Here is a 72,089-nt window from a genome sequence, read left to right as displayed (position 1 = left end):
TTCAGTCGAGCTGAGAAGGGCTCCTGACACACAAACCAGTAGTGGTCTATGAGACTCTAGTGTTCTCATTGGCTTGATCAAAATTCACTGCTATTACTGGGTCTTTTATTTGTCTATGTTTGTATCATTACAGTTTGTTAAACTGTACTAGGATTGTTCTTATGCCCTAACTTCGTATTTTTTTGTTAAAATTTTTTTTAATGTTTATTTATTTTTGAGAGAGGAAGGGAGAGTGAGAGCAAGTGGGGGAGGAGAAGAGAGAGGGAGACAGAGAATCTGAAGCAGGCTCAGAGCCCGATACGGAGCATGAACTCATGGACTGCGAGATCATGACCTGAGCCAAAGTTGGATGCTTAACCGACTAAGCCATCCAGGTGCCCCATATTTTTGAAAAGATAAAAGGCTACAGACTATCATTGTTACTAAAGACAAAATCACCAATGTGATCCTTACATATGTGGCTTTTCGTGGAACAACCTGGATGTTCCTCCCATATGTTCTGGAAAGTGCATGTAGAGAGGACTGGCCCAGTGCCCATTGGACTGATCATGCAGCACTAAACAGTGGTCAAAGAGGTTTGGTTTCCAGGTACCTCTTCTGTCTTGGGCAAGTCATTTTGCTACTCTGGTCCTCAGGCTCCATGCAAATCGATTGGACTAAGGGCTGTAACGTTCTCTTCTGAATCTAAAATGTTCAGAATTCTGGAAAAAACATCAGCCATGGAGCTGACAAAAAGATAGATGGGGACTTGTCAGTGACATCATTGTCACTGTCCTCACCAGTTGAGGATGGGCTGAGGCTGGACAACTCTGCAGACCAGTGTCCTAGGTTTCTCCTATCCCTCTGACCCCATTGGTCTGCCTCCTTCTTGGGCTAGAGGTTGTCAGACTCTTCTCTCCTTGGGAGACAGTCATAGCGGGTGCTAGTGCTGTTGGAAATAACATGAAATCCCAGATCATCAAGTGAAAGTTGAAGTGGCCCCTTCACGCCTAACTTTTGTTTATTGAAAATCTTGATCCCTCATCGACACCCCACCCCTGCAGTGGGCTAGAGCTGCATGGGCCCCTTGCGTGACAGCAGATATGCACGATTCACTGGATTTGAAGCTGAAGGGACCTTCTCGAACACTGACTCTAGCTCTTTTATTTCCTAGATGAGAATAAAAGGCCCCAAGAGGGAAAGTGACCTAACTCCAAGCCTGCCTGTTAGTGGAGGAATTGACACCACGTTTTCAAATTTATACCCTGAGTATAATAATAAAACTGACCCCGTGGAACCTTTGTGAAGGTATTTGAACAAGATAATGCCTACGAAGGGCTTACGTGTAGTTCTTAGCACGGAGCACCATTTGCCACAGCTGTTCCCTCCCTTCCTAGAACTCAAATCCCCTGCCCCTCACCATACTCACGTTCTCGTAGAAGTCCTCTAAGTTCGGACGGGCAGACTTTATTATTCCTTTACTCCCCGGCACACCAAGGCATGCAAGAGGTAAACTGAGCTGCCCATGTCTGATTAGTGCCTTAGTGGTGAAATCTGACTTGGCTCATGGTCTGGACTCAAAGAGTGTTTGGGGTTGCTTGCCCACTGGACACCATCCCTCCTGACTCTTAATCCAGTGCTCTTTCCACTATACTGAGCTGATGGATGCGTGGGCGGGGACAAGCCACTGTGAAGTGCTGGAATACCAGCGTGGTGACAGATGTGTAAGAACACACGGGGCCACAATCCCAGTATATCTTAAGTCTGCCAGTGTAATTTTATTATCAGGCATTTATCAAGGCTACCATGTGCCAGGAGCTCTGCTAACTGCGGAGATGAATATAAAAATGAATAGAACACAGACCCTGCCCTCAAGGAGCACTTAATTTGATAAGAGAGACAGACTGAGACATACATAATTCAAATGTGAGGCAGATGATAATCACGGACTACTTTAGACATACGGAAAGGAAGTATAGGGATTGGGGCCTCATTTATTGACATGCTGGGAGGGGGTGGGCTAGGATAGGGCCACCCTCCAATGTCTCCATCCAGGTGAGAGCACAAGACACCTGGGGTGGGTGGGAGGGGAAGGAAAGGGCCTTAGGGCCTCCAGGGACTCCAGCTTCTGAGCTCCTTGGCCCTGATGCCCAGTGACCGGTGCTGAGCCACTGTCTGGGTTCCGAGATGATTTCTTTTGCAGTTTTGCAAAATGGGAGAACATCTCTCTGAGCTCCTTGGGGACTGGAGTGCTCATTGGTCCCGATCTCTGGTTTTGGAAAGGACTGCCCTCAAGCAGGAGGAGGGCTCAGAAGTCGCACTCCACCATGGAGACCAAGAAAAGGCCATCCTTTTCTCTCTTGTCCCTGTTTCGAAGACCAGAGGAGGAGGGTGGGGGGCTGGGCGAGGATAGTGGGGGGGCGGGGAGGGATGGTGGTCCGCGAGGGGACTTGTAGGTCAGCGCTTGACAAGGGGAGCAGGGTCACTCCGGGAAAATACGGCCTCGCTCTCGGCTGGCAGATTCCCAGAGAAGCTCTCACTGTTCCCCACCTGTCCCGAGCTCCCCCCGCCCCGCAGCGCTGCTGTCCCTGCTTGCACGGAGCAGCGAGGCGATGATGAATTTCCCCCGAACGGCATTACAGACAGTCATAAATAATGCTTTGCTCTTTGGTGACGGCACTTTCCATTAGAGCTGCCTGTGCTGGGCCGTTGCTACCCCCAGTCTTCTGCCGGGGACTTGCAGTAAAATTTATCAGCGAGCTTTCTGCACCTAATAAATCATCCCCTCCGGGAGCCATCTGGCAGATAAGGCCGCAAGAACCCACATGCTCTGCAGAGGCGGAGTCGGAGGGAGAGCCGCCCTCACTGGGGCCCTGGGCCCTGTTGAGGGAGACTTTCTCCCCATCAGTCCCAGCCTGTCACTGGCTTTTCTCATCAGACTCAGGATGGGGGGCCCTGGCTTTGGTGGCTATTCCGACTCACAGAGCAGGGCGTCCCATCCTGGGGACAGGCCTGAAAAACCATATCCTTTTCCTGTTCTCTCCCCAACCCCTCCCCACACCAGGTGTCCAGGTAGTCCTGGGGTCTGACAGGGGGCAAGAGCAGGGGTGCCCCAGCGCAAAGCAGATGCTGTGATGGGCATGACTGTTGCTTAATTGAATCTTCCCCGGCCTCCTCCAGCCACCTTGGGTATTGGCCAGCATGGAAATGACCTCATCGCAATAGGAAACGCCCTGCTTGGATGAAAGGCATCTAGGAGCACCTCCTTGCAATTCAGGGGAAAGTCTCCCATGGCCATCCCCACCTTCTTCCAGCACCAACTACCATGGTTTTAGGCTTTTCTTTCTAAGGTGCATTACTTTCCATTAAGATACATTAGGGGAAGTACTCAAGTGCACTGGACACAGACAGAGCAATGCACAGATTAATGACCATGGTCCTTTCCCTAATGTGCTTTCGGTCTGGTTGGCGAGACTGGTGTAAAGCCAGTCACAGCTGTGGCAGTGTCCACATCAAAGGATGCTGCGCTCTTGGTGGTGAGGAAGGCAAGGGCACCCAGACCCCTCGTTTTGCAGCCCAGGGCCCAGCGTGGTGCCTGGTTCACGGCTAACACTCGGTCCTCATGTATCTACCATGCTGAGCGGAATATGGCAGTGAGCAGAGTCCCTGACACAGCCAATAAGACAGCAGAACATGAGAAAAAGATGATAAATAGGATGGAAACAGCTTTACCATCCCTGGCTTGCCGCAGAAAGTGAACTCTGTTTCTTAGGGTTTGCTAGACCATCTGGGCGCAAAATCCTGTCCTCAGCATGATAGAACCTGTGTGCATCAAGGGGTTCCCCAGGCTTCAGGGTTCTCCTGTGTAAAATAACACGAAAAGCTGAGGTCATTTGGGGGGCACAGTTTTTAATATTGCTGCTCGTCGAAGATTTTCTAATTTTGCCTTTGTTGATGCCTGCTTTTTTTTTTTTTTTGAAAGACAGGAAGTTGAGTGGGTAAGAGCAGTGGAAACTCCTGTCTTTTCCTGCCCCCTTTTCCCACTTCCCAGCTGCGACAGCCTTGTTTAAGGTCTCAATGTGGGGACCCCCAGGTGGCCAGAGCCCGAGCTCCCAGAATTCTTCCTGGGGACTCATTCTGCGGGAGGACACCTATCATGCCCTCCTCTGATCACGGTGGACATACCCTGGGAAACCATTAAACAGAATGTCCTGAAGATGCTTAGCTTAGCTATGCATTTAATTTGGTGGCAATTGAAATTTGCCAACAAAAATTTGCTTGTAATCTGTGATTTTATTTTTCAATTAAAATCGCTTTCTTCCTGTGGATGGGAAGTGCTTGGCTCTTGGCTTCTTCACAACACTTTGCAAATGTGAATCTCCCACTCCCTCGGGAGCTGGAGTGAGGGGAAGGGTGTGGGACAGGGAGGTGTAAGCTGAGGCCAAGAGGGATGTTCCCACAGGATGGCAGAGCCACTCAGGACAGGTGCTAGGGGCCAGGCTGATGGCAGGCAAGGTGAGGGCACAGGTCCTTTATTCCCACTGCGTTTGGCAACCAAGTTCTAGCCAGGACTTCTGGAAGCTCAGGTTTTAAGGGGCAGGCAGGGTGTGGGGAGCAGAGGATTTAGAGAGGTGGGGAGAGCCAGCCAGGTCTCCATGGCCATTCAAGCACACAGCGAGAAGCCGGAGGAAGCCTGGGAGGCAGGGGGTGGCTGACCTGAAGATCTGCTCTCCGGGAGGAGCATGGCCTTTGGTAAAGGCAAGAAGCAAGACAGCTCACTGGAGAAGAGAAGTGAGAGGCTGGTGTGTTCTAAGGGGGGGCAGGGGGGAGGCGGGAGAAGCGAGACAAACGTGAGAAGCAGAGCCTCTGGAGAACCCCTAAGCAGGTCAGAGGCCTGCAAGATGTCTATTCTGATAGGCCGTTTCTCGGGTGTGGATTTTTCCTTGGCTGGGTCTGTGGCCTTGGACCAGGACTTAGTTTCCAGGGGGTTCTAGTTTCCTCAACTCTTCCCTGGGTGTCAGAGTAATACCTACCTGAACAGGGACTGGGAGAAGCCGTCTGTGGATCTGTGAGCATTGTGCCAAGGTCAGGGGCTCCATTTTCATACCCGTCATATGCCCAGCCTAGCACGGTGTGGGGCACTTCGCAAGAGTTTGGTGAAATCTGTCAAAACGGAAAATTGGCCAAATGAGATGATGTGAGCAGGAGAGTGTTTTGTAGATTCTAATAACCCATTTTTGGTACTCTCTTGGCCTTACTGATCGTGAAAATGAGATTAGGCATTTGACTCAAGGCCGGTGCGACCCAGCGGAGGGCTGCTTTCCAGGCCCGTGGTCCGTGTGCAGCAGGCCAGCAGCTGCACCACGGTGGGGCAGGCATCCAGAGTTTGCCACAAAAGGGGCTGGTGACGATATCTGTGAGGGAGACCGTCTGGTTCCAGCAGCCGGGCTGGAGATAGGATAGAGAACTGTGTTAGGAATTAGTAGCAATTTTGGCTTCAGCCAGAGGTGCACCCAGCTTTGGGCAGAACAGGGGTCCTCCTCCCGGCCCGTGCAGGTCATTTTCAGTCTGGTTTCTTTCAAGTAGAGATAATCCCTTCTACCTGGCCAGACTGCTGAACTGTTTTCTTTCCTTCTTTTTCTTTCTTTCTTTTTTTTTTTTATTCAGTAATAAATCTGCCAACCTGCAGGGCTCAAGCCAAGGGCTTTGCTTGCTGCATCTACACAGAGGCCTCATAAAAATAGTGTGAAATGAAAGAGAAAAATACATATTTCACACTTTGTCTGCTCTGGGTTATGGGGATTCTCAGCTCATCCTCATTACAAACAGCCGACCTTCCCACAGAGTTCAAGCCCCTTCTGTTGGCCCGAAGAACCGTGTCTCCGTCTCCCTCCTCCACTGTCCCTCCTCCTTTCCTCAAACACACACAGTTTGCCTGAGTGGAGGTGGGGCTGGTTCAGTGCTTTGGGTGTGTGTGTGGGGGGGGGAGCGTACACAGCCCTGGTGCGCACTGTTAGTGTGCTGTGTGCACAGGCACGCTGCGGACAGAGGTGTCCGCCCGCTTCCACACCCAGCCTGGTGTCGATTCTGGAATTTACTCACTTTCCCTAGATGTATATTTATGTAAATTATAGGAATACAGGTTTTCCTTCCAGTAAAGACTGCCTTGTGTTCATTACAGGGAAGTTTTAGCCATGACCTGGTCTCTAACGTTAGCGTGCTGGGTGAGAGAATCCCTCCTATGGAGGCACATCGGCACATCTGTCAAAATGGTCACTTTGGACTTCCCAGACACGCCACTCGTGGTCCCACCTCCTGGCCTTTACCCCCACACACTGCCCTGCATCTATTCTGCTTCTCTCTTTATTCTGCCTGGCTGAGTCCTGTCTACCTTCAAAGCTCACCTCCTCCTTGAAGCCTTCCTGGCTCATCCAGCCTCTAGTGCTCTCTCTTTGCTTAAGACATGGCCAGCACTTACAGTCTATATCACTGTCTCCCTAGGTCATCAATCACACACTGCTGTCTGGACTTTTTTCTGAAAAGCCATTGTCATTTTCTTTTTTAACCACAATTTTCTCATTTAACACTTCTTATTTCCCTGTTAGACTATAGTGTCCTACATATATTTCTTTTTTTGTTAAAAATTTTTAAATGTTTATTTCTTTTTGAGAGAGAGAGAGAGAGAGAGAGTGTGAGTGGGGGAGGGACAGAGAGAGAGGGAGACACAGAATCCTAAGCAGGCTCCAGGCTCTGAGCTGTCAGCACAGAGCTCAACATGGGGTTTGAACCTACAGACCATGAGATCATGACTTGAGCTGAGTTAAGTTGGACACTTAACTAACTGAGCCACCCAGGTGCCCCTATTTCTTTTCTTTAAGTTTATTTATTTATTTTGAGAGAGATAGGGATGGCATGGGTTGGGGTGGAGCAGCAAGAGAGGGAAAGAGAGAAAATCCCAAGCAGGCTCCATGCTGCCAGCACTGAGCCAGATGCGGGGCTCGAACCCACGATGGTGCGAGACCATGACCTGGGCTGAAACTAAGAGTCAGACCCTGACCTGACTGAGCCACCCCGGCTCTTCTAGATATATTTCTATCCTCTCCTGTGCCAAACAGATAGCAGGTGCTTAGTAAATGCTTGTCCAAACAGTTAATGATTGAATAAAAATTCCCACATGGGGTGTGCGTGTGGCTCTGGGGTTGTGGCTTTGCCTTTCTTGATTGGAGGAGTAAGCCAAGACAGTTCACACCTCCAAGGGAAGAGAGTCTTGACTTATGTGGATGCTGCCCACTCAATGTTTGCTCTTGTTGGGGCGGTGCTGGATATTAGGGAGCTGCTGAATGTCAGCACAGCTCTTATGCTCTCTGCATAGACCCTGAGACCCCCTTGTCTATGATCCTATAGACTGTCGGGATTTAAAAAAAATTTTTTTTAACGTTTATTCATTTCTTAGAGACAGCGCGCAAGTGGGGGCAAGGCAGAGAGAGAGGGAAACACAGAATCCGAAGCAGGCTCCAGGCTCTGAGCTGTCGAGGTGGGGTTTAAACCCATGAACCATAGGGTCAGATCATGACCTGAGCAGGAAGTCACATGCTTAACTGACTGAGTCTCCCAGGCGCCCCTACTGTTGGGACTTTATGGTAGTCAGAACAACCCGTGCTTCTCACTATGGCCCCTTCCGTACCGTACCTTCCTTGTGCCTTTTGACGTCCCTTTGTGCTCCCCGCATGTAGTCTGTCTTTAATTTAGAGCAGGGATCTAGGAATTCAATTTTCTCTCCTGTGTGTGGAGCGCTCCACTGCCTGCCATCTTGCTATGTCTTTGCTTTGTGCTTCCCACCTCAAGGCCACTTTACGAATTTGTTTGATTTGTGGTTGTGGTTTGTAGCTGTCACGGATTTCTTTGTTGTCGCTGCCACCGCCGCCACTACTGTTTCCTTGCAGCTCGATTTTCAGCTGAGTGTTTGAGTAGTAAATATGGTTTACACCAACTCTGTTGGAAATAATGGCATTTATGTGCTGAAGTTATTTCCAAAACCTAGGATATGTGTATACAAATAGATCCACGGCAGGGCCCCTAGCTGGGGAGAACAGACTCAATAAAGGCTTTGCGAGAGAGTATAAACAGGTGTCTGAGACTAGGGCTAGGCCAGGCGGTTCAGAACAAAACTACCTCCCACCCCTGCCGTAGCCTCTAAATTGAAGCTGTACCATAAATACCTTGCTTAGCATTGGGGATGCAGGAGATATTTTTGTGATCATATTTATCTGCTAAATGTTTGCGTACGTTCTTTTGTGCATCTCTCATGAACCCCTCACATTTCTATTCGCTCACCCTCAATGGCTTTAAACCTGAACTACCCTGGATCCTGGTATGGCCAAAAAAAAGAAAGTGCCAAGAAATACTACGGGATTGGCTGATGAAATTGACTGCTCTCTGCCTCCAAATGGTGCCAGTTTGAGGGGCTCTTCGACGTACTGGGTAAATCTAACCAACCATTTGGAGCAAAGCCTCTTCAGCTCCGTCTTGGAGCGCTACGAATCCCAGCCGTGGGCAGGAAATAGAGGCTGGAAGTCTCAGAAGGCAAAACCGGTCTGCTCTTCACAGTGTGACTCTGCCCTCCAAATTGGGGTGGGATGAATTTCCTTGACACCCAGACTCTCGACCTGCCTCTCTGCCCTCTGCGAACAGCCCCCCCCCCCATCCGGTACATGACCGAGAGTGGAGGCTGCCCACGGACCCTAGGTGAAGGTCACGTCCACCTCGAGGGCGGGGGCGATTTCAGAGGCTTCCTGGCTCTCTGTGCTGGGGACCTTGTGACAAAGGCACAGGAAGGGTGTTTCGATTGTTCTCCAACTTGTAAATGCCAAGCAGAAATCTTGTTGCAGTTCCTAAATGCCACATTTCGGCGTGTTTATTGTTTCCCCCCCTAACGGGGAAAGATGGTGAATGGACTAATAATTCAGGAGCGGAGAACATGTTTATTTGATTTTTAGAGCTTTAGCAAATACAGTGTGTACAAAACCCGGTGCCAACAGCATGCATAATTCCTCCAGGAACGGGGCTGATAGAAACACAAAGCTTGCATGCTTCAAAACTGTAACCAATATTTACACATCTGAGTGACTAATTCTCTACTCCGAGCAGGAGAACAATAGGCATAATCGTCAGGTACATTAATGCGGAGCGTGCTTGTCTGCTGGCTTGGATATGTGACACATAAACAAAGTTGGGGGGTGGGTTGCCGTGGGGGGAGAGGTGGAGGCTTTTTATCTACCTGGGCAGCCATACACCAAACAGCAGGTTACAAAGGCACTTGGAAAATGCTGACCCAAAGCCGTTCTTGTACCTCACATGCAGGATTGGCACCTGATTTGCTACGCTGCGGGAGTTCTGGAGCTGACCTCATTAGCGGCGCGTTTCCTGGCTTGTTAGCATCATATTTGTATAATTTACAGCACCTTCGTTTTTATGGAATGTGTTTCTTGTAGAGTGTAATGGCAGCAATATATTTAACCTATCGTATTTAGGAATGTTTTTGCTGGAGGCAGCCTGCAGATATAAAGGGGACATTTTCTCCACTCCTGCATGGGCCTATTTTTTTTCATTTTGGCTCATGCGGTGGCCACATATGTGTGTGTGTGTGTTTGCATGTGTGTGCATGTTGATACATGTATAAATATCTGTGTGCAAATGCCTGGAAGGCGTAAAAGGTCCCGGAGGTGCGGCTCTTTCTTCCAGGGATTATCTTTGCTCCCTGGCCATCTCCAAGGCACGACTGTGGGGTGGGTGGCCCTTGGAAGCCTACACGCTTTGGGGGGATGGATTTACACAGTGGAGTAGGGAGCCCAGACAGATTAGATATTGGAAAGTGATAGTTTTGGGGGGGGGTGCGGGTGGTATAAATATACTCAGAAGCAAGGTGGCCCACCAAGGGGAGTTTTCGAGTCTCCGAGACCTGTTGGACGCTTTTGCATGAAACAATAGGCTGGAAAATGGACAGCATATGCCACCCAGGGACTGATCTTGCCCCAAATGATTTCTTAGGAAAAAAATAGAGCATATGGACAGAGATGCATATACTCTTCTCTTTCCTGACCTGTGTGAAAAAAGATAAAAATGGCTGGGAGTAAATGTTTGCAAAGGGAAGCACGTTTTAATCTGGGGGTCCCTCAGAGAAACCTTGGGCCAGGAGCCAGGAGATCCTAACCCCGTCCCAGCCAGCCGCCCCCCATGGCGGCAGGACCTCGGGCAGGCTGCTTCCCGGTCTTGGGCTATCCTTCTCACCTGCAAGCAAAGGGGCTCGGCTCTCTCTGGAAGTGTCATTTCTATGCCCCCAGTCACTTCTCTGTTCTGTTCCTGAAGGCAGATAAAGACTGAAGGCGGGGGGTTCCCATCAACCAATCGTCTGAGCTGTGTTCTTGAGGGTGACTTGCAGTGACCCGGAAGAGAGGAACACAGCTCTCCAGGAACTGTCAGTGTGTCTTAGTTACATCTTCTGACAGGGGGCAAAGAGGGCGAGTAGGCTAATAATTCAGAAACCAAGGACATGGTAGGGTGAGTTTTAGAGCTCTAGTAAAAACTGGCGCCGGATAGCTGCATATTTCCTTCCTGTAATCGCTTCTCGGCTTCAAGGAGAAACTCACCTCAGGGGCCCTGGACTTTGTCAGCCCATGATAGAATGATAAGATATTAAGTAAATCTATGAAAAAGACCCGAGGCACAAAGTTTATCCAACTGGCTAGTCAGGTGAGGTTCCTTTGTATTTCCCTCTCCCCACTCCCAACCTCCCAGCTTTTCAAATTTCAGAAATTTTTCTGCTACTGATATCTTCTCCGATGGCTATCTAAACCTTCTTTTCCCTCATTTAAGAGGAGCTGGGCTTTTAATAGATATGTAACCAACTACTCGGGTGGCTAGATTCTACAGTAAGAATTCAAAATGCTAAAGGCATTTAGAGCCAAAATTCGAATGTGAGTTTTTATTCAAAGTTTAAATGCAGTAGAGTTACTGGCTAATTTGAAAGTACATGGCAAATTCTTTGGTAAAGAGAAATAATTGTTCTGTGAAACCTGGCTTTAACCAAACCCTTGAAATATTTATTGAACATCCATTAAGTGCTCGGGGCTCAAAACAAAAATTGTATAAAATTCCTGCCTTCAAGAAGCTCTTATTCTAACATTCTAATGAGGATTTGCCTGTATTGTGTATACACATATTAATGCACATAATAAAATGTAGACAGTTTGGGCATCCGGGGTCCACTAATTAAGCTGGCTTCAAAACTCTGCAAAAACTAGACCATTTTTATAAATGTTTACTCAAAAACTCTTTATTAGTCCCACTTGAGTGATCTGGTAATTGGTTGTCTAATGTGATGACAGAAAGGGAGCTGTGAACCCGGACCCGGTTTAGCAGAGCAGATGTGTGGTTACAAAATGCTTCTCTTCTGGTAAAACAGGACCCGTGTCATTTCCTTCTCTCTGTGTCCAATTCCATCACGATGGTCTAAATCATCCCATCATTTTTCACTTGTGATGTGGAACTATGACTTCGATTCATGCTTACCTTTATCTTTAGCACCTGCACGTATCAAAATCTCTTCCACTTAAATTTTTTTAATGTTTGTTTATTTTTGAGAGAGAGAGAGAGAGAGACAGAGAGAGAGAGAGACCGAGAGAGAGCAAGGGAGCAGCAGAAAGAGAGGGAGACACAAAATCCGAAACAGGCTCCAGGCCCTGAGCTGTCAGCGCAGAGCCTGACATGGGGCTCGAACTCATGAGCTGTGAGATCATGACCTGAGCCAATGTCGGACACCCAGCCAGCTGAGCCACCCAGGTGCCCCCAAATCTCTTCCTTTTTAAAAGCTGCTGCCCCTGCGGTAATCTCTAGATTAGCTACTTTGTCCTTGCTCTTTCCAGGCCCACTTCCTGAACAACTATGCTATACTCATCATTTCTGTTGCTCCTTAGTCTACATGGGCGTGGCTTCTGCTCTCTTTCATGCCCTCAAAGCTTCTCCCAAGTCCCCGGTGAGCTCAAGCCACGAACTCAAACAGACGCTAATCCGTGTGCGCCCTCCCTGCACTGACCACTCTCTTCCCCAGACCACGCTCACCCCATTCTCCTGGAGTCCTCTCACCTTTCTGGTCACTTCTCAGGTTGCCTCGTCAGCTGGGGTTTTGGCCCCTGCCTCTGCAGTTGGAGTCTTTAGGGTTTTGACCACGTCTCTGCTTTCTCACCCGATTGCCTTTCTTGCCAAGACTATTTATCTCTTTGCCACAGCTTCGATAGCCTTTTTGTTCTGAAGACTCTCTGGCTCTCCTGAGACTCTCTATCCACCTTTTTTACCAGGCAGTTCCACTTGGCTACTTTGCTGTAACAAAGAGAATACAAAATACAGTGGCTCAAATAAGCCTGCAGTTTATTTGTGTTTCACGCCAGAGTCCAGAGTGTCTGGGCCTTCTGGGGAGGGCAGGTGGGTCTGTTTCATGAAGTTGCCCAGGGATTTAGTGTGGGTTTTTTTTATCTTGTTACTCCATTATCTAGGGCACTGTCCTCTTCCACGGGGTGACAAATGTCTCCAAAGCACCGTGTTCCAGCACATGCACAAAGGGGGAAGAGGAAGCTGAGGGCAACCAGCTCCATTTTCAGAAAGTAAGCCCAGAAAGTAGTCGTATGCGGCGCTTACACGCCCAACCCACAGGGACATGCCTCGTTGCAGGCTAAGGTGCAACCCTGCACCCGGGCAACCTTGCATCAGGTGAGACCCAGGACACTCTCGTGAAGATGAAAATTAGAAGATCCTGGGCTATTTTTTTTTATGTCTTTTATTTTTGAGAGACAGAGAGAGACAGTGCAAGCAGGGGAGGGTCAGAGAGAGAGGGAGGCACAGAATCCAAAGTAGCCTCCAGGCTCCGAGCCAGAGGTCAGCACAGAGCATGATGCGGGGCTCGAATCCATGAACTGTGAGATCATGACCTGAGTCGAAGCTGGATGCTCAACTGACTGAGCCACCCAGGTGCCCTGATCCTGGACTTAAAAAAATTTTTTTTTAATGTTTTTATTTATTTTTGAGAGAGAGAGAGAGAGAGAGAGAGAGAGAGAGAGAGAGCATGCGAGCATGAGCAGGGAATGGTCAGAGAGAGAGAGGGAGACACAGAATCTGAGCTAGCTGTCAGCACAGAGCCTGATGTGGGGCTGGAACCCACAAACTGTGATGAGATCATGACCTTAGCTGAAGTTGGATGCTCAACCGACTGAGCCACCCAGGTGCCCCAGAAGATCCTGGTCTTTAATCACCCCCCATAGAATGATAAGAAATCAAGCAAATGTATTAAAATGACCTAAGGCACAAAAACGCATTTTATCCAACTGCCAGATTGAGGTTCTTGGCGCCTTCCCTTTGCCCCCTAACTTCCCCAGAATGAAGGCTGGGAGGATGATTAGCTGCCACAGCCCCTCAAAGTTCATATTTCCCAAACGTACCTCACTATCACCCCCTCCCCTCCCCAGCTCCTTCTACAGTTGCTGTCTGGGCAAGTATCATTTTCAGACCCACTTGCTCAGATCAGAAACCTGGAATCATTCGGTCTTTCTCTCACTGCTACACATCAGTATTTCTTGAAGGGTCACCATTTATATCTCTTACATATTTTAGATCTAGACACTTCTCTATCCCATTGCCACCAGCTGAGTACAAGGTACCATAATCTCTTCCTTGGATCACTGCAATAGGTCCTTAACTGGCCTCCCTACACTTACTCCTGCCCCTTCAGATCTATATCCTGTTCCATTGTCAAAGTTACATTGTAAAAATGAACATATGATAATATGACTCCTGCTTAAAATCCTTCAATGGCTCTTCATGAACTCAAATGTGTAATGTGCTCTAGGAGACCATGTGTGATGTGACCTCTGCCCAAGTCACCAGGCTGATCTCATGCCTCTCTGACCTTGGTTCTCTCCGGTCCTGGCATAGCAGGTTTGTTTGACACCGGCTTTGCTCTCCCTCAGTTCTGGTTTTTCAAACATACTACTGTCTCTGTTGGAGTGCTTTTCCCGCATCCCTCTCTGCTTGGTTAGCTACTCCTTCTCCTACAGAGCTCAGTTTGGGGATTATTTTCTCAGGGGGGCCCTCCTCCTTTCTGCTGGGGCCCTCTCCTTGTTCTGTGCTCCTATGGCCCCTCTTAATTCTTCTTTACCAACACTAATCAAACCAATAATTAAATCACCAGTATCTGTATTTGTGACTATACTGTATGCTCCAAGAGGCAGAGTTGTCCTCTTTATTTGATGAAGAAAATGTTAGTGAAAATATTCTATCTTCGAAAAATTCCTTTATCCCTCACCTTCTGTTGCTCTGTGCAAAGCCTTTGGATAATGTAGTGCTTATTTATTATAATAATAGTAATAGCTATGCTCACAAAAATTATTAGGAATATATGTGAAGAAAAGATATAGCAATAAATATAAATGGCATGTGGTATTTAATTAGAATGATAGCTTACGTTTATATACTGTTGCACATTGTTAATACTTTTGTTTGTATAATTGTTTTTATAATTGTTGTACAATTGTTGTTGGAACCTCACCAGACTCTGTTCATTAGAGATGTCAAGCAAATTATTCTCTCTTTACAGGTGTGTGGAAATTGAGACTCCGTGAAGTTAAATGACTTAGTTGAGGTCTTTCATACAGTGAAGAAAGCAGACAGAGGTAGAGTGTGGATCTCTGGCTTCGGAGCCAGGACACTGTCTACTGGATCAGGCTGTGATACAGATCAGAAAACACAACTGTACATATGTCTAGTTTCTGTGTCTGACACAGGCAGGCTTTGGAGAATTACTTATTGAACAGATAAATACATGAATAGATATACCAGTAAGACTGACAATATGACTAATATTCAACACCAACCTGTAAGTCACGATGTGGGATAATGAACAGAAACGATAAAACATGTTGTTTTATGAAGATATGAAGAGTGAATAATAGCCAGCTTGACTCTCCAATGCACAGAAAGGAGCAGAGGGCTGTTGAGGGGGCCTTAAATATTTCTCCGTCCAAACTTCATTTTCTCCCCACCCCTCTGGGCATTTAAATGTATTCTTGAATAAAAGGCATCCCAGGTGGCCATTTGTAGGACCTCTGCTTCTTCAGAACAGCCAGTTTGTCTTCCTCTTACATTTTGGGATAGACAGCACCTCCATTAAGGGAAGATGTTTCCCGCAACGGAAGGACTTAACTCTGGATTAGTGAGAGATATCCTAAAGACCTATAATTCTGATGATTCTGTAAGGGGAAAAATTGCCTGATCTGAGGGTGTATTATTATTATTATTAGGTATATTATCATCATCTCTTGGTTAGTTTCAGGCCTATCTCAATATATGTTAAGCTCCTAGTATAGTTCTTGGACACAGTAGGGACTCCATAATTGGTGGTTATTATAGAGATAATGCAGCACACAGACATGAGGTTGAAACCCAGTTAAGACATTTTCTAGATGGCAAGACAACTTCCTGTTTGTGAGCCAGTTACTTAAACTTCCTAATCTTAAGTATTCTCGTCTGTAAAAAGAAGGGCAGTTAGATGAGCCAGGTTCTGTATTATTGTTCTACTCCTATTATTTCTTACCATCATGACAACTTTGAATGTTTATAGGTAAGTTAACTAAAGCTTGCAGATGTTAAGCAATTGGCCTTAGGCTGTGGTCATTTAGTGTCAAAGTTAAGATCAAAACCTAGGCTTATCTAACTTTGATGCCTGATCATTTTCCACCCTGCAGCATTGCTCATGTAAAATAGAGATGACAGAAGGCGCCTGGGTGTCTCAGTCGGTTATGCCACCGACTTCGGCTCAGGTCAGATCTCACATTCGTGGGTTCGCGCCCCTTGTCAGGCTCTGTGCTGACAGCTAACTCAGAGCCTGGAGCCTGCTTCTGGTTCTGTGTCTCCTTCTCTCTCTGACCCTCCCCCCTCTCATGCTCTGTCTCTCTCTGTATCAAAAATAAATAAAACATTAAAAAATAAAAAAAATAGAGATGACAAAAATGCATGGTTGTTGTGATGGTTAGAGCCAGGCCCTGGCACACATCTGACGCTCAAAATGGTAGCCATCGTCCATTATGCCTCATGTGATACAGGACAACCTATATATTCATATTAATCAGGGTTGGAGGGGCTTTGATGAACCCTATCCATTAAGAGCTCTGGTTCAAAATTCCCTGCTTGGCACATAGCAGATGCCCAGTAAATGCTTGTTGATGTGTTAAAGACATGTGTAATGATGCATGTCAAAAATCCAGTCATGTCTGAATTTTTAGTTGGAACAGATTACTTCCATATTCCCACCAAAACACCTCTTTCACCTTTGGAAGTTTGGTTAAAGTTTTATGAAATTCAGTAGGACCAGAAACAAGGAAGGGTGGTCTTATTAAAATATCTGGCTTCCTCCACCCCCAAGTACATTGGGAAGGCTCTACTTCCGGTATGGCCAACAGACACCTATTGGACAAATCCCCTCCAAACAGACAGTAACTAAATTCTAGACAAAATTCAAGAAACAGCTACCTGAAGGCACCATTGACTTCTGGGAGAAGGGAATAGTGTGGGGTAAGATTCCCATTTATTATAGCCCATAGCTGTAGTCTATCCCACATGGGGGCAAGCTAAAACTCCTCTAGGAAACCTGCAATTTTCCTGGCCTAAGGAAGCAGATGACAGAGTTTTGGGCAACTGTGGCTGCTAAATATAAACTGTACCCAAATCTCAGGTTCCAGCATGTATGGGGTAGAATCCAAGCAGCTCAGCTAAAAATAGAAGAATTGGACTGAGATTTGAGCTGCCACCTAAGAGACAGAACGGACAATTTCAGTCCAACCAATCTAGTCGCCTTACTTGTTGTTATAACAACAACAGCAACAACAACCACAACACTAACAACTTAACACTCTTCAGCAGAATGTAACAGAATTCAGAGTACCCACAACACAACATTTACAATATCCAGAATATAATCCAAAGCTACCCAGTACAGAAAGAGCTAGAAAAATGTGACTCGTTTTCAAGAGAAAACACAATCAGTGAAGACTGATTCCTTCTTAAAAAATTTTTTTTTAAAGTTTATTTATTTTTGAGAGAGACAGAGTGTGAGCATGGGAGGGGCAGAGAGAGTTAGGAGATACAGAATCCGAAGCAGGCTCCAGGCCCTGAGCTGTTAGCTCAGAGCCCAATGTGGGGCTCAAACTCATGAACTGAGCCAAAGTTGGATGCTTAACTGATGGAGCCACTCAGGTCTCCCAAGATTGATCCCTTCTTGACCCAAATGTTGGAATTAGCAGAAAAAGGATTTTAAATTAGTTGCTATTACTATTCTCCTTAACATATGAGAAAATGTCTGAAATAAATGTAAAAAATATATAACCTTAATGGAGAAATACAAACTGTTAAAAAGGACCAAACAGAAGTTGAAAATAAAATATTGAAGTAAATATTCATTGGATGGACTTAAAGCAGAACAGAGATGATGGAGAAAGAGTCTGTGAACTTGAAGATAGATCAATATAAATTATTCTTCCTTCCTTCCTTCCTTCCTTCCTTCCTTCCTTCCTTCCTTCCTTCCTTCTTTGCTTCCTTCTTTCCTTCTTTCTTTCTTTCAAGAGAGAGGAAGAGTGCAGGTGGGGGAGAGGGGCAGAGGGAGGGAGAGAGAGAGAGTCTTAAGCAGGTTCCATGCTCAGCACAGAACCTGACACGGGGTTTGATCCCACGACTCTGGGATCAAGATCTGAGCCAAAATCAAGAGTCAGAGGCTCAACCAACTGGTGAGTTGTCCATTCTTAAGAAAAAATGGAAAGGAAAAATAATACAACAAAAAGAATAGAAAGAAATAATGTGAAGAAATAATGAAGAGAGTATTTCCCAAATGTGACGAAAGACAAATTTACACACTCAAAAATCTCAGCAAACCCCTAACAGGACAAATGTGGAGAAGACCATGCCTTGGCACATCATAGGCAAATTATGAAAAACCAGAGGAGAAAGTGAAACTCTTGAGAGCAGTCAGAGGAAAAGGGCACATTATATATAGGAAGACAATGAGTTGATGAAGGTAAGAACACTGGAGGACCATTTTTAAAGTGATAAAAGACAAACAAACCCTGTCTACCCAAAAGTTCTATCCAGGGAAGAGATCTTCTAAGGACAAAGGCAAAATAAAGACATTTTTAGTAAAATAAAGGCAAGTGAGTTCATTGCCAGTAGGCTCGCACTACGACAGATGCCGGAGAAGGCCTTCAGATTGCAACGAAATGATACCAAACGGAAAAGCAGATCTTCACAAAAGAGTGAAGAACATCCAAAGATGGTAAATATCTGGAGCAAATAAAAAAATATAATTTTTCATTTCTCAATTTCTCTAAATACACATGACATTTAAAGCTCATGTTCTAACATTGTCTTGTGAGCTTTATCACATGTCAGGATATAAAAGATACAGCATAAACAATGGGGAGAGATGGTAGACTGACCCATCCAGTTGCAAAGTTTTTGCATTTTGCGTGAACAGATGCAATGATTGTGAAAGTTAAGATTTTTATGCATTAAAATTGCTAAAGAAAACACAAAAATGTTAATACAGTAAGTCATGGCTCAAAAACCAACAGAGAAATGGAAGAGACTTATTTTTCTTTTTCTCCTTTCTGCCAGAAACTCATCTTTTTTACTAGTTCTTGCTGGGCACAAGGGGAATGCATTCATTTCCTCACTCACACAGGCATCCATCTACTAGACGTTTATTGCACACCCCTTAGAAGTGATGTAGGCCGTGTCCAGGCCTGGCCCATTAGAAACCTCCCATGGACACACCTCCATGTTTTTTCCTTCAGACTTGATGCGGAATAGCACAGGGAGCTTGGGAGCCCCATGTTGAACACAAAAGCCACAAGATGGAACGATGCAGGGGACCCCAGTCACTACTTGGAGGAGCACCACCACCACCCCTCTTGTTAGGGATTCTGTTTTAGACGAGGGTAAGTGGGAAATAAACTTCTATTGTGTTGGAGACATCATACATCTTGGAGTTTATTTTTACAGCGTTACCGTAATTAATGCAGACAGCGTGAGCTACGTAAAGCCTTATCTGTCGCGGTACGGTTAAAGAAATAAAAGCGCCCTTCTGCTTGACAACAATATTTTTATCAGATTGGATGAAGAGTCAACATCATTCTTGCTTATATTGTGTTTTTGTCATTGTGCGTGTGAGTCTCATTTTCCAAATAAACCCAACAGGATTAGCAGCCTCCCTCGTGGGGTCACTGAGGGGTAGGTCAGTTGAAGCAGACGTGAGCAAACATCTGTCCGAGAGCAGTTCATAAGTATCAGATGGCAACGGGGCAGGCAGGTAAGACTAAAGGAAGCTCAGAGCAAACACTTCCTTTCAAACAGCAAATGCTCTGGGGTCACTGCCAGACGAAGAGGCTCAGGATATGTGTGGGGGAGCTGTTTCCCCTCAGAAGTCTTTCAGTTAAGTGTCCTCCTCATTTCTCTCTGAGAAATGCAAGTTCAGTCGCTTGCCAAGGACGGCCTTTGGCCATGATGTTAGTGCAGGCTTGGAATTGGAAGGATGGAGGACTGACTGCATGGCGTGGTCCCCAAACCCAAAGGTGCTGACAGCATTGGTAGGGGCATCCGCTGAAATCTCTCCAGACTGAGGCAGGTGAATGTGGTGTTTCTATACTCACTGCTGTCTACCCAGGCTCCGAGACTTCCCTGGCCAGCCCCCCATGGAGCCTTCTTCTCCCTAAGCCTAAGTTGCACCCCAGAGTGGGTTCACAGTCCCTGCTCCTGGGGAGTTCCCAGGACTCGCTAGGTTAGTGGTGGTTACTGCCCTTGGGGCTGGGCCTATTTCTATCCCAGCACATAAGTTGGAGCCTCCTTAAAGTTGGAATTTGATTCCACAGATGCCAAATGGCCCGCCTGGGGCATTCCACGGCCAGGCCCTGGGGTAGAATTGCGGGGTGGGGGGGCTGGGGGGGTGGCACGCTGTGATGTGGCCTGGTTAAGTGGGGGATCTCCCTGGGGCAAGAAGGCAGGGCGCTGGATGGGAGGACCAGAAGGGGATGGAGGAGCTTGAGGATGGTGAAGGGGCGGGTCTGACTGGGTGGTCCTGCGCAGCACGGGGCTGTGGTGGCAAAGGTGAGTGACGCCAGATCCCAGAGGATCCCGGCCACCAGGTGGAGAAAGCAGAGGGTCAGGCTGCTTCCCAGGCCAGACAGGAACAGCACCTTTGAGGCACCCACCTCCCACAGGACACCGAGGATGGTGCCCCACCGGGTGCTCAGTGGGTCTGGGACCTCCCTCTCCATAGAGCGAGAGGGTCAGCTCCGCTGCCTTGCCTCCCCGGGGTGGCCAGTGCAGCCCAGGCCACCGCATCTGCTCAGCACATTTCTTTCCAGCTCTGCTCAGCACATCGCCAGGGCCCTCCCTCAGCCCAGGCCAGCGCAAACCATCTCTCCAGGTGGAGAGGAGGATGGGGTTCCGGTGGTCTCTCTGTGCTGCTTCCCGACAGAGCCCTGCCTCTCTGGCTTCCAGCCCTCCAGACGGAGCTTGCCACTTGCCACTCCCTCCCGGCTCTGCCGCGGAGTGGGCCCGCCCAGCTCGCACGCCTCTTCCAGTGGTTTAGTGCAGCCGGATCAGGTGGACTCCGGGCCTCCTCCGCGCCTCCTTGTTCTAGCTCACTTCTGCTTGACTACCTTGCTTTTGTTACCCCAAGTCTCTCTCTCTCTCTCTCTCTCTCTCTCTCTCTCTCTCTCTCCCTTGCTCTCCTCCCCACCCCCACTCCCCCTTACAAATGGCTTTGCAGCATCCCTGGGAGTGCGCGGCAGCACCAATAATGTCTCCACGGTTCCTTGTTAGCTGCACTCTAAGCAGGAAAGTGACTGGGGCTGACAATATAATTTACATCGCTGTATAAAACTATCTGTGGAAGCCAAGCTAATTTGTGCCAGATTAGGCTATTTGTCTCAGCCACTGTGTAGCAGCACAATCTATCAGAGGGCTGTTTTCAAATATCGCTTTTCAAGCGTGCCCTTGAGAGGCAGAAATTGATTGGGATCTTAGAGAGCAAAATTACAGCAATAACTTAAAAGAAACAATAATTACTGAATCATACCAGTGTCAGCACTCTGCAAAACACGAAATAGCCATCAAACCCCAATCCAATATATTCTGAAGCGAATTTATTGAATGGAAAAAGCAGTTGAGTGAGGGTTTTTCTCCCCCTCCTCCCCTTCCGCTGTACATATGGTTATCTCAAAACCGCAAGTGAATGAGTCGATAATTCTTGTCATTGACTGCTCCATTTTCACGGAGTCAGAGGAGATCCATTAGCCACCTCCTGCTGCACGGCTCCGGCTCCCCTCTCTCTCCTCCATCGCCTCTATTCATTTGCTAGTCTCTGCTCTTCAAGCAAACAAACATGTATAACTAATCATCTGTTAAAATGCAGAGGGCCCCTAATAAATCTCCGCAGCTGAAATACTTTAATGGGTAATTAATTGATCCTGTTCCAGAGGAGTAATAAGATAATAAATTAGACAATATTTCACTCAGTCGTGTCAGGCTCCTAGCTAATGGCGCTGTAGGGCTAAGCTGAAGGATAATAAATTAGCCAGAAATTAACTGCTAAGAGCTTTCTGCAGAGAAATCGGCTGACAAGTGAGTCACGCGTGATTCAGGGCCCGGATCGGGGTTGTGGCAATCTCCGCGGGGGGGCGGGGCCGGTTAGGGTCCGGGGGCAGGACAATGCCTGTGGAGCAGCGCGGGGAGCGTGCCCCGCTGACTCCGGGCCCTTCCTCGCAACACCCTGCGGGTCCCTAGTCGCTGTAAACTCACGCACATGCGCACTCTTGAAAATAGTTTTCTCCCACGGCATCCGACTCGTTGAGTTTTTACGGGGTTCGCTCACTGTGACCAGTATGGGCTCGAACACCTGTAGCCCCCTACCGCAGTCCCTGTCCGCTCTGTCTGCTGCTTCCTAAGCAAATATGAAATGAACCTTCGTGGGAAAGAGGCTCATAGTCTGTCCAAGGTTTCACAAAAAATTTTTAGCAGAAGAGGGAGTAGGGAGAGATGACAGGAATTACATCTTTGAACTGGTCAGAAATATTTGTCAGGGGGCAGGGTGGAGAAAATGCCTTGGCTTTGTTAAAGGAATCAGGTAGGACGATGCCCATTAATAGGCAAGACAAGAAAGGAACCTTCCAGGTCAGCTGGGCCTTTGCTTGAGACAATAGTAGGTGGGCTGCTCCCATGGGCAGGGTGGGCAGCGGAAGTGGGAGGTTGGAGCGGAAGTCAGTGTATAGTAAAGCACTGGGGCTAGGAGGTCTTTTGAATTCCCCCCTGCTCTTTACAAGCTGTGTGACCTTGCGGGGCTTATTCAACTACCTGAGCTTTGGTTTGCTCATCAGGAAAACATGGATACATGAAATACACGTGAGAAGCTTCTAGTTCTGTATCTCACCCACAGGACGGGATGTGTTAGTGTCAGTCATTATACCATGGGCCCGTGGGCAGTGGGGAAGGTTAGAGAGCACCCAAGGAAATGAGGAGACTTGGCAGTGAGAGACAGGGCGCTGCTCCTCTCAGAATAAGGATCAGATGCCCCTCCCTGCACCTGCGCCCTAAAGGTTGTCTGACCGAAGCTTCTCTCCTTCCGTCAGACAGACATTCCTGACTGCTGTGGTGCTCGGCGAGGAGAAATCTATGAGTCATGGTGAACAGGCAGTATGGGGGAAGGCATAGACAGAGCTTGATGATTTAAATGAGAAAATGTATGCAGAAGGCATGGCCAGAGCTCATCGTCATTATCAATAAATAGCAACAGTACTGGTATTCCTCGCCTCGTGTCTCTGCTCTTCATGTTTCCGGGTGGTGATGAACCTGGGGACGTGTCCGGAAGACAAGGTCTTGTACCTCCAGATGGACTCAGGGTAGCTGGAACCACCAGTGCTGTTCTCCTAAGGAGACGCTGGGGCTCCCTGAGGACAGAGTCCGGAGGGCCACCAGGAGAGCAGGTTCACCGAACACCCTCGCTCTGCCGATGTAACAGCAGCAGGGCCCTGGAAGGAAAAATGGCGGAGTAAATGAGCTCACAGGGTGGGGATCCACCAACTGACATTTGTTTTAAAAACAAACATGCACTCTTTCATTATTTTTTCGTTGTTTTCTGGCTTCAGTTAGCCTTTGCTCTCCCTACTTCCCGATCAAAGCTTAGTTCTCTGTCCCTCAGACCTCAAAGCTGGAAGACGGGTTGAGATCACCTGGCCTAATCTCTGTCCCAGGCCACTCATGGTGACCTCACATTGCATAGGCCCAGCCTGGAGGCCCACTTCATGCATTTGAATCATTAGAAAAGAGGGGGGTGGAGGAGAAGGGATAATGGGTGATGGGCATAGAGGAGGACACTTGTTGGGATGAGCACTGGATGTTCTATAGAAACCAACTTGACAATAAACCATATTTTAAAAAAAGGAAATTCTTTCTCTCAAAGTTTCTAGCTGGGCCTTCTAAAGCAGCTCTTCAGATGATCAAGAACTATTATATGACCCTTGAGCCCTCTCTTTTTCTTATTTCCTATAGCCTTATTTCCATTAACCATTTAACCATTATATGTGCCATCTCCCCTTGTTTTTGTCATGAGATATAACATGCACGAAGGAAAGCATTTCCAACATATATGTATAGCTTGATGAATAATTATGAAGTGAACACCCCCGGATGATAGCACTTTAGAGGCTAGTGTGCTGTTCTAATCAGAGCACCCCCCCATCCCTCCCCCTGGTGTAACCACTAGCCTGGCTTCTGTGAAACTCATTTCACTACTTAACTCCATAGATCTACAATTTATATATTCATTCCTAAACCATAGGGTTCAGTTTTGCCAACTTGGAGTTTGTGTGCGAAGGAAATCATACTGTATGTATTCTTTTGTGACTTCTTTTTTCTCAACGTTATGTTAGTGAGATTCACCGATGTGAACCCTGTTGTTATAGATTGTTCATTGTTGTTGATATACATGTTGTATGCATTTTACACATATATAAACGCAAAATAATTTGTTGATGATTTTACTACATGAATATACTGTAATTTACAAAATGAATTTTTGAGTTGTTTCCAGTTTGGGGCCATTACGAACTGTGCTGTGATGAGCCCGTATCTCAGTTATGCACTGGAATGCATTTCACAAAGATATATACCAAGGAGAAAATGCTGGATCATAGGGTGTACATAGCTTCAGTGTTACCAAACTGGTGTCCAGGATGGTTGTTTAAGTCACAACACCGTCAACAGAGTGTGCTTGTGCCTGCGGTAGACCTGAAGGTGGGCTGCATGGACCCATCTTCAGGGTGACTGGCTGCCCAGCTCAGCAACTTCGGGCTCTGTCTCCACCTTTGCCCTTGGACATGCCCCTTCCAGGACAGCTTGGACCTGATGACCGTGCGTGGGAGAATGATGCCTGTGGGTGTGGCCATTCTGGATCACTGTGGGACCACTCTGCTGGGCAACACTCACTCCAGAGCGCCCCATCGGGCTTTGTCAGGCCTCTGCCTTAGCAACTTGTCTTTTCCTGCTTTCCCCCCTGTCCTTTTATTAGAGGCTGACCCCTAATGAACTTCTCCGATACCAGGCTCTGTCTCAGAGCCCGCTTCCTGAGAACCCAGGCTGCAACTCTTACTGTGGATCCCCATCCTTGCCAGGATACCAACAGACTTAATATTTGCCAATCTAGTTGATATTTAAGGAGATCTCATTGTGTTTTTTTTCTCGTTAGTTAAAATGTCAAAAATCAGATTTATTGTGATATAAGTTACACACAATAGAATTCATCCTTTTGAAGTGTACAGTTTGATGACTTTTGACAACTGTATACTGTCATGTGTTCACCACCGCTGTCAAGACATCGAGCATGTTCATCACCCCAAAAAGTTCTCGTTTGTCCCTTTGCAGTCAGTCCCCTCTTCCATCACTGATCTCTTCCAGATATTTGAAAAATGGAACCATCTAGAATACACTCTTTTGTGACTGGCTTCTTTTCCTTAGCAGAACGCTTTTGTGTTTCATCTGTGTTGTTGGATGTATCGGTAGTTTATTCCTTTTTACTGCTGAGTAGTATTCCGTTGTATGAACAGATCAGAGTTTATCCATTCTTCCATTGATGGGCATTTGCAATGTTTCCAGTTTTTGACAATCATCAACACAGCTACCAAAACATATGATAGATTATGTAGGAGTGGCATTGCTGGGTCATATAGTAGGTATAATTTTGACTTTACAAATGGAACCACCGAACAGCTTTATAAAGTGGTTTCATCATTTTATGCTGCATGTGCCAGCAACCTGTGAGAATTCCGCTTACTTCATGTCCTTGCCACCACTTTGTGGGACTGTCTTTTTAATACTAACTATTCTAGTATCTGTTGTGATACCTTGTATTTTAACTTCTATTTCCCTGGTGGCTAATGATGTTGAGCATATTTTCACATAGTTATTGGTCATTTGTTGGCAAATACATTCATTTCTCATTGATCTGCAATGACATCTCTGTCCTATTATCAAATCCGTACATGGAGGTCTGTCCCTGCACTGGTATTATAAAACCTTCCTTACTATAGATTTATGATGTCTTACTATTTGGCAGTAAGGTGTCTTCTTAGTCTAGAGTGTTTTGCTTAATCTTGTCTTTTTGCATTTTTCTACAAATTTTAGAATCGACTTGTTAATAAAAAAATCTTGTTGAAAATTTGATTTAGGTGTTACCAAATTGGGACCTCCTGGGTGGCTCAGTCGGTTAAGTATCTGACTCTTGATTTCGACTCAGGTCATGGTTTCATGGTTTGTGAGTTCGAGCTCTGAATCGGGCTCTGTATGATAGCATGGAGCCTGCTTGGGATTCTTTTTCTCTCTCTTCCCCTCCCCTGCCTATTCTCTCTCTCTCAAAATAAATAAGTAAACATTAAATAAATAAATATTACCAAATCTACAAATAATTTGGGGAGTATTTAAACCTTTATAATATTGACCCTTGGAGCTAACAAATGCAGTATAACTCTCTATTAGATCTTTTTTTGAAGTATATCAACAAAATTTTATAGTTGTTCACATAAAGACTTAGACACTTCGCTATAAATGACATCTTTTAAACTATTTCATTTCCAGGCCTCCTGTGGGCTCAGGTAGTTGAATGTCTGACTCTTGATTTCCAACTGGGTTGTGATGCCAGGGTCATGGGATGAAGCCATAGGTGGGGTTTGGTGCTGAGCATGGAGCCTGCTTCAGATTCTTTTTCTCTCTTCCTCTGCCCCTCTCCCCAACTCATGCTTGTGTGTGTGTGCTCTCTCTCTCTCTCTCTTTCTCTCTCTCTGTAAATGTAAAAACAATGTTTTATTTCCTCTTGCTGGTATATAGGGATACTTGGAAACTTTTTTGTTACAATTTAAAATTTACACACAAGTTGTGTGCTCATTTCGACAGCACATGTACTAAAACTGGAATGATACAGGGAAGATTAGCATGGCCTCTGTGCAAGGATGACATGCAAATTAGTGATATATATATATGTGTGTGTGTGTGTGTGTGTGTGTGTATACATATATATTAAGACAGGTTATAATGATGGTCCAAGCAACTTTCATATATCTTTATACCAGATTCATCAATTGTTTACATTTTGTCCCATTTGCTTTAACACACAAAAATATACACATATTTGTAAATATGCTGTATGTATGCGTGTATATATATATATATATATATATATATATATATATGTATGTATAGAGTCCAAACTTACTATATTAAAGTATAATCCAGTGATGATGTGTTTGTATTCCTGTCATAGACCTGAAGGTATGCTAAATAACTTCCCCTTCAAGTTTTTGAAATATATTGAACTTTGATTTTTGGTTTATCTTGGTGAATGTTCCATGTGGCCTTGGAAAAGTGTATATTTTCTGTCATTGGTGGACTGTTCTATAAATGATAATGAGGTGAAGGTTGTTGATAGTGTTGTTTAGATCTCTTATGTTTTTATTTTCTTGTTCAGTTGTTCTATGGTTACTTAGAAAATGGTGCTAGACTTCAGTTTTCATGGTTATATCTATTTCTTCCTTTATTTTGTCAGTTTTTGCTTCATGTATTTTGAAATTCTGTTATTAAGTTCATAGGGATTTATGATTGTCATGTCTTCCTGATTAATTGATCTTTTAATCATTATGAAATGTTACTTTTTATTTCTGGTAATACTTCTCTTGAAATCCATTTTGTCTGTTATTAATATAGACTCTCTAGCTTCCTTGTGATTAGTGTCTATGTGGTATATCTTTTTCTGTCATTTTACTTTCAACCTATCTGTGTCTTTTGATTTAAATCACATCTCTTATGCACAGGAGATAGTTTAAACTTACTTTTAAAATCCAGCCTGTCAATCTCTGCCTTATAACATTTTTAAATTGTATTTTAGAGAGCAGGTGAGAGGGCATAGGAGAGAGAGAGAATCTTAAGCAGACCCTATGCTCAGCACGGAGCTCCACACGGGGCTGGATCTCACAACTCTGGGATCGTGACCTGAGCCACGTCAAGAGTTGGACACTCAACCTATTGAGCCACCCACACACGCCAATCTTTGACTTATAATTGAAATGTTTAGTCAATTAAAACTTAATGTAATTATTGACATGGTTTAATTTAGCTCCACCATTTGCCATTTGTTTTCTATTTATCCCACGTGCTTTGCATGGTTTCTCCTTTCCTGCCTTGTTTTGGGAAAATCAAAGTCAAGTCTCCCTTCCTCCCTTTGTTCCTAAGTTCTTCCTTCTCTTTTCCATCCTTTGTGCCTGCCTCCCTCCCTCCCTTCTTTCTTCCTCCTTCTCCCTTCCTTTTTCTTGCCTCCCTTCCTCACCTTTCTTTATTTTGTATTCTTAAAGGTTTCTGGATTAAAATATGCGTCCTCAACTTAACGGAGTATTATTAGAATTAATCTTTTATCTCTTCACATAAAATTTGAGTCTTGCAAGGGTAGAGTCTGTTAATTCTCTCCTGAGTCTTTTGTGTTGTTAATGCTTTATATATTACATCTACATATGTTAAGAATCTCGTAATACAGTGCCATAATTTTTAAAAAAGCAGTTGTGTACTTCTAAAAGGATATTAGAAGAAAGAAACAAAAATATATTCTGTTAATGTTCACCCATTATTAACCATTTTTGATGCTTTCATTCTTCCCAGTAAATTCTAGTTTCCATCTGGCATCACTTCCCTCTAACCTGAAGAACCTCTTTTTGAATTTCTTATAGTTCAGATTCATTGCTGGTTAATTCTTTCAGTTTTCTTTGTCCTAAAAATTTCAGCATAACTTTGTAAAAGTATTTTCATTTGATATAGGATTCTGGGATGATAGGTTTTTTTTTTCTTTTTCTTTTTGACCATTTAAAGATGTCTTTGCGTGGTCTTCTGGCTTTCATTGTTTTTTTTGTTGTTGTTGTTGTTTTTCTTTAATGAGAAACTCAGCCATAAATCCTACTGTTTGTTCTCTGCATGCAATATATCATTTCTCTCTGCTTTCAAGATTATCAATTTATCATTAGTTTTCAACATTTTTACTGTAATTCACCTACATGTGGTTTTCATAGGATTTATCCTTCAGAGGATTTGTTGACCTCTTTAGATGTGTAGATTATGTTTTCACATGAATTTGGAAGTTTTCACCATATTTCTTTAAATAGTTATTCTACTCCAGTTTTTCTCTCCTCTCCTGAGACTCTCATTGCATGAATGCTAGGTTCCTTAATATTTTCTTGCTTGTCATGGAGATTTTGGTCCTTTCTCAAATACAGTTTGTTCTTTTTTTCCTTCAGATTTGATACTTTCTAATGATTTATCAATAAGATCAGTGGCTCTATCTTCTACTCTTTTCAATATGCTGTTAATATATAATGCCTTTTCATTTTAGATACTGTAATTATATATATATATTTTATAATAGTTTATTGTCAAATTAGTTTCCATATAACACCCAGTGCTTCTCCCCACAAGTGCCCCCCACCATGACCATCCCCCCTCCCCCCTCCCCTCCCCCTTCAGTCCATGGTTTGTCTCCAGTATTCAGTAGTCTCCCTTGATCTGTGTCCCTCACTCTTCCCCGCTCTCTTTCTCCCTTCCTCTCCCCATGGTCCCCTGCCAGGTCTCTCCTGTTAGACCTATGAATGCAAACATATGGTATCTGTCCTTCTCTGCCTGACTTATTTCACTTAGCATGACATCCTTGAGGTCCATCCACTTTCCTACAAATGGCCAGATTTCATTCTTTCTCATTGTCATGTAATACTCCATTGTATATATACCACATCTTCTTGATCCACTCATCAGGTGATGGACATTTAGGTTCTTTCCATGATTTGGCTATTGTAGAAAGTGCCGCTATGAACATTGGGGTACATGTGCTCCTATGCATCAGCACTTCTTTATCCCTTGGGTAAATCCCTAGCAGTGCTATTGCTGGGTCATAGGGGAGATACTGTAATTATAATTCTAAATTTTCATTTGGTCCTTTTCTGTAGTTTCCATTTCTCTGCTGAGATCCCTATCTGTTTGTTCATTATTAAATTAGCTTCTTAAATTCTTTGAACATATTTAAAATAGTTTCTTTTAATTTTTTTTTTTATTTTAGAGAGAGAGAGTATGAGCAGGGGAGAGGGGCAGAGGGAGAGGAAGAATTAAGCAGGCTCCATGCTCAGGGCAGACCCCTATGCAGGGCTCAATCCCACAACCCTGTGACTATGATCTGAACCAAAATTGAGAGTCAAATGCTCAACTGACTGAACCACCGAGGTACCTCTATAATAGTTTCTTTACGGGATTTTCTATTAATGCTAACGTCTGGGATCTAGAGGTTAGTTTTTATAGAAAACATTTTTTTCTTGACTCTAGGTCACATTTTTCTGTTTATTCCCCCATCCCCAAATGTCTAGTAATTTAAAAAAAATTATTAAGTTTATTTATTTATTTTGAGAGAGAACAGAGCACATGAGTGGGGGAGGGGCAGAGAGAGAGAGGGAGAGATAGAGAATCCCAATCACCATGGAACCTGATGCGGGGCTGGAACTTAAGAGCTAGACACTTAACCAACTGAGCCACCCAGGTGCCTCTGTCTAGTAATTTTATTGTACCTAGACATTGTTAATGATAAATGATAAATTGTTAATGATTGTGTTCTTTATCTTCCTTCCAAGATTGTTTATTTTTGTTCCAGCAAGTCGTTAACTTGGCTGAGCTGAAACTCCAAACTGTTTCTTCTAGAGTAGGCAATAGTTGAAATCCTTGCTCAGGTTCGGTTCTTTTAGCCATGTAGCTGTTGGTTCTCATTGGTCTCCTGAGAATCTCTCCTGTATAAAGTTCAGAGGTTGGTCTATGATTTAGGTGGAATTATGTGTAGATTTGGAGGCTCTTCTTCTGTCTCACTGTTTTGCAAAGATTTAATTTTACTGTTCAGCTGCTGTGGAAGCCCATGTCCCAACTCTTTAAACCAGTAAGTCAGTCAGCCAGTCAAGCTTTCTGTTTGACATCTAGATGTCTCGTGTTATGTAGACCATGGAGTATCACTGGGCAAAAACAGACCGAGCAATTTCCTTATTTCAAAGTTTGACTCTTCACCAGTTTCTGGGTGCTTTGAGTTGCTCTCTGTACCCTTAAATAGGTGGTTTTTAAGTTTTTTGTAAGTATTCTGTGGGAATGTTAGTCCAATAGAAACTACTGTCTTATCTCAGAATGGTTTGTACCATTGATTTTTCGTACATTGATTATATGTATATAGGAACCCTGAAATTTTCTTATTAATTCAAAGAATTAATTTGTAGATTCTTCTAGATTTTTAATGTACACAATCATTATCTGTGTATATTGACAGAATTGTTTTTTTCAAAAAAATTTTTAATGTTTTATTTTATTTTTGAGAGAGAGAGAGAGCACCAGAGAGGGGCAGAGAGAGAGGAAGATACAGAATATGAAGCAGGTTCTGGGCTCTGAGCTGTCAGCACAGAGCCCGACATGGGGGTCAGACTCACAAATTGTGAGATCATGACCTGAATGGAAGTTGGATGCTTAACCAACGAAGCCACACAGACACCCCATGACAGTATTGTTTTTATCTCACTGCATGGGCTGACACACCTACTAAAGCGCTGAAAAAAAATGGTGGTAGAAAATTCTTTCATTTGGTTCACTTCTCAAAGGGGAAAATTTCCAAGTTTAACACTTAAGTACTATTTTATCTATAATTTTTTATATAGATAAACTTTATCATACCAGGCAAATTACTTCTATTCTGAAGCCTCAAAATATTTAAAAATTTATGAATAAACATTAAATTTTGTCAAGTACTTTTATTATCCATCTATTGAGAGTTTTGGATTATATTTTCTTTAACATGTTATTGTGTTGGGTTACACTAACTGATATTCTAACATTTAATCAACTTTGCATTTTTTGAATAAATCGAATTTGGTAACATACATTATCCATTTTTATATGTTGCTAATTCATCTTACTAGTATTTTGTTTAGGATTTTTGTATGAATGAAATAGAAAATGGAATTTTCTCTGTATTAGCCTTGTTGAGTTTGAAATAAAAGTTATGCTAGTTTCATATAATGAGTTAGGAAAAGGTTGTGTATAACTGGAATTATTTTCTCCTTGACTAATTGGTAGCCCATGCCAGTGAAGCCATCTGGGTTTGTAGGTTGCTTTATAGGAAGACTTGTGACTCTTAAATTCATTTAATGGTCAGAACATAAAGGTTTTCTATTTTTCTTGTGTCAGTTTTAGTAAGATATATTTGTATTAGTCATTAAGCTGCTGCCTTTGATTTCTAAGTTCACGCTTGTAGTTTCTGCTCTCCTAATAACCTTCTTTGTCATCTGTGTTCTTGTTAGGTTCTGGAGTAGGGAATTCTAGAAGGAGATTGGAAAGCGTTTCTGCTTTTCAGCTTTCTTCTGTGCCTTTCAGCAATGTTCAGCAAGAACATTTCACTCTGGAGGCAGCGATTAGTTCTGTCTTCCAGCTCCTCTCAGTACTGCTAGCACCAGCCTTCGAGGGGCCCTTCAGAGACACCATCCGTAGCTGGGCAGGGGCAGCATCAGCAAACCTCTTCTGAGGTCAGAGTCTCAGCTCTCTGGGTTCCTGTTATGAACTCCTGAGAGACCAGCACTGTTCAATTATGTCTTCTCCTCAGTGGTATAAGTCCTTGAGGGTCCAGCTTCTTGAGCATCATCCCTCAAGCTTCTGATCTGATAACCTCAGCCTCTTCCTTTTGTCCCCCAAACCCTAGCTTGGTAGCTGCTTCCTCTAGTTATTAGCAACCTGATAGCTCAACGTTTTCTTTTTGCTTTATCAGACCACCAATACTTGTGTAATTATTTCAATTATTATTCTGTTGATATACCTACTGTGGTCTATTTTCTGATTGGACCCTGGCTGATAAACTATTGGTAATGGAAGTGTTTAGAAGAAAAAGACCCTCAAAATGTCTGGGCCTGGTTTTGTTTCTTTACTTGCTTTGAACACAATGTTTAATTCCTTGCCAATGGCAAATGGGGTCCTACTAATCCATATTACACAATGATAACATGACAAAGTTGATTGATGGCGATAAAGTGCTTATTGTACCAAGTGTCTTGGGGACAAAAAGTAGCTATTGGATTTGACTTACATGGGAATAATAATAACTGTGAGAACCATAACCTGGAATAGATGCTTCTAACTGCACTGCAGAACTCACATATAGACAATGAGACGTTCAAATTTACAACTCAGATGCTTGTTTTATAGAGAGCCTCAAAGAATCTCTTCCCATGTGCATGGCAAATCATGATGAATATTACACTTGAAATTTAACTGTGTTGTAAGATCATAATGTAAGTTGAAGTCATAGGCACATCAAGTTTCTGCTTGGGTTGACTTGTTTGAAACTGAAGTTTGAACTCCCCAGTCTCCTTCCCTGTGACAGGAAGCAGCCTGCTCTTTTGAGGCTGACAAAATCAGCTCTCCCTTTGCTAAATACCCACTAGTAACCTCACCTAGAACAGGTGCCTTGTGAAGGTGCTTATTCTCCTCTGGCCTCCCAGCCCCATTCTTGTTCATACTCTAATATAAATGCAAAATGTTGCTAACTTATATCAGCATAAGTGTGCATGGAACATGTGTGGGAATGAATTCTAAGGGTGTCAAAACAAGGAAGACAGAATATAAAACTGGATCAAACCAAATTCATTATATAGGTGGATGTAGCAGAGAGCATGGATCTAATGTTAGAAGTGGCTCTGAAAATTAGTTTACCTGATTGTTTGGCTGAAATTTCGACTCAAAAATGGCCTATATTGAGGGATGTTGAAGCATAATGTAGGTTGACTCCAAATGTTTGATGAGATAGGAATATGGGAATGAATTTCTCATATGCAAACTGCATGCCCTTCCCCCACATTCCCACTAGAGACCCCAAAAGGCCCTAGACATTCTCTTTATTTCTTCCATTTATTAGGAGGAGAAATTGGGTAACATCAGTGATAAGAACACCAGCATCTTTGAAAAGCATTATGCTGTCCTCTGTACACATGAGGAGATGCAGCTACTAGATATGCTCTCTGATTTCCATGGGGATGATGGAAAATTTGTGGGTAAGCAACAGCTCTTAGCTGCTAGAAACAAGGTAGACATAATCATCATAACGGGCAGGGAGGACAAAGAGGTAAACTGAATAACCTGCTGGGCTCTTTGACCATGACTAATTGATGACCGTGTCCCTAGGAGTGAAAGACATGAGCAGGCTACTAAAATATTACTTTCTCTATATAAAAGAAACACTCTAGATCTGACATCCAGGACCTCAATTTGACTGGGCACAATACGGCCTTAACTTCTTACTGTTCAGGCATAAGCCAGATCACAGAGCCTGAGCCTCTTGAATGAAGGGGAGGCTAGCCTCCCTTGAGGATGAACATGCAAACCCGCTACAGCCATATTTTGTAAATAGTCCTCCAAGCCTTCACCATCGGGGCCTTTGGCCATTTACTATACTTAATGTGCACTAGATAAAAGGAAATTCTCAGACCTTTCAGGGATTTACTGCACAGTGAATTGGCTCTGAATTAGCACTGGTCACTGGGTCCCCAAATGCCAGTGATCTACCAGTCAAAGTGGGAACTTCTTGTGATCAGATAGGTGAGAAATGCAGTTTTGGTATAAATCCATCTCACATGGGTGCACCCCTCAGTGCACTTCTGGACCCTCTTCATAGTTCTCCTACCTGAATATATTCTTGAATATATAAAAACAATTTGGCATCTTGGCAGAAACACACATTGGCTCCCCAGCCTTTGGAATGAGGGTTATTGTTTGCTCATACTTTCTAGTGGTTTAGTTTTGTCTCCCACAGAGACTGTAAGGTCCTGAATAGAGTAAATCTCACTTAGCTGATCCCATTTCCTGCCAATGCTTGAGAGAGTTCTTTAGTATTAGGTATTCAGGATGAATTTATTGATAACAGCTTAGTGAAATCATGTCAGTATCTTGAAGTACTTGGGAGGAGTAAACTAACTTTCCTGGCTTTGAGAAAGGAGTGTAAGAGTCTTTGCCCTGGCATTTGCTCTTCCAGGGTCTGAATCAGGTTCAAAAGTACATTTATAGATACCTACTCTAATATAAGCCACTTATTTATATTTATGGTGTAAACTCCCATTCAATCTTTATGACATCATTCTGAAGTGGAGTTTATAATCCCTCTTTCATAGTGGAGGAAACTGGTTCTCGGAAGGTTAAGTAGCTGGTTCTGAGTCACTCAGCAAGTGGCTGGACAGAGGTCTAAACCCAGGTTTTCTGATGAAAATATTAGGGGTTTTCCACTGTACCCTAGTTAGTTTTTTAGCAGGCAATTTTGTCCAATTTTTCTTATGCTATAGATTATCACCTTTCTTAGAAAAAGTAAATACTTCTTGCCTCCTCAGCAATTACAGTTTCATCTATTTCCTTGACCTTAGGGATGGGAAGGAGGAAAAAGAAACTATTCCTGCTTTAACCCTGGAGTCATGTATTGAACTGAAACTACTCTCTTTATGCTGTAGTGCCCACAAAGATAAGTAAGGAGTTTATAAACATGACTTTACAAAAGGATGGAGTATAATAAATAGAAGAGAGATAAACCTAGAAATTGATATGAAATCTGAGTCTACCTCATAAGAGGTGGTTTGTCCTTCACTGCTTCAGTACAGCTATCGGAGAATTTCTATTCCATGCTGTTTGTCCTTTCTTCATGGGATGTTTGCAGCTAGACCTCATCACCTAGGGACCTTACCTCCATACCTACCACCCCTGTACCCACACCTGCTGTAGGCCACCTCTAAGATGTGACACCAAGAGACAAGTAAGGACCTTTGATCCAGAAGGATTTACGAAGGAAGGACTGTGTCCCAATAACTTTATCCTGACTGAAGTTTTCCCAGTTCTTTGGTGATCTGTCTCAACCACAGGGGTGTGACCTCAAAGGCCCAACTGGGAAAAACTACTCAAAATGACACAAGGACACCCACAATGCTTGTGAAATCTACATGCACTCTGCAAAGGATGCAGCATTTTTCTTGTACTTTGCCACCCTTTTTGTCATGATATCTTATAAAGGAAACTCTGTCATTTCTCAAGATTAAGGATATTGAAATGGCATAGTTTGGACTAGATTCTCCTAGAGCATAAATTCCTTATTAAGAGTAAGTTAAGACATATTGGGAGCTGTATTGACTTTTTAGGCCCATTAGTGACCAATTTCTGGCTTTCAAGCTTTGATATAATGGATTCAGGATCAGGATACTCTTTGACATTATAGACCAAAATGGAACTCAGTGGTGACCTACCTTCAATGCTCCTGGCAGGCCTAAGAAATTAGGCAAGGGAATGAGAGAAAGAAAAATATGGAAAGAAAAATGGGCAGCAAGAAAGAGAAAGGGGGGAAAGGAGAGAAATAATAGGAATAAATACATTGACTGGCACTTAGTATAGCACAAGGATGTTTCTTATTCTAGTTCTTACTCTGGAAAGCTCAGTAAAGACAGAATTACAAGAAATATGAAAAGCACTGCAATATGCAAAGACAGAGGGTGAGGGCTGGGGAACTGGGCAGTGGATAAAGAAGATTTTCTGGAGGTATCATAGCAGGGATGTCTCAAAGAAAGACTAGAGTTAGCTTAAAAAGGCCTATGAGTCTCCAGGCTGGTGATGTGCTTGAGCAAAGGTGCAAAGCCATGAGGGTGTGACATCCTCATTTAATGTGGGATCCATGTGTGTGGGAGGCATCCTGTCTCCATGTGCCTGAGTGGTGGCTTCTAGCACTTTGGCAGAGACCATTGGTGGCCAACTCAAACTTCTCCTCTTCCTCCCCAATTATAGGCCTTCATTTTTAACCAGCATGTTTCTGCCTTTCCTGCAGTGATATGTGGCCATGTAACAGAGTGATAGCAAGTGAGATATAAGTGGCACTTCTAGGAGGGTGTCTTGAAGGGGAATGACTTAGCCTGGAGGAGCCCCTATTTGTCCTTCTGCCTTTCCTCCTTCTGACCTGTAACACAGACATGATGACTAGAACTCCCAGTCATCTCAAATCCTGAGATGGCCTTGAGGATGGAGGTCATTAGTTGGGATAGTGAAGCAGAGAGATTGAAACTTCTGTTTTGCTGAACATGGTATGCTAGCTGAGCGAGAGCTGAATTTTTGGGATGGCAGGGTTTTTTTTTTTTTTAATAGCTTATTGTCAAATTGATTTCCATACAGCACCCAGTGCTCTTCCCCACAAGTGCCCTCCTCCATCACCACCACCTCTTTCCCCCCACCCCTTCCCCTTCAACCCTCAGTTCATTGTAAGTATTCAATAGTCTCTCAAGTTTTGCATCCCTCTCTCTTTCCCTCTTCCCCTCCCCCTGGTCCTCCATTAGGTCTCTCCTGTTCTCCTGTTAGACCTATGGGTGCAAACATATGGTATCTATCCTTCTCTGCCTGACTTATTTCGCTTAGCATGACACCCTCCAGGTCCATCCACTTTCCTACAAATGTCCAGATTTCATTCTTTCTCATGGCCATGTAATACTCCATTGTATACATATATACCACATCTTCTTGATCCACTCATCAGGTGATGGACATTTAGGCTCTTTCCATGATTTGCCTATTGTTGACATTGCTGCTATGAACATTGGGGTACATGTGCTCCTATGCATCAGCACTTCTGTATCCCTTGGGTAAATCCCTAGCAGGGCTATTGCAGGGTCATAGGGGAGTTCTACTGAAGGTTTTTTGAGGAACCTCCACACTGTTTTCCAGAGTGGCTGCACCAGTTTACATTCCCACCAACAGTGTAGGAGGGTGCCCGTCTCTTCACACCCTCGCCAGCATCTATAGGGAGATGGCAGGGTTTTAAAAGGCTGTAGGAGACAGAGAAATAGAAAGTTCCTAGGAAGAAGTTGAGAACCATCCTTTGTTATTCCAGAATGCCCCTGGAGGACTCATAAAGTGGCTCATGGAGTAATGTAGCCAAGGAAACCACAGGTAGGAGAGATTGCGCAATGATGAAAAAAACAGTTAAAAAATTAAGCATAAAAACAAGTTTCTGTCAAACACAGATTTGAATCCAGTCTGTCTGACTCCAAAACCCATGCTTTCCATAGAAAATATAGGAGGAGGCCCATGTTGATTCAGAGGATGGATAAAAGGTGGGATATCATAGTTACGTCAGTGTCTTGAACCTTCCTAGATGGTATCAGAGGGACCCAGCAGAGCTCTAGGAACAGATTAATCTCTGGGAATTGCTATTTAATTTGATAGAATTATTTTCCATCCCTTTTTTGATTATTTGTTTTAGTGGTAGAATTTTATACTGTATGTGTGTTCAAATAACTCTTTCCCCAACCTCCCAACTAAGTTTCTTGGCCTTGATAGATTCCCCCCCCCGCCCCAAGGAACCTGGTGAAATCATAGAAGTCCTAAGAGTTTGCCTCACCACTTCCAAAAGCAGTGAGGGAGTGTCTTGTTAGATATTCTGTTGGGAACTGATGTCTGTGCACAACTGTATGTGTGTGTATGTGTATGTATGCATGTGTGTGTATGGTGTGTGATATCTATATGAGAGAGAAAGAAGCCAAGAAATTTAAAAGTCTGCTATGAAAGTGGGAAGCCCTGGTCCTTAAAGCATCTGTCTCTGTTGTTCACTTCTTGAGATGGAAGATGTACTAGCTTCCACCTCAGCTGACCAATCAGTTCTGCTAGACATGTGACTTCTCTGCCTTGCAGAACACCCTTGCCAGCTCTCTGTCCTTGTCATCCTCTTGGGTCCAGGAAAAGACCAAACAGTCGGGCCTAGCAGGCTATCTAAGAGCAACTGGCAACTCATTTCTCATTCATTCTTTTATTCTTCTCTTATTCCTGCATCCATTCATTGGTGCTTGTGCTCAAATGTTGTCTTCTCAGGGAAACTTTCTTTCCCCACTCTGAGCTATCCATCTTACCTTCCTGACACTGTTAATGCCCTTCCCTCTATATTCTTCCTCATAGAATGTATCAATATTTGACATGAAATATATTTGACTTATTTAGTTTATTGTCAAGACTCCCTTATTTAGAATGTCTCTAGCACTTAGGACAATACCTGCCCATAAGCACTCCATAAATATTTGCTGTATGAATAAATGGTTACTAAATGAACATTTCATAGTTCTCAGCTACCTATAGGCAAAGGTATTGGTTAATTGCTCTTTTATCAGGAACCTCTTTATGAGGCTTAGAAGAGAAAATAATAACTTCTAAAATAACATCAACGAGCACATTGGGAAATGAAAAGCACACTGCAATGAGTGGCAAGAGACTTAGGTTTGCATTACCACCATGTAAAGAACTAGTTATGGATCTTGAACACACAATTTAACTCATTGCCATTCATAGATTTATTGTTTGTGAACAGTCTTGAAGATCAATGGCTGTGATAATTTGTAATTTTTGTTGAGACATGAACTTGAGTTTCCCTGAGTCTTGAACAGACGTTTCTTAATGAGAACTGTTTGGCTAACAAGCAACAGAAATAAATTTGAATAGGCTAAAAGTAGGACAGTGGTTTAAGTAGGAAAGGGATGTGTGGCAGGATACAACTGGATCTTAGGAAGACTTGAGAAGCAAAGACATAAAGGTGTTCCAGATTCTCAAACAAAATGTGTTACATGAGAATTAAGAATTAAGAAAGGATTCCATGCTATCCTTTCTTCAGTGGGTGTTGATTGAGTGCATCTTATGACTTCAGTGCTGGCTACAGGTAGTGAGATGTGGAAGGAACTATCAGATTCTTTTTGTTCTCAAGGAATTCACTGGCTAGTTAAGAGACCAGAGTGCCACCACACTAAACACCAAGAGTGTGTGGCAGACAGAGGTCATTAGTCCCAGAAGTATTTCATGTTATTGAGAGATCCCTGTGTCTTGGGGTAAATTCAGGAAGTCTTCATATAGGGGAAATATTTTATTTATTATTTCTTCCAGTAACTATAGAGTTCATACTGTAGATAGAAGAAAAGATAAAGAGGACAAGATAGGCAAAAATTTTGAGATGTGACTTAATCTGGTAGTGGCAACAAAGAGCGGGGAGATGGCAATAGGGAATTCTCTCTAGAGGAAGGAAGCCATATTGAGCAAGAGTGAAAGAGAATTGTACTCAGCTAGGGAAAGGCTTAAAATGCCAGGCTGATGAGTTTAAACTTAATGGAGCAATATGGAGCCACTACAGATCCTTTTATAATTTTAAAAGTTAATGAAATATTTAATTTATACAAATATGCACACGTGTGTGTAAATGTAAGGTATAAAGGGCAAAACCAAGTCTCTATTCCACTTAAGAATTAGAACATAATCAATACCCCTGAAGCCTTTTTTTGTTTTTCTTCCCTATAGTTATCTTCTCTGTTCCCCAAGAGTGACCATTATTCTAGGTTTTGTATTCATTATTCTCTTGCCTTTGGGTTTAATATTATCACATACATATTAAGCTTTATATAATTTTAAATTACATATGTTGTACATATTTTATATAATATGTAATGTCATATATAATATGTTTATGTTTTAAAGTATATTTATATTTAATTTGTATATGTATTATCATTTGCATTGCTCACAATTCCTTCTTGTGTTGCATTCTTTTCTGGCATTATTTTACTTTAAAAAATTTTTAATGCTTATATTTGAGAGAAATAGAGAAACAGAGTGCATGCAGGGGAAGGGCTCAAACTCACAAACCTTGAGATCATTACCTGAGCCAAAGTCAGATGCTTAACTGACTGAGCCACTCAGGCACCCCATTTTTTTGAGAGAGAGAGTGAGAGAGAGGGGAAAGGGCAGAGGAACAGAATCTTAAGTGGCTCCACATCCAGCACAGAGCCTGGTATGGGGCTCAATCCCATGATGGTGAGATCATGACCTGAATTGAAATCAACAGTAGGATGCTCAACAGACTGAGCCACCTAGGTGCCCCAGGATTATTTTATTTCTTTTTTTTTTAGTTTATTTATTCTGGGAGAGGGAGAGAATGAGTGGAGGATGAGCAGAGAGAGAGGTAGAGAGACAGAATCCTAAGCAGGCTTCACACTGTCATCATGGAGCCTGATATAAGGCTTGAACCCATGAATCTGTGAAATCATGGCCTGGGCCCAATTAGGAATTGGTTGGTCAACCAACTGAACCATATTTCTTAACTTAAATGACCCATATTTCTGAAATTAAGTCCATTGTTGAGGATATCTCAGCAGTAAACTAATTTTTTTAAGCTGAAAAAAACTTGAAATACAAAATTTTTGGATACACTGTTCAAGGTTGACAGTTATTTTTTCCCCAGGACATTGAAGATACTTTTCCATTAATTTATGACTTCCATTGTCACAAGTGAGAAGTCTGTTGTTAGTCTAATTATTAATTTCCTTTTTGTAATTAATATTTCTTTTTGTATTTTTATATCTGGTAATCAATCTTTTGGATGTTTAAAAAGATATTTTAGGGGCGCCTGGGTGGCTCAGTCAGTTAAGCCCCACATCGGGCTCTGTGCTGACAGCTCAGATCCTGAAGCCTACTTCAGATTCCGTGTCTTCCCCCCTCTCTCTCTGTCTCTATAGTTTCTATTACACCTGTTCCATGCCTTGTAATTCCATCCTTCATGTTTCTCTTTTTCATTCATATATTCCATCTCCTAACTGTATGCTAGGTTCTGCATAAATAATCAGCTTTTTCACATTTTATGAATTTATTCTTCAAGAGTGTTTAGTCTGATATTAAACCTTTACTTTGAGTTTTTAATTTCAATTATTATATTTTGAATTTCAATTAAAATACTTTTCTTTGTTAGTTTTAAAACTTTCTTGCACTTTGTTCATTTTCCCAATTTTATGTATGTTCTTTAAACACTATATGACTAGTTATATTCACTTTCCAATACCCCAATATTCAAAATTTGAGGGGACATACATTTGTTGTTTTTTATTTGCTGTTTCAGGTTTATGGTATCTTGTTTCTCATTTTGTTTGATAAATTTTTACTTGAGCTCTTATTTGCTTTAATATAATCTATGGGGTCTGTGTTAAGGACTTTTTTTCCAGAAGGCTTTGTATTTGCTTATGTTTGGAATAGGGGCACTACCAAATGTACAACGTCAACTGAATTTATCAGCAAGAGGTTTCTTTTACATGTGGGTAGTATGAATCCAAACTTTGACCCCATTGAAAATAGATCTTGGTTAAAAATTCTAAGGGGATATTATTTTATATATGTAAAAAAATACATAGAGCCGCCATAGAGGCAGTGGAGGTGTTGGGTTTTGCTCCTCAACCTTGAAAAATGTCGAGGCCTAGCCTCCTAATTCCTATTCACAATAAAGCCACGTGTATTAATTAGTTATTTTATTAAGGGTCAGAAAATATTTTCATTTCATTTTATTTTTTTAAGTATAGTTGACATGTTACATTAGTTTCAGGGGTACATCAGAGTGATTCAAGAACTTTATACATTATACTATGCTCACCACAAGTGTCGCTACTATCTGTCACCATATTTTGCTGTCATGATACCACTGACTATATTCCTTATGCTGTACCCTTTATTCCTGTGACTTACTCATTCCATAACTGGAAGCCTGTATCTTCCACTCTCGTTCACCCATTTTGCCTATTCCCTCCACACCCACCCTTCTGGCAGCCATTGGTTTGTACTCTGTATTTATAGGTCAGATTTCTCTTTTTGTTAGTTTATTTATTCACTTGTTTTGTCTTTTAGATTCCACATCTAAGTGAAATCATATGGTATTTATCTTTCTCGGTCTGGCTTATTTTCCTTAGCATAACACACCCACAGGTGCAACCATGTTGTCACAAATGGCAAGGCCTCATGGCTTTTTTTAATGGTTGAGTAATACAGAAGACATGTTTAGGATGCTTAATCTTTCATATTGTCAGAAGTAAAAGTGCCAGTATAGACTCGTATGAAGGGAAATAAAAGGAGAAGAAAATGTCCTGGATTAGGAGTCAGAGACATTTTAGTTTAGCCCCAGAGACCAAGATGCTAGGGAGCAACCAAGGGGTGTGTGTGGAGACAATGTGGCGGCCATGGGAGAAGAGCTGATGAAGAGAGCCTGGCTGACAGGCTGACAGGTTACTGCTGTGGGCGATTGGCTGTCAATAGGATTTTCAGTGGATCCACATAGAATGCGCTTCAGGATTGTCTTCCCAAGGGATGGGAAAGTGTAATATTTATATACCAATTCCCATCCCATTGGAGAGGTTGCTCTTCAGGTTGTTAATGGCCCAGTATCTCTCCTTCTTTGCACACCAGCTAAGCAAGCTCCCAGAGGCACCACAGAACACACTTGGGCAGTGAAGCAGAGAGATGTGGACTCATGTGGGAAACCAGTGTTCCCAGGAGCTGTCACCTGAGGCTGCAGGTAATCAGAGGTGGACTAAGGAAACAGGAAACAGGACATCAACAATGTCTGCTTCAGAAGACTAGAGCTGCCATCTTATTTCTGAACCTAATTATGCTTCTTCTGCAAAAATGCTGAGAACTATGGTGTTAAGGAAGGTTAGTACAAGAACAATATAAGACATGGGTTGGCAAATTGCAGCCTATAGGCCAAATCCAGCCTGTCACTGTTTTGTAAATAAAGTTTTATTAGAACACAGCCATTCCATTCTTTCATATTTGTCTAGGGCTGCTCTTTTCAACAGTAGAGTTGAGTAGTTACAACAGAGACTGTATGGCCCACAAAGCCTAAAATATTTATTATCTTGCCCTTTTGGAGGAGGTTTGTTGTTTCTGATTTAAAGGGATTGACTAGGAAGAACTCCACTATTGGGGAGACAAATATGGGCACTCCTGTAGATTCCAAGCCTTAAATGAGAAAGGCCACGACCAAAGTCTGCAACTTGTATTTAGTCTACACCTTTACCTCGTACTCGTTCAATTTGGAGAATTACAGTGAAAGAATTTTAAGAACAACTTCAGGGTCTTGAGTCTGGCAGGCTCTGAGAATAGTGGGACCATTGTTAGACATGAGAAGTTAAGACGTTTTTAGTAGGGGCAGGAAGGTGGTGAGGAGTGGGGTTGGTGATGATTTCACTTCAAGAGGAAATCATAAGAGCAATTGAAATGTCTAGTTTCTAAGTCAAAATATAGCACTGAGTTGAAAATTGGATCTGCAAGACAATGACTGGGCTGCCCATGATCCTGAGCATAGGGACAGCTCACCAGAGCATGAGGAGGCAACACAGTTCAACTTCTTTCAAGGATTCCTCCTCAAGGCCATCCACCATCTGTGATTTGGAGATCCAGACATGGGGGCTTTCCAGAGAGGAAACTGCCTAGTTTTAGCTACTTCACAGCATAACACCAACCAGATCTGTGACTATCAAGTAAACTTGTTTTTTTCCAAGCTTCTGTGACTTGAGAACCTGTTGTACTACACAAGGACACATGAGCAATCGTTAGGCTGAAGGAAGCCTTTGCTGTGTCTGAGGCCTGTCCTGTTCTTTAGGAGATGCTGTAGTGATGGCTCCCCCCAGGGCAAGCTGCCCTGTGAAGAAACTCAAGGGATGAAGAAAATCTGGTCAGCTCTCAGACTCCGGGTTTGTATTTGTCAGTTAGCATACAGCAAGTGGGTTAGTTTTCTGATCCAGGGCATTGAAAAGCAGGGCATCTCATTAGTATGACTAGTGGAGGCCACAGGGGTGGGACATGGAAGGAATTCAGAGAGAGTGCTGCCAACATTTCAAAATTTCAAAAATAGTTTTAAAGTTTAATTAAACAAACAGTAGGGTTTTGTTCGTATGTTTGATGTGTATCAGATAGGCAGATGTTCTGGAAAGAAAGGACATTCCTTGGGGGAAGACCTGAGTTTGAGTTCCAGCTTTTCAGTTAGCAATAATCGTGCCTCGGATAAACCTCATTGGCTACAATACTGCCACTGCTCAAAGCTGTGAGTTCCAGCTTTGTAATTTGCAAACTGTGTGACTTTGAGAAAGTGACTTTGTTTGGTCCTTTTCCTTCTCTCTTAGGTGGGAACAATTGTCAACAAGAAGTACGATAACACATGTGAAAGGGTTTTGTAAATGTAGATGTGTTGTTCAAACTGTTGTAAGAGCGAGAAAGTATGGCGAGATGGAAGAATGATTAATTGCTCGTAGAGGTAACAGTTATTGTGCAAGGCTGTGGTCTAGGTCTTTCCATTCATTATCCCATCCAGTTCTCAAGGCCACCCATTTGAGGCAGGTGCTACTATATTTTCCCTGTTTTATAGATAAGAACTTAAACTTGGAGATTTTAAGCAGCTTACTTATAGAAGAGAACAAGTCTAAGACATGATAAGGCCCACGAAGGTTTGCTGGCTGCACAGAGAGAGCCCAAAGTTGGTGGCTCCGTGGTATGGTTGCCAAGATGTAGGGCCTTGGCTTCAGAAATTTGATTGCTAGTATATTCAGGACAGAACTGGACTTAGGGATCTATTTAACCCATAAAAGACTGATAGATAAAATTTAGGAGGCCAACTTATTGATATGCAAAGAGAAACATGTCTACTACCCAGACTGATTCTCATGTTAACTAACGGATCAGTGAGGCTTTTCTTGTAGGGAAGTCAAATTATAATCAACAGGTTACTAGGTAGGGATGAAATCAGAGCACAACAAATTGGTAATAGTAATAATTATAGCAACGGTAGCAATAATAACAAACTTATTGATCACTTACTGTGCTAAGTGCTTTATACAATTGACTGTATTTAATTTTTATAATAAATTCAGGCATGTACTCTTTGGTTCTCATTCTACAGGTGAGGAAACTAAGTAACTTACCTGAGGCCATGAATGTAGTAAGTAGTAGAGCTGGGATGGGATCCCAGGCACTCTGCTACCCTGAGGAATTGTTTCCTTCCTAGAAATAGTACCACATGGAAAGATTTCTATTCCATGCCCAGAAGGAAAGCCAGGGCACAATGTATATCTAGTTGTAGAAGGTAGTTGGTGATAAGGCCCATACGGAAGCCAAACAAGAAGAGAGCAGAGAGGGCTCCTGTGATCAGAAAGGCTGCATGCAATGGGGGGAAGATGGATGGGGCTTGAGCCAGGCCTGGAAAGGTGAGCAGGAAGGGCAAAATTCATGGGAAAAGAGTATGCAGAACAGGCAAGAATGTGGACAATGGAATGTGCCAACACATCTAGAATGGAGGGCTTGAGTTGGGGAGCAGTGGGAGGAAATATTGGAAAGTATTCTGATGGTGAAATTGTGGGTGGACCTTGAATGCTGACTTGAGTTGATCTTGGTAAACATAGATGGCTCTGTGCTTGCTTACATTCTGCACTGAGTGGCAGCTCCCTGCCAAGCATTGGAGGAGGCGTTGGGGATAGAAAGGTTGCTGCAGTCCAGGCCCTACCTGCAAGGTGCTCACAGTTTAGTAGAACAGTGGGTAGGACCCATTGAAAGAGAATAATAATACAGAGCAGTGGTGATCACAGAGCCAGAATTGGGCAGCTGGGGGAGCCAGCTAGACAACTAGATAACGACTGTCCTTCACATGGCGACCTGAGAACCAGGTCTTGAAGAATTACAAGCCACAGATGGTCAGGGAACAGGCCAGAAGGGTGTTGTTAGAGTGAGTGACAGCAAGAGCAAAGGCATAGAGATCAGAATGGGGGCTACGTGCTTATGGAATGGGGAAGGCGTGGTGTGGCAGGTTCCAGGGCCTGGGCACAGAGAGGGGAGACGTGTGAGCTCTTAATCACTCACCCCCGCATTGACTGGGCTTCCATAGGTGCAGGGCAGAGGGCTAGATAGGGTGTGGGCACATAGACAAAGAGTTATAGTCTTTGCCTTCCAGGGGCCATCAATCTAGGAGGGACAAAAGACCAGACACAGGCTCCTCGAGGGTATATCACCACATCTTACTTATATATTTTTTATTCTTGGAGGGCAGTGAGCAGAGTGCCTGGCACATATTAAGTGCTCATCTACTGTTCACTGAATGAATCAATGAAGATACATAATTTTCATGCAATGCAGAAATGAATACATGCTAAACAATGGTGAACACAAAAGGGAACGGTAGTCAGCTCTGACAATGGGAATCGGAGATTTCAGATTGAGGGGCTATGGGAGATATCCGGTGTGTCTGGGAGTGCCCCACGCTGAGCACTTCTTGCCACTTGCCCTTTGCCTCTCCTCACTCTGTCCCCTCGCCTTCGTGCTGAAGTGGCCTGGGACTGAAAATCAGCCCAGGCAGCACCAGAAGAGTTTTGCAGATGAGATTAAAAGCAAATCAAAGAAGAAAAATTGTGGCTCGGTTTATGTCTTCCTAATTAAAACCCCGCCAGTCTCCCTTCTTTTTCTTTCCAGCTAATGTTACACTAACGAGCTGAGTTTAGTGGCATTTATGTAGATAAAAGTCCCAATGATTGATCTCAATGGCTTGTTAAAATTAGTTTCAGTCCACCATATTGATTTAATTCCATTGCTTGAAAGTGCTAATTAATAATGATAATAAAAGTGTCTTGGCCCATTATTATCAGTGGGCAGAAGGGGGTGGAGTGCGTGTGGGGGGAGAATTGCTGGTTTTAGTGTCACTTACTCTGTCTAAGGGTGGCCTTTGAAAGCTGGCTGAGGGGACAGGAGGCGGGGGGGGTGCAGAAAGAGGTGGTTCCATACTTTCTGGTGTCTAGGAGGTTCCTTGCTGTGGTGCCACAGGCTGGTGGAAAAGGAGAGGGGGGTGTAGACCCGTACAAGTCCTGGGGGAGCAGTGCGCTCTGCTTGTCCTCTGCCTTCTTGACCCCTCCAGAGGTGGGGTGCTGCCGGTCTGGGTGGTTCTTGAAGAAAGTCGAGGGTTTACACTTTAGACTGTTCTAGAGGATGATGAGGCTGGACAGGATAAGGTCAGGGGCTCGCTCTTTAGTTTCCATTGAGCAGCAGACAGCTTCGGTCCAGGAACCTCAGCTACAACCCAGACCCCACGCTGCAGGAAGCCCAGTGGGGGAAAGGAGGGGTCTGGGGCAAGAAGACCAAATGATGAAGAATCTGATGGAAGGAGAGGAGAGAAGGATTTGGGAGAGCAAAGAGAGAAAGTGTCCAAGAAAATGGAGTTCCTAAGGGAGAGTTAGAGGTGTCTTCCAAATTAATTAATTAATTCATTAATTTGTAAAGAAGTCTTTTTGCCTGAGATAATACCTCTGGAGAGGATTTTCACAGCCGCTCTGGGGGACAGGACAGGTGGCGCTGGGAATGAAAACAGCACCTGGAGGAAGGAGCATTCCAAGATGGCGGCAAGTCTTGTGCAAGAAACACCTCCCCAGTGCTGGTAGGAAATGAGAAGGGAGAATGGCTCCTAACGATTTGGCTGCCCCTCCCCCAGCCCTACCTCCTCTGGGGATCACCTGGAGACCACCTACCAGACCTCTCTCCTTGCACCCTTCTCTCTCTAACATGCCCCCACCCCCCCCAACACATCCACCCCACAGACTGCATGCTGGAGAAGCCTGAGTGTCATTAACTATGTACGATGTGCACTTTGGAGTGGTTGGAGGCCTGCTGTCCTTCCTCTGTTGAACTTTATGACCATCAGTGGTCCATGGATTGCTCTCTGAGTACTGGGAAAGGAGTGGAAAGAGCTTTCAGGTCGCAGACAACTGGGGGAGGAAATGGGATGAGAGAGACACAGGTGAGGGGCACATAGCCTCTAGAGATGAGGGGACGGGGACCCACAGAAACAGCCCCCAGAGCCTATATGAGGCCTCAGCAACCTGAGGACCAAGAAGCAGGTTCTTAATTCTGAGGCAGGTTCTGGATCAGCTAGTAGCTGCCTCTTTTCTGGGCTGGCCTACTGGATAGGAATAAATCTGTGTCAGGCAAAATCTGTAGGAGATTTTCCAGCAATTCTGAGCATCACAATCTTGAATGTAATAGCCCAAAATCCACCTGATAGGCATACATTCCTGGAGATGTTCTTTATTGAAGGATTTTGTTTTTATTTATTTATTATTTATTTATTTATTTATTTAATGTTTATTTATTTTTGAGAGGAAGACAGCACAAGCAGTGGAGGGGTAAAGAGAGAGGGAGACACAGAATCCAAAGCAGGTTCCAGGCTCCGAGCTGCCAGCACAGAGCCTGATGCGGGGCTTGATCCCATGAACTGTGAGATCACGACCTGAGCTGAAGCCAGATGCTTAACCGACTGAGCCACTCAGGTGCCCCAGGGTCTTTTTAAAAAATGTTTATTCATTTATTTTGAGAGAGTGAGAGAGAGAGAGAGAGAGAGAGAGAGAGAGCGAGCATGCAAGAGCAAGTGGGGAAGAGGGAGAGAGGGAGGCAGAGAATTTCAAACAGGATCCACACCTCCAGCACAGAGTCTGACGTGGGGTTTGAACTTATGAACTGAACTGTGAGATCATGATCTGGACTGAAATCGAGTTGGACACTTAACTGACTGACCTGCCCAGGTGCCCCTTTATTGAAGGATCTCATGAAGCACCTTCTCCACTTGCAGAAAAGATTAACTGAAAACTCACACTATAGAATCAAGCTATATATGATTTTACTCTACAGTTAACTCAAGCATCATTATATGCAATAATTATATTGTGTAGCTCTGATATTAATTACAATCCATCCTCATTAAGGAATTAACCAAATTATGTGTGGCTGGGGGCAGGGAGGAGGAGAGAGTTTTTATTATGATTTACTCTCGTTTTCTTCTTGCAGGTGATGCTACTCCCCCCCTCCCCGCACTGCCCTCCTCCCCACCATGCCTTGTGTTATACTTATTGCCCCAGTGGTTTGGGTTGGGATATTGTGTTTCTTGCATCAAGGTCCTCATTACTAACCACAGAAAATCATCTGTCTCTGTTTATGCAATTCCTCCAGGTTCGCTTACGAATCTTGATCAGCCATACTCCTTAGGAAGGGCGCTTCCTCTAATATAATCAGCCAAATGCCAACTACTAGCTTTACTTTATATGGGATTTCTATTTGAATGATCCTAGCTTTCTGTTTCTCACTGCCTCCTCCTGCCTGCTGCTCCCGTCTTCAGCACCGTGCCCTGCATGGTGATAGGGTAAAGGGGTTTGAGCTTGACTCATTTTGGGGGAAGAGTAACTTCCAGATTGAGTCCGAGCTTAGAATAGATTGCCTTGGGTAAAAAATATGGGGATCCGTATGTTTGCTTGTAACACTGTTAAGCACCCTCCCTGCTTCAACTCAGGAATATTACTGTTAACTATTTCATACACATGTTTGGATGGGGTAACAATGTGAGTAGTTGGAATGCGGATCCTTGTTGAGATCTTAAATGTAATTCATCTATTTTTTATTTTGTTTTTAAGCAAAACAAAAAAAATTACATATTTTTAGGGTCTGGAATGAAATGTTGGAGAACATAATGTTTTCTCTTACCCCTGGTGCCCTACTGTTCCTTTCCATTTTCCATATCTTCTTGTTTTTTTCATTTTTGTTTTCCTTGTCCTCTTGTGTTTTTCACTTTTTCCTTCTGCCTCTGCAGTCCTAGCCTACTCATCCTGGCTGAGGCTGACCCATGAGGGCTCTCGGGTTGTCTGTGTGGACCATGGGATTGAAGGTACCCTGCAGGGCCAGGGGAGCCTTTGCCAGGGCATAGTGTACTGCGACTGGGGATGTGTTTCCTCCCTGAGGTTCCTGACATTAGCAATGGCAGGTTCCACTTGTCTCCCATGACATGGGTGGGCAGCAGCTGTGGTTTTTTTTTTTAAGGGGACTCAGTGATTTCCCGTTGTGATTCTGGACTGGCTAGTTATGGATTATCTAGTTAGATGGATAGGGCACACAAGATATTCCAACTAAGAGTTTGGAAGTCTGATGGAAGTGAAGGATCCCTGACCGTGCTGAGTGGAGGACACAGTGCAGGGTGCTTGATCCTGGGGGTGGAAGATTGGAAAAGTACCAGGGCCTCCTCATCAGGGGGAGGGACTGTTGAATCCTTGGTGTATCCATGTTCATGGGGTGGGGTGGGAAAAGAGGGCTTGGCCAAAGAAGTTTCTGCAACAGCCAGAGAGAATGATTTAAAAATATCATCTAATTGTTTACAGAGATGGAAACTGGATTTGTTGCCAGATCCATGGAGTAAATCCTGGGTGGGAAACTGGAGGCAAAGAAAGAGATCGGGAGCATGGTTGGTATGGAAGTAGGGAGGCAAGGAGATGGGAGGGGGTGTGCATAAGGCAAGATAGTCCAAGACTTTGTGGCCAGGGCAGAGTGATGGGTGGGGGACAGCTGCACTGTGGCGTCAGTCTGAGTTGATGGCATAGAGTCAAGGTCTCTAGGGGCCAGAATACGTCACAGTTGAACCCCATGGACATGTGTAGTGGATCAAGTTGAAGCCCCAGTCTGGGATGTGTGTAGATGGCACTGCAGGTCAGGGCCTGTGGGAGCAGCAGGGGCTCATGTGGATCCTGAGTGTGGTTGGACGTGAAGGGGAATGCAGATGGGGGTTGGAGCCATGTAAGGAGGAGAGATGAAGGATACTCAGCAGGCTAGCAATTGCGGCTGGTCGTGGTGTCCGGAGCTCTCTCCTGACTTAAAAAAGCCTGTCTGGTACCCACCTTCTGAACTCCAAGCCTGGTGACATTATGTTCACAGGTTGTTAGCATGAAGCCAGTCATGGTGAGAGTATCATTACTGTAGAGTGGCAAATGCCACAAATCAGGGCCTTTTCTCCCCTGGAGGGCTGGTTGTTAAATATTTACCAGCACCCTTCTGGGAGGAGAACCTCTTTCATCCCTCTTTAGTGTTAGGGGGTAGGGCATTGAGGTAGTCTTTATTCTGTGCAATTAGCTCAGATTGCATAAATCGGATGTACTTGGGAGCCTGTGTTTGAGGACCTGGGAGAGAGAGAAGGGGTGGGAGGGGGAAGGTAGAGGGGCTGGCACTCTATGTGACAGCTGCAAAAGCTGTCACAGGGGTGGGGGTGCTAATGAAGACTGATGAAAGTAGCCATCAGCAGCCCCACTTTTAGCCTACTGACCAATCGCCTGGCTTTGTGTGTGGCGTGTGGGCACGGTCACACTGTGCTGGGTAGTGAAAATGGATACAGACCTGTTGAAAAACAAATTGGCACCATGCATCATGAACTCAAAACATGAATACCCTCTGACCCAGTAATTCTCCTTCTGGGAATCTGTCCTAAGAAATTAATCCTAAATACATTCTCATTTTTTTTCAAATCTTTGATACCAAAAGCAGCCTCTTTATAATTAGCAACATTTGAAAGAAATTTGAAATTAATCAAAATGTCTCACTGTAGCAAAATGGTTAAGTGATCTATGGCACATCTTCTTAGTAGATTATTATGCAGTGATTTAAAAGGATGTGAAGAACATGTACCAAACTGTGGAAATGCTTATGATAAGCAGAACACTAAATTGTAGAGGAGCGTTTTTCCAGAGTGTGATTTTGGAATCCTACTCCAGTGTCAAATATATTCGGGAAATGCTTGATGTCATATGTCCCACTTAGGACTTCCCAATGCACATCAACACCGAAGGTTCTGAGAAGTTCTGGGCTTTGACCTACTGCTTCTGAGCTTATTTCACCCTGCAGTTCTGTATCCAACCAACGTTGACTATCATCCCCAAGCATTAGTGTTCTACAGAATGAAGGTTTGGGAAATGGTGACATACTGAATGGTTATAATTACATTAAAATGTCGATCAGAACACAGAAAAAGGACTGGAAGAAAAAAACTGACAAAATGCAATAAGGACCATAGGTAGCAATGGATGGGAAATATATATACATATAGTAATGTTTTATTTATTTTTGAGGGAGAGACAGAGTATGAGTGGGGGAGGAGCAAAGAGAGAAGGAGACGCAGAATCCAAAGTAGGCTCTAGGCTCTGAGCTGTCAGCACGGTGCCCAATGCGGTGCTTGAACTTGTGAACTGCAAGATCATGGCCTGAGCTGCAGTCGGATGCTTAACTGACTGTGCCCTGGAAATATTTTTAAAAAAATCTTTGTGTGTGTGTGTGTGTGTGTGTGTGTGTGTGTGTGTATTTGCCAAAAATTAATAGAATACATTATTCTATTAAAAATTTTTATAAAGCCTTCTCTCTAAGCAAGAATGTGTCTTTCAACAGCTTACAATTTTTTTTAATGTTTATTTATTTTTGAGAGAGAGAGAGGGGGCATGAGTGAGTGTACAAGCAAATACGAGAGGGGCAGTGAGGGAGAGAGAATCCCAAGCAGACACCGGGCTCAGCACAGAGACTGACATGGGGCTCGATCTCACCAACTGTGAGATCATAACCTGAGCCGATATCAAGAGTTGGACACTTAACTGCTAAGCCACCCAGGTGCTTCAACATCCTGTTTTTTTTTTTTAAACAATTTTGTTGGGGAAAGAGTCTGAGAGACAACAGCGGTTGCTTTGGTCAGTAAAAAAGGAAAAAGATTATGTGTGGGTCATTCCTTAGTCTCTCAGTGGCTTTCCTTGCCCGGCTATGTAATACACATAACAGAGCTATGCTGGACAGTTCCACACGGAGGCTGAGAGAATAAATCAGGATGAAACACTAATACTAATATGAGTAACAAAAGCCAATAGTCATGAGTGTTTGTCCTGTGCCAGGCACCGTGCACCATGTTTTGAGTGCTCTGTAGTAGACCCAGGGTGATCATTTCTATGAAATAAGGTAAGTTCCCATGTGTTCCATCTGCTACTCTCTCACTCCTTTTCTTACCAAGTTTTGTGGGTTCTCTTTTAGTATTCTTCCTTTCAGTTCTTTTTGTCCCATCTGACCTAAGCCCCTCATCTCCACTCACTGTTGCCATGGATGCCTCAATGGCCTCAGTCTCTCCCTGGTCTAACCCTCCTATGGGTGCTCCCAGACTGACTAGCTAAAGAAGTCACTTCCATTAATCACCCCCCCTCACTTTACAATATTCCCTGCTTCCCTATAACCTGACCTGGTGTTTAGAACTCTCATATTCTGACTCCAAATGACCTTTCCCATCTGCCACTGTTCCTCTACACTGCTACTCTGCCCATAGCTAATTTGACACCCCTACCACCTACCATCCTAGACCATGCCTTGTGTGTTCCTTCCTCCTGGCCTGTGCCCCCCCTCTCCACCCGCATGTGCTCCACGATGACACCTCTGCAAATCCTTCAGCCCAAGCTCGCTTCCATTCTACATCTTCCCTGACCACGTCTGCCATCTCTTCTTCCACGAATGCTCGCACCAGCAGGTGCTCCCTTTCCCATCTTTGGTGTTGTTGCTTTGGATTATATAATTCCGTTCCTCTTTTTAAACATTTGGGCATCTCTATTCCTCCCTAAACTAGATGATAAATTCCTTGATGATAGGAATCATGGATCTATCTATCTATCTATCTCATATTTCATATGTATATATGAAATTCTCACAGAATCTAGTCCATAGTAGACCCTAGTTGCCCGTTCAATAATCCTTTGACTGATGAAAAAATGCCTATATATTAGGCAATCAAAGCATTATTGAATGGGCTAGATTCTGTGAGAATTTCGTATATATATGAAATTCAATATATATTAAATATGAGATATATGATATATATCCATGACTCCTATCTCATATATATATACATATATATGATATATATATATATACCATATATATATATATATATGTCCCAGCTCTAAGGGTATAAACATATATATATATATATATGGTGCCCAGCTCTAAAGGTATTAGTTTCCTTCTCAGATTTGTAAAAGAAGAATCTTCCTTAAAAGTATAAAGAGAAAGGGGCCAACCCAGGCACAGGGCTGAGAGAGAAAAGTGGCCTTGAAATGCGTCCTGGACAGAAGTTTGAATAAAACCCAGGGCTTTGGTCCTCAATCGGAAATTACCTGGGGCTCTGCTTAAATAATCCAGAGCCTGGACTCCCCAGGTAGTCAGCAGAAACACCCAACGGCAGGGTAGCTGGAGCATGCCGCAAAGAAATTGTGCAGTGCTCATTACAGGATGGAACAATAATAACAATTATGATAATAATGGTGATGGTGATGCTGATGGTGACGCCGATGCTGATGATTAGGCAGCAGCCCCAGCAGAGCCTCCACCGTGGGAGGAGGGATGGGTTTCCTTTTTGTGGCGGAGAGAGTCTGTGGTCACGCATGTGGCGCACCGCCCGGGGGCGGGCTCCGGAGACGCGGGGGCCAGGTCCGGGGTCTGGCCAGCAGGCTTCTGGCCCGCAGAGGAGAGGGAAGTCATTTCCAGTCCCCTTGGTCTTGACTGAAAACAAAGTGAGGGTCCCTGAGTTCTCCTATAAACGGTAATGATAACACAATTATCATGCAAAACAAAAATTAAGTTTAATGGTGCAAAGCCAGGGTGTACTGGGGAGGTAATTCATATTAATTATGTTTGGATTAAAAGCTTATTTCTTTTGTTAGCATCTGCAAGTAGAAACTTAGCTGTTGGAAAAAAATTCGCATATAATTATGGTCTCTTACGGAGGAGCAGTGTTGGACTTAATGGAGCATCCCTGCTCTCTTCAAGCTCCTGGAGAATGGTAATATTTCACATTTTATGAAACACAGAAGAAATAAATTACAGGTTTAATGATAAGAACTACTTGGGCTCATAATGAAATCTGATTGGCCAGTTAATCCACCGAGACTCTCAGATGTGAACTATCCGAAAGGGGTAAAAATGATGAGGAATGAAATTAAATGTAAAAATCTTCACCCGCAGCCTCTTTTGTGGAGGCTGGGGAAACGCCGAGCAGCAGGAGAGAAGCCCCCGGGCTGGGGAGAAAAATCGCTTTACGGAGTGTGGGGAGAGGGGCCCCAGGAAGGAATTTCCCTCTTGCCCTCCCCAGGTTTCCTATGGAAATGAAGCCGGAGATTCTCTGTGGGAAGAAAGGAAGGGGACCCGAGGGGGAAGAACGGGGGCTGCCTGGCATGGGGGTGGGAGTGTCTCCCAGTTGGGCTTCACCTTGAGCGGGAAAGGCAGAGTCCCAAGGAAGCGAAACTTCACTGGGGTTGGGTTGAGTTGATCACATTTGCCACAAACAAGGAAATATTTTGCTAGGATAAGAAGGGAAGGATGTCCCCTGTATCTAAGTGCGAGGACCATGGGGCACCTGGGTGGCGCCGTTGGTTAGGCATCCTACTTCAGCTCCGGTGATGGCGGCACGGTTTGTGGGTTCCAGGCCCTCGTAGAACTCTGTGCTGACAGCTCAGAGCCTGGAGACTGCTTGGGATTCAGTGCCTCCCTCTTTCTCTGCCCCTCCCTCACTTATGCTCTGTCTCTCTCTCTCACTCTCTCCCCAAGATAAATAAACATTTAAAAAAACCAGAACTCCAAGTACAGAGACCATTTCTGGGCCTGAGGCTCATTCCCCCAAGGAACTGAACAAAAACTCCCTGTCCCTTACCCCTACTCCCAGAGCAAGGCCTGCTGCATGGAGATAATAAATGAAAGCTGTCCCGTTTCCCTAAGTAACTTGCCCAAATTCCGTAATGGCCAGGCTAGAAGTACTGCTAGCCACAGTGTTGTTTTGTTTTGTTTTTAATTTTTTTTAATGCTTATTTATTTTTGAGAAAGAGAGAAACAGAGCACAAGCAGGGAGAGGCAGAGAGATGGAGACACAGAATCCAAAGCAGGCTCCAGGCTCTGAGCTGTCATACAGAGCCCAATACAGGGCTTGAACTCATAAGCCGTGAGATCATGACCTGAGCCAAAGTCAGTTGCCTAAGCAACTGAGCCATCCAGGTGCCCCATTTTTTTTTTAAGTTTATTTATTTATTTTGAGAGAGAGAGGGTGGGGACAGAGAGAGAGGGAAAGAGAGAATCCCAAGCAGACTCCGGTGATATCAGCCTGGAACTCCACTCGGGCCTTGATCTCACAAACCATGAGATCATGGCCTGGGCCAAAATCTAGAGTTAGAGGCTTATCTGACTAAGCCACCCAGGCATGCCCCCATCCCTGCCGCCGCCAGTGTTTTGTTTTGCTTTTTTGTTTGTTTTAAGACTTTATTTTTTTTTAATTTTTAATGTTTTTTATTTATTTTTGAGAGACAGAGAGAGACAGCGTGAGCAGGGGAGGGTCAGAGAGAGAAGGAGACATAGAATCTGAAGACAGGCTCCAGGCTCTGAGCTAGCTGTCAGCACAGAGCCTGATGCGGGGCTTGAACCCATGAACTGCAAGATCATGACCTGAGCCGAAGTCTGACCTGAGCCGAAGTCAGACGCTTAGCTGACTGAGCCACCCAGGTGCCTCTATTTTTTTAAAGCAGTGTTACGTTCACAGCAAAGCTATGAGGAAGGCACCAGTGTTTTTCATAAGCCCCCTGCCCCCACAAATGCATAGCTTCCCCCATTATCCACAACCCCCCCCCCCAGAGTAGTACATTTGTTACGATTGATGAACTTGCGCTAGCAGATCATCACAGAAAGATCCACAAAGATTCACTCTAGGTGTTGTACGTTAGATGCACTGAGACAAATATATAATGATGCATTCCAATTATTATAGTAACACACATAGAATTTTCACCGCCTTAAAAATCCTCTGTTCTCCAGCTATACTTCATTCCCTCCCTCCAATGCCTGGCAACCACTGAGTTTTAACCATCTCTGTAGTTTCACCTTTCCCAGATGCCGTATTGTTGGAATCATATAGTGTATAACCTTTTCAGATTGGCTTCTTTCACTGGGTAATATGCATTTAAAGTTCCTTCATGTCTTTTCATGGCTTGGTAGCGCATTTCTTTTTATGCTGAATGGTCTCCCATCATCTGGATATACCACTGTTTATTTATCCATTTACCTACTGACAGACATCTTGGCTGCTTCCAAGGTTTTGGAGATTATGTATAAAATTGCTATGAACACCTACTTGTGGGTTTTTATGTGGAAATGGTTTCAGTTCCTTTGGGTAAATACCAAGGTGTGTGATTGCTGGGTCACATGGTAAGGGTATGTTTGGTTTTGTAAGAAACCACCAAACTCTTTTCAGAAAGGCCACAACATTTTGCATTCCCACCAGCAAGTGTGGGCACAGAGAGTTCCTCCTGCTCCACATCCTCGCCAGCATTCGATGTTGTCGGTGTTTTGGATCTTGGCCATTCTCATAGATGTGTAGAGTATCTTGTTGTAGCTCTCGATTTTTGAGCACCTAATGTGCCAAACAACATGCTGGTACTTTTATGCACACAGTCACATTTAACTCTCCCCAAAACCCTTACCAGAGGCATCATTTTCAAAGGAGCCAAGAATATCCAATGGAAAGAAGACAATCTCTTCAATAAATGGTGCTGGAAAAACTGGACAGCGACATGCAAAAGTATGAAACTCAACCTCTTTCTCACAACCACACACAAAAATAAACTCAAAATGGATTGAACTCTTGAGTGGGAGACCTAAAACCATAAACTCCTGGAAGAAAACATAGGCAGTAAGGCATCTTGACATTAATTGTAGTTATATTTTGGGGGAATCTGATTCCAAGGACAAAGGAAACAAAACCAAAAATAAACAAATGGGACAACATAAAACCAAAAAGCTTTTCTGCACAGTGAGGGAAACCATTGACAAATGAAAAGACCACTTATTGAATGAGAAAAGATGTTTGCAAGTCATATTTCTGATGAGGAGTTAATATCTAAGGTATATAAAGAACTGATACAACTCAATAAAAGCAATAACAATAACATGATTTAAAAAATGGGCAGAGGACCTGAATAGACATTTTTCTTTCTCAAAGAATTTTTTAAAATGTTTATTTATTTTTGAGAGAGAGCAAGAGAGAGAGGCAGAGAGGGAGACACAGAATCTGAAACAGGCTCCAGGCTTTGAGCTGTCAGCATAGAGCCCTACATGGGACTCAAACTTATGAACCACAAGATCATGACCTGAGCAGAAGTTGGACTCTTAACCAACCGAGCCATCCAGGTGCCCTAAAAGGGAGCTTTTTAAAAGTATAATAATGATTTACATTTCTCTAAACAATGGGGCACCCACTGGCACAGCAATGCCTATGACTTAATAAAGAGACTCATGTGTGGTCTGTAAAGGGCAGGTCCTTGGCCATGGCATGACAGGGAAAGGCACAGGAAGAGCTGGCTTCCGTGGGTCTGGGAAGATGAGGCTAGGCTAAGATGGGAGGAAATGTTTTGAAGCCATCTGCTGGGCCAAATCCAGCTTAATCTGCTGTTGTAATTTTGCCTACCACTGAAGAGTTTGAAATAAATATGGGAAGAAACAGTAGGATCTGGTCTCAACATGATAGAGTTTGCATAGACATGGACCTCTTGATCAGAGATAGTGACCCCTACATTTTTTTTTTTAAGTTGTGACCTCCCTGTATTAGTTTGCTCAGGCTGCTGTAACAAAATACCAGTCTGGGGGCCTAAACAACAAAACTTGTTTTCCATTCACTCTTGAAACTAGAGGTCCAACATCAAGGACCTCTCCTTGGCTGCAGATGGCTGTCTTCTTCTCTCTTTCCACATGGTTGTTCCTCTGGGCACACTCCCAGGTGTCTCTTTCTCTTCATATAAGGACACCGGTCACCCATATGACACCAGTCATATTGGATTAGGGCCCACTCATATGACCTTATTTAATCTTACCTATTTCTTTAAAGGCCCTGTCTCCAAATACAGTCATATAGGCTGAGGTACTGGGGGTTAGGGCTTTAGCATTTGAATTTTGAGAGCAACCCAGTTCAGTCCACAGCAACCCCTTGTGTTTGTTTAATTCTAATTATTTGATTTCATGCTTTCCTTCTAAAAAGCAGAAACACAGGAGCCTGGGTGGCTCAGTCGGTTGAGCGTCCAGCTTCAGCTCAGGTCATGATCTCATGGTTCATGGGTTCGACCTCCACATCGGGCTCTGTGCTGACAGCTCAGAGCCTGGAACCTGCTTCAGATTCTGTGTTTCCCCCTCTCTCTGCCCCTTCCTGGCTCATGCTCTGTTTCTCTCTGTCTCAATAATAAATAAACAAAAAAATTTTTAAAGTTTATTAAAAATTTTTTAAAAAATTTTATAAAAAGCAGAAACAAATATAGTCATTTTTAGTGAAAGGAACTAAAGCAACTTTTAGTAAAACATTTTGAGACTTTTGTGGCAAATTTTGAAACAACCAAAAATATTCCTGGGAATGCTGCAAAATCTTGGTGGGGAATCACTGCTTTCTGGACAGTTAGGAAGGAAATAGATGTTAGGAGAGGTATATTTGTAACTCTTGAGGGCTTATGATCTGCCAAGTTAAATATATTGCCCAAGAGAATAACAAATACTCAAGTATTCTAGTTAAGCATATTGTCCAAGGTCACACAGTTCTTAAACAACACCACTGGGATTTGAACCCAGAGTCTGAAAATCAAGTTCAGCTTCTGTCAGGCTGAAGCTTGACTGATTTTTGTAATATACAGCTATGTCTCTGGACCCATTTGCTGATCACTGTTCCCATGGGTACAAAACTTACTGAGCAGCCATCCAACATAAACCCTATTAGGTGATCTATGGAACAAGGGGAACATACACTCTTGTTTTGAAAAACCACTCATGTGATTTTGCTGTTCGGCCCTGCCGTCCAGCCATAGGGGTGGGTCCATAGCCTAGATCAGGGCAATGATATCTTATTACTATGACTAGTGATTGGCTCGGGAGGTGAGCACGTAACACAAACGGGACCAACCAGAGTCCTTCTTGAGGATTTTAAAAACTGAAGCAGGGAGAGAGAAATTCTCTCTTTCCTCTGGGAGTAGGAAGGCAGGGATGGTGGGATAGGGTTGCCGGAGGCCAGGCACTTTTCATGTGGAGAAAAGAATCTGTGCAAGGAGAGAATGAAGTCAACACAGAGGAGCAGAGGCAGGAGATGGAGAAGGAGGATTATTCACCTTTTCTGGGTTGTAGAAATTGTCTCTTTGGTCTGTTAGCTTGGGCCAGGTTTCTGTCCCTTGTAACTGGAAACCCTGACGAATGTGCCCACTTCTGAACAGATCCATGTGAGTGGAAGCAATAGTGTGGTGTGATGAATGTGGAGTGTGTAACCAGGTGGTCTGCTGTCAGTTTTGCTAGGGTATTTCATTAACTACTTGATTTTAGAAGACAGCTTCTCAGAATTTTAGTTTATTTAATTGTAAAATGTAACCATAAGACATGTTCTTTCCACCACCTAGAGTTCTTTTGGAGAGAAATTGAGGTAAAGTATGTGAGCAGGAAATGTAGAATTCTAAGCATGAGGTGATTAAAGAGTGACTTTTCCTCAAGAACGCAAAGGGGAGCTGCCACTCTGGCTACATGTGAGCAACTTCTGCCACAGAAGAATGACACTCAGTGAAACGTTATGAAACATTTGAGGAAAGCCTCCAAAATGAATGAGTGATGATAAAATACATTCTTACACAAAAGGAAACAAACAGCAGAGCTGGCAGCACGGGCTTTAAAACAATCATATTTAATATCCTTAAGGAGATAAAAGAGAACATGATATCCATGAAACAAGAACAGGAAATTATGAAACAAGAACAAATTGTTTTTTACAAAAGACCAATTAGGGAGCTTAGAAATAAACACTATGGTTCCCGAGAGAATGGATACAGGCAAATATTCATTAAGAGACCACCAGCTGCTGGCTGCTATGGATACAGTGATGAACAGAAACAGGTAGGAGGGAGGAAGTAATTTGTGAAACAACCACTCCAATAAATCTAATCTGTGATGCCGCCAGAGACTGTGGTGAGTGGGGATGAGCTTGGACCTCTTCAGGGAGAGCAGAGAGAGCATCCCCAGGGAAGTGGCAGCTGCTTGGAAATCTCCAGTGTGAGTAGGGCTAACCAGGTGAAAAAAGAGGGTGAGAATTTTTGGCAGAGGGTGCAGCCTATTTGGATGTGCAAGTAGAAGGGGAATGACGGCAGGTCAGGTGGGTGGGGCTGGGTGCAGACCCCTAGGGAAGTGAGACTGGGCCTGGGGCAGAGGGAGGGTGGGTCATGCCAATGGCGAGCCATTTTAAATTTGGACTTGAGGCAAACGTCAGTTAGGAAGGTAGCGGGACAAAATCTCTTCTGGCCAAAAGGGCTTTAAAAGCCTCCTTCTGTACCCCGGCCTTCGGAATTCTTTTGCTCAGAGATAAAATGCAGAACTTCACGTGTGAGGAGGAGAGTTTCATTATCACACAGCTCTCAGCTGAAAACAGGGGGAAGTGAAGCCACCCACAGAAATCAAGTGACAGAAACACCAAGAGGCTGGGTGGCCGGGGATGACAGATGAACTTATGGCAAGTTGAGGCTGGATGGCCACCGGTAGTAGTGTGCACACTGAAGGTACCATGACTCCGGCAGTGGAGAGAGGGGAGTAAAGCAACCTCATGAAGAAAGGGACCCAGCAGGAGCAGGGGGGAAAGAGGGTGAGAAGGAGGGGGAGAGAGAGAGGGGCCATGCTTACTTTCAAATGAGCTTTTGGTTCTCTATTGTGGTTTTTGTAAGAACTTGCTTAACTAGTGTTCTGTTCCTAGGTTTCTGTGAATTTCCTTTTAAGGCTCTGTTTGTGTATTTACAAAGAACTCCTTTGTAATTTCCTGAGAAAAGAAAGAAAAATAACGAGAACGGTAACTGTCTCATACTTAAAGCCTGCCCTGCTCACAGTGAGGTAACTCAGGTCTGAGATTTATAACCATGTCTTTCAAAGAAGAAGCTTGACAATTTAGTCCGAAGCAAGGGGCAGGGGTCGGAACTGTCCCTTTCACGGTTAATCTTGATCTTTAGGGAAAGAAGAGGAAGCGACATGTGATAATCCTATGATCTTGATAGTCAGTAACGTGTCTGTATGTTTGGTTCCCTGTGTGGTGTTGGGTTTTCGCCACAAAGTGTGAGTTCAGTCTTTACAAAAACCTTTTCGCATCTTCGCGAAGACATGAAAAGAATTTTTTAAAGACTTACTGGAGATAAACGTTACTGTGTATCTATATATGGAGCAAATCAGGACGAGGCTTGGAGCGCAGGAAGTCTGTGGAAGGACAGGGATTATAAAGATTGGTTGGTTCGTATATGAGAGATGTACCCTGGTGGGTCCATTGCTATTTCTAAGAAAAGGTTAGCTCTGGGAGGGACAGGCTTTCCTCGGCCAGCAAGCTTTCTAAGATGCATACGTATATATGCATGTAAGTGTCATCTGGATGTGTGTGTGTGTGTGCGCACTCGTGTGTGTAAGAGACTGAAGATATATGTAGACAGCTTAAAATACCTAAAGGTGTATTATATACACACACAACTATAAAATGTGTAAATAGACTGTTAAAAAAATTAGGAAACATCCATAGAGATTCAAAATGCACACTAGTATATTAACATACAGTAGAAAGGTTTATGGAAATGTATCTAACTCAGCATTCCTCAAATTCATTTGATTCTGAAACCTCTCTTTTTTTTAGTTTCTTTAAAATGCTTATTTATTTTTGAGAGCATGCGCCCATGTGAGAGAGACAGAGCATGAATGGGGGTGGGACAGAGAGAGAGAGAGGGAGATGTAGGCTCCAGACTCCAAGCTATCAGCAAAGAACCTGATGTGGGGCTTGTACCCATGACGTGAGATCATGACCTGAGCCTGAGCCACCTAGGCACCCCTCAGAAACCTTTCTTTTCTTTTCTTTTCTTTTTAAATGTTTTTTTATTTATTTTTGAGAGACAGACAGAGACAGTGGGAGCAGGGGAGGTTCAGAGAGAGAGGGAGACACAGAATTGGAAGCAGGCTCCAGGCTCTGAGCTAGCTGTCAGCAGAGAGCCCAACATGGGGCTCGAACCCACAAACTGCGGGATCATGACCTGAGCCGAAGTCAGACGCTCAACCGACTAAGCCACCAACGCACCCCTTGGATTGACTCTTAAAGTGAAGATTTTGGAGACCAAAGTGAGCAAAACCAGCAGGACCTCATAAAGAATTATCTTTATTATATTAATCAGAGTCTAGTCAGGAAGACAGAAGCCAACCTAGGTGTTTCAAACAGAGGATATTTAATACAAGGTATAGATTACAAAGATCTTAAAAAGTCAAAGAGTAAAAGAGAGAGAGAGGGAGAGATTAATTCTCAGATAATCTAAGGCTGGAGGACAACAGGGTGATGATGGGGTTTTCAGAATCTAAGGTAGGTCATTGGACGGATCACAGCCTCAGAAGCTGGGAAAATGTAAGAAACGCTATCAGAGGATGGCAGGAGATGAGTGGAGAGATTGAAACAGAGAGAGAGGGAAAGAGAGAAGACAGAGAGACAGAGGGACAAGGACATTTCCCCTCCTCTCAGATCTTGGTTTTCCTGCCAGTCTGGCAAAGCCTAACAGGAAGCGAACTGCAAAGGAAGCTGGAAGAAGCTGTCCGCAGACTTCCAGCTCCATCCCGGGAGAGGGCAGGTGTGGGGCTGAGAGGTAACAGCACACTTGCCACAGCTCATGTTGTGTGGGGCAGTTTTGTAGGGAGCTTCACAGTGACTAGTTGTTATTATAAGGCTATTGTTCTAATCCCAAGGAGCTTTTCAAATAATCACTTTGACCCATACTTCTCTCTAAAGTAATCTGTAGTTTGACTCATCAGTGTGATTGCTTATGGCCGCATTCTCTGTAAAGGAGGACATGTATAACGTTGCTTTGGGTTACTCAAATGAAAGGACAATGAATGTACACACGGAAGTTCATACCAGTAAAACTTATGATAGGAAAAGAAAAAAACACCTGAAAACAATCTCAGTGTTTAACAACAGGTGATGGGCTAAGAGGATTTAGGTATACTCTTTTGATCCTGAGGTGCTTCTTACAAACAGTAAGCGTTAGCTTTCTGCAACAAAGCCTATTCTCACCAATATGTATTGAGCACTTAGGGTGTGCCAGACCCCATAACGAATGATAGTCATGAAAAGACAATGGGACATGGTCCCCTGTTTTATGGTACCTGTAATCCCATTGAGGAGACAGCTGTATAAATATGAAAAAGAGTTTACAAGTTACATAAGAAATTAGAACGGCAAATTTTTATGTATACAAACATGTCTTACATGTATAATAAAGGTAGTAAATTGTTGTAATACAGCTTTTTACAACTATGTAAAATATGTATATATAATGATTGGAAGGGAACACAAAAGAGTGAAAACAATTGTGTTAGAGACACTGCTGTGAGGGTTAATTGCCTGTGTCTACTTGACTATAGAACCCAGTAATTTGGTCCAATACTAATCTAGGTGTTCTTGTATTTTTCAGATGTAGTTGACGTCTACCATTGACCTTATATAAAGGAACGCACCATTGATAAGGTGAGTGGGCCACATCCAATCAGTTGAAGGCCTTAAGATAAAAAATTGAGCTTTCCCTGCCAAGGTCTACCTCAGGACTGCCACAGTTTAACTCATGCCTGAGTTTGCAGCCTTCTGTCCTGCCTTATAGATTTCAGACATGCCAGTCTCCACAATTATGTGAGCCAATTCCTTAAAATGTACCTCTTTATTTCATATATATAATGACAATATTATTATATATTATATGAAATATGTAATACATATACATATATACATATAAATCCCACATACATGTGAGTTAGCTCTGTTTTTCTAACTGATACATTACTAAACTTTTTCTTTTATTTTTCTTTTATTTTTATTTTAGAGACAGAGAGAGAGAGAGAGCACAGGCAGGGGAGAGGGGCAGAGCAGGGAGAGAGAAAAGAGAAAGAGAATCTTAAGCAGGCTTCCGGCTCAGTGTAGAGTCTGATGTGGGGCTCCATCCCATGACCCCGGGATCATGACCTGAGCCGAAATCAAGAGTCGGATGCTCTGCTGACTGAGCCATCAGGTGCCCCTTTTTAACAGTCCTTAAGTTAATGTTGGTTTAACCATATACATTTCCTCATAGTGTTTTCTGTCTTTACTGTAACTAGACTCCCGTTGGACATGTTCTCTCAACCCTCCAACAACATCATCTGATAGTTAGCCCACAGGGACCATAGACCCTGGTTGGTCTATGAAGGCAGAATTTAATGAAGATGAGGCCAGATATATTAGCTTGCATGCTTTCTTTTTTCCCCTCAAAACTGGCTACTGAGTATACCATTGGCTGCCCTCAGTCTCAAGGCCAGAGCAGATCATCGAGGGACAGCTGGCCATTAGGGACAGTCTCTTAGGCGACATGGAGGTTAGCTAAGACTAGCACAGAAGTCTCAGGAGCACTAGGACCTTTTGAGTTCCTCCATCTCCACCCTGTCTAAAAGGGGATTGGAGAGTGAACTCTGTTCAATTCTCCAGCCTGAAGCTACATCTTGAGAGGCAGCGCCGTCAACAGAGGACGGGCTCTGGGGACGGTACATGGGATTCCGGCCTCAGCTCAACTCCTCTCTGGCTGGGTGGCTATAGCCAAGGTACTTAACCACTCCATGACTCAGTTTCCTCATCTGTAAATGGAGACAGTGGTTCAGTGAAAGCTGCAGGGTTGTGGTGAAGATGTTTTTTATAGGATGGAAATTTCCTAGCTCAGAGCAGTGGTCCCACGCATGGCAATGTCTGTTACCATAATATCCTTGAGGGTGCGGGTAGACCTTGGAAAAGACTTCTGACACATGTCAGCCACCCCAGAAATAGAGATCGGGGCCCATCCCCAGCTCCAGGGTCTGACTCAGACTAAAGAAATCATGTTTGCAAAGCACACTGAACTCTCAAAAGAAACATGGATTTTTCTGTCATTTAACATCACTACCATGTTAGCAGAGAATAATAGATGACTCAACTCTACAAATAAATTGAGAAAATTTATCATCACCCGGAAATTTTGTTTTTGCAGTTTTCCCCTTTTTCCAGGAAGGAGGCAGTAAATAGCTTTTCCCCCTCTTCCTCCCTTAATTTAGCACTTTATTTTTACTTATTTAAAATTTTCTAAAATGTTTATTTATTTTTGAGAGAGAGAGAGACAGACAGACAGACAGACAGAGTGTGAGCAGGGGAGGGGCAGAGAGAGAGGAGACACAGGATCTGAAGACAGGCTCCAGGCTCTGAGCTGTCAGCACAGAGCCCGACATGGGGCTCGAACCCACAAACTGTGAGATCATGACCTGAGCTGATGTTGGACGCTTAACCAACTGAGCCACCCAGGCGCCTCTAGTGCTTTATTTTTAATTATCCTGGGCCAGTGCCTATTTGCGCCGCAGTAACCAGGTTCTCCTAGGCCAAGGACTCATCTCTAGTTAGCTTCGTGTATCTGCATGTGGATTATCCACTTAATGAAGCATCTGCCAGGAAAGTTTTAATCCCAGCCTGGCTTTCTCCTCTTCCCTCTTCCCTCCTCCCCCTCGCTCAGCCCTCACCCAGCTGATGTGTGCTTAGGAAATGCAAACTAATTTTAAAATTCGCTGGAGCAAAACATGATTAGAATGGTTAAGTCTGCTGCCAAAAATAAAATCAGCTAATGCATTCCATATATTTAGATTTCCAAAATTAAGTTGAAATGATGCTTAGTTCATCCAAAGTTTGGGTTTATGCACATCACCCCATATCGCTGCTAGCTGACCCTACTTTTTCTGGCAGTGACGTTGGCTCTCCTGTAAATGGCATCACCTTTTCCATGGCCCGTGGTGATGGTTCTACTCTCCCATCCTGCTGAAAGTGAGGTCAGGAGCCCCATTCAAGATGGCGGAGGAGTCTCGTGGGAGCCGGGGAGAAGGGCAAGAGAAGAGACACCAGGCAGCAATGTGGTCTAAACAAAGACCTTCCCATTCTTCAGGCCCCTCTCCCCTGCCTGGCCCGAAAGTCAGGCATCCAGCTGGGCGCTGGTACTGCAAGAGATACAACTGTGACGCTGAACACATGGTGCTGCCTTCGAGGAGCTCACAGTGTGTCTGGGAGACAAGATCATTGGAGCAGCATAGCACACATTACAGAATGCAATTAACGCTAACCTGTGTGGCAGAGACCATGAGGACAAACTCGAGGGACAGATCACCAATGAGGCTGGAGGTGTTTTCATGATGGAGGAGGTGCCTGGGTTGTGAGTAGCCTTGGCCAAAGGGAAAGGGACGCCATTTCTGGTGAAAGAATCCACCTGAGTGGGTTCGAGAATGCAAACAGAGGTGAGGTGGTGTGGGACAGAAAAGACTGGACCAGACGCACCAGGGCAGGGAGCTGTAGAGACTCTTTTGGGTGCAAGAAATAGAAAATAATCTGATCTAATTTAAGGAAAAAAGGAAAATTTATTTTAAGGCTACAAGGGAGTCTCATGGGACCTGAGAGAGAGCCCAGCTCACCACAGCTGGGACTTGGACATATTAAAATAATTTTTGATGAATTTTTACCCTTGTAGTTTTCTCTTCCGCTATTCCTAACTTATTTTTTTTTACACGTCCTTACATTATTTTCTCCTTAAGAAAGAGGCCCAGGGGCACCTGGGTGGTTCGGTCAGTTAAGTGTCCGACTTTGGCTCAGGTCATGATCTCAGGGTTGGTGAGTTTGAGCCCCACATTGGGTTCTGAGCTGACAGTGTGGAGTCTGTTTGGGGTTCTCTCTCTCCCTCTCTCTCTCTGCCCCTCCCCGACTAATGCTTTCTCTCTCTCTGAAAATAAATAAACTAAAAAAAAAAAGAGGCCCATGCTGACCTTCAGTCAATGGATCCTTACTCCTGGAGAAGTCTTGCGCCCCATACTAACTGAGTGGTGAATTTTAATGATCATCTATGTGTTCTAAGACAAAATAAATATGTTTAAAAAAACAAAAAGAAAGAGGATGATTTGGCTAACACATTTTTTCCTTTACATTTTCTCTCTGTCTCTTTCTGTTGACTTATTTTGGTGTTTTCCCCTCTTTTAATACATTAGAAGAATGCCCCAATGTGTCTTATCTTCCAGTGAACACAAGACTTCCTTTACATGGAACTGAAATTCAGCTTTTGTTTGAATAATGGAGGGCTCATGGCTTTGTAAGGCATCCCATTTCACTGTTGGCTTAACTTGCTGGGGAGTTCATTCTAAAATTATAATGATGTAATTGTAGGAGTCTGTGACTTGTATATACTACCCATCAACAGAGAGCTTTGAGTCTGTCATTCTTTTGTTCTAACTCCCTGAATGGTGCTAAACCACTTTGTAAATAAAGAAAAGGGAAAAGGAGAAGTTCTTTTAAGATACAAGGGAGTCTTCTGGGACTCATGGACCCAAAGTGTGTATGGAAAATAATAATCAGGATCCAGGAAGCTCTTACTGAATCTCTTGTCTACGCCTCTCTGCAGATGTATCTGCTTGGGCATTTGGGTTTTCCTTGCTTATCTCGGATGGTGGCTGCTTCACCAACTTAGGTTCACTCTTTCCCTTTCCCGCCCTCTGGCTGTTATTCTGCCCCAATTCCAAACTCCTGAAAGAAAGAGAACCAACTAGTCTAGGCCTGGTCAGACCAATTATGAGGCAGGTGAGGTGGTGCACATCACATAGTGTGAGTGAAAACAGGGCTGCTGGTGCCCCTCCTGGTGTGGGGGAGGGGAGGGCAGTCCTAGAGAAGGAAATCCCTTGATTCACCGGGTAAGATTAGGAAAGACAGGCCTCCAGCTGTGGGCTTCTTTCAGTCTTTGAGGAAAACCAGGTGAAAATATTTCAGTTGGCTGGAATTCTAGAGGGTTACCCTACTATCAGTAGATACTAAGAAATCCAGATTTTTAAAGCAGAGAAACTGAGCTGTGATCACTCACTTGGTAAAAAGGATTATTCACTTTTGGGGAGACTTACTGGGATTCCTTTCAACTCCAGATGATACTTCCCCACTAGAGTCTAATTATGCTCATCTGATCGGCCATGAATCTGCTTCTCTTGACTTGGGGGGGGGCCTTCCCTCATTGGGGTCCAGGATCCCTTCCCCGGCAACCTCGGTACTGGGAGGGTCTGGGTGGGTGCGATGCTCCCTGCGTTTGGCCAATGGCTGCTCATTGGTCAGAACTCGGCTTCCTGGGGGCGGGGACAGGCCCTCCATTCACCTTGGCATCCATCCCGCGTGTGACAATGTGCCTGTCTCGTAGCCATGCCAATAAATGCTTCTTGAGATGAATGAACAAAGCCAGTTTCCGGATAGAAGCAATTGGTAGCCAAGGAGTAGCTTAAAGAGAATATAGCTTTGTTGTAAGGAAGGGAGATAATCCTCCTGTGTCCCTTCCGGCCGAAACATTACCTGCGGCACCGCTTCTTCGAGGGGCCGGGTGACCCACTCCTGTTTAGTCTCAGGACACTCTTCGATGATTTGATCCACTTCAAATAAGCCCAGAGACCTTAGTTGTATTCCCTTTCCGCGGGGGGAGCCGTGTGCCAAGCCGACCCAGGAAGCGGCTACGGCCCCTCTTAAGGAGGCCTGGTGGAGGCCGGGGGGCGGGAGGAGGAGCGGCCACCCTCCACCTGCTAGTCCCCAGCTCAGCCCTGCAAAGCAGCCCGAGGGGAAGGGCTGTCCAGAGGACGGCCCGCCCTGGCGAACTCCTGCCTCGGCCGAGGAGAAGGCGACAAATGAGACAAAATGAAAAATATAATGATGCATATTATATTAATCATCCTCCCTTTTTCTGACACAATAAATCTTCTCTTTAAACTCGTGGTGGCGATTGCATCATCTCCCCTCTCTCCTCGAAACAGCACAGATTAAGATAAAGTGATAGTGCTGTGTCAAAGAGAGCTTTACTGCTACACTTGGGATACAAAGAGAGAGGTTAATTTATCATCGCTGGGGAGAACTGACAGAAGAGAGATATACTACCGAAAGGGGATTTAGCACAGGGCCAAGAAACTTCACACTATTTTTACCATCTGTCACATGCTCTAATAAAGCAGGGCAAAATATGAAGAAAGGAAAAATGAACTATCAAACACTGATGTAATGCAGCCCATAAATCTAATTTAATTACTTTGCATGGAGACAGGTCCTCGAGTCTGTGTGAATATACTGGATTTTCTTGGCAACTTAACAACTAAGTGTTTTAATAACATCACACTATAATTTATTCTGCTTGAAACACAAAACCCCTTTTGTGAGAGTTTCATTTTTGAGAACTGTTAATTTTTTCGGCTAATGTCAAAACTGGCATAAATTCACATGTGAACTTGAAGCCTGACTGTGAAAAAGGCTTAGGTTACTGCATGCCTTTTTATTGTTTGGCACTTTTTCCCCCTTCTGCATGCATTAGAAATAATTGGGCTTTGTTGATGACTTAGGTGAGGAGAGTTGTCTTGCAATTAGATTTTAATATAATGACAAAGGGTGGATGAGGGGGAAATCTTTGTAAAATATAAAGAGGTAAGAAAATGCGATGGAGAAAAAAAAATCCCTCATTTTCCAGCAGAAAAGCAAAACCCTGAGTGCGGTGTTCCTGGCACCAGAAATTTCACTCTGGAGGATGTAAGATCTGAGGGCAAAAAGCACGCCGGGAATGCAGGTCTGCCCTAGAGGGAGCCACCGGGCGCAGAAAATAAATCAAAAATAAAATTAATATTCATCGGGTGTCTTCCCGAATTTGGATGCAGTTACAGAAATTATTGTTAATAATGAAAGCCATATATCAAAGGTTATAAAATTCATCTGTGCTAGGACACTATTTTTTTAGGCTTTGTTCTGAACCATTAAAGATGACATATTGCATTTGTGTGCCTCTGTGTATAATAAGATACATTTAAGTCTGATTCTAACCTAAACTGGCAATTTTGGCATTGAACTCAAGTTCCTAAATGGGGCCTGTGACACTACTGTCCAGAAGAGGTCGGCCGGACCCATCCATTCTCCCATGACCTCACTCAGGAGGGCAGGATGGATGGGTAATTAATTTGTTAGATCATCAGTGATTCATGTTGGGAAAATAAAACTCCAAGCATCTTGACAAATGCGATTGAAATATAACGGGGGATAAGAAGATTAAAAAAACAAAACCAAACCCCATTCCTTCCTCCTTTTCCTGTTCCCAAACCCCAAGCCCTCCCGCTCAAAGAAAATGTACAGATATACAGTCTGCTGAAGCTCATTTATTTATTCCTTGAGCAACACTCACTAAATCCTTACTGTGTGGAGAGCTCTGTGGGACACACTTTGGGGCATACGCGGTCTGGAGCAGAGATACATGGGACAGAAAAGTGACTACAGTTTCGTACATTCTGAGAAAGTTTAACCTGGTGGGTAATCTTGGTGGGGTTCGTGGAGAGGGTAGATATGGTGCTGGTCACGGTCTGGACTCTGAATAAAACAGAAGTGACTCATCTGGAAAATTCTAACAAATATTAGACCCATCAGGAAATTGACCACAGTATTCATACTGTTGAATATTTAGTGAACGCTACTGGTGAGTTGGTATATGTTAACTCTCTAGACAGATTCGGGGCCTTGAAGCCGGGAAACTCAGGGGCAAAGTTTTTCAGAGAAGTGCTTTCAAGTAAATTTCTCCTCATGCTTTTTCCTGAAGTTCATATTCCCCTATTTAGACTTGGAAAACACTCAATTCTTGTGGTTTCTTGTTCTGTTGAAT

General features: G+C 43.8%; 1 long non-coding RNA gene, 1 other non-coding gene and 1 pseudogene across 2 annotated transcripts; 2 read left to right on the top strand and 1 right to left on the bottom strand.

The window, feature by feature from the left end:
- Window positions 1–26,495: 26,495 nt before the first annotated feature.
- LOC115303263 lies at window positions 26,496–26,602 on the top strand. Its single transcript, XR_003913959.1, has one exon. It is a non-coding gene; the product is annotated as a U6 spliceosomal RNA (small nuclear RNA).
- Window positions 26,603–44,335: 17,733 nt separating this feature from the next.
- LOC115302952 lies at window positions 44,336–44,557 on the bottom strand (annotated as a pseudogene).
- Window positions 44,558–54,739: 10,182 nt separating this feature from the next.
- On the top strand, window positions 54,740–67,905 carry LOC115290100. Its single transcript, XR_003907968.1, has 3 exons — window positions 54,740–54,910; window positions 64,836–64,888; window positions 67,145–67,905. It is a non-coding gene; the product is annotated as an uncharacterized LOC115290100 (long non-coding RNA).
- The last annotated feature ends 4,184 nt before the right edge of the window (window positions 67,906–72,089 follow it).

The sequence above is a fragment of the Suricata suricatta genome, chromosome 1 (assembly GCF_006229205.1).
Source record: "Suricata suricatta isolate VVHF042 chromosome 1, meerkat_22Aug2017_6uvM2_HiC, whole genome shotgun sequence".
Lineage (NCBI taxonomy): Eukaryota > Metazoa > Chordata > Mammalia > Carnivora > Herpestidae > Suricata > Suricata suricatta.
This window is presented reverse-complemented; position numbering and strand designations above follow the sequence as displayed.